Raw genomic sequence first — 55,081 nt, 5'->3', positions numbered from 1 at the left:
GGAATAGAAGCAGGAAGAGACAGCGGCAGGAAGGAGGGGATGGAGAGACATCTGTTTTGTGTCAGAGACAGGTTAAAGGCTGATAGCGGGGCTTAGCGAGAGACAGAGAGAGAGAGAGAGAGAGAGAGAATCAATGAGAACGAGTAAAGACAATCGCAGGGATGGAAAAAAGCCGCAGAGTAAAGAGGAAAACGAGGGCGACGAGCGTGGAAAACATTACAGAGATAGAAGTGTCTAATTGAAAGAGGCAGACATTATAACCTGCACGAGGGTGTGTCACACTGTGTGCGTACGTGTATGTGTGTCCGAGATTTAATTGTTTGTGGATGTGTGTGAGCTAGTGCTGGCTATTGTATCTCATTAGGGAGGCATGCTGTGTGTTTTATGTGTGTCTGTGGGAATGACTTGAGCAACTTTTGGGACGCACACTCGACTCAGTGCTAGTTAATTGGAGGCAGCGTGTTTGTTTGACTGGGGACAGAAGCCGTCTTCCCCATTGGCGAAAGAGATTTTTAGGTCAGGGGCCAAAGCTTTGAGTTGGGTGAGTCAGTCTACCCGGACCAGCTCACAGACAGTACTTGTACTGACCACTGTATTGCATGGTGGTGGCATGTAATATGGGCAACACCATGGCAACAATGCTGTCGTCAATCAACTAGCATCTTTAAATTTGATCATATAATGTTTTATTTCTTATATACCAAGAAGCTTTCAGTGTGATTCTTTGCTTTTCTTTCAAAGATAAATACTCGCGGCAGCTACACTGACCTGTGAAGGAGCCGCCATGCTTGCTGTCATCATACCTAAACCACGCCATGGAAATATAAGCTGATTGGCCCAAACCGCTCTTGGTGCAGACGCAAGCACACAACTGGAAGCCCGGTAAGATCCCTGTGGCATCTCACAAATCCGGCTACCTCAAGTTCCCTTGTTCAACGGTGTTGCGTCATCACGGTCACTTACTGCTCATAAAGCACAATGACAAAGTTGCGGTTGGTACCAACAAACACCAGATTTGCTTGCGGCTCAAATGGTGACATTTCCCCGACATGAACTGCAGGTTTTTGTGCCTAAATGCAACGGCACTTTGTTATCCTCCAACAGTGGACATCCTCTCAAGAAGCCATTGTCTGCAAATGACCACCACGAAATGATTTGTTTGAACAGTGTCCGCATTCATAATGGAGTGTCAAGCGGAATGGAGATCAGGTTTCCCTGGTAAGTCTCCAGGAAATTAATGTATGTTGATGTAAATAACCCCAAGAGTCACTTGAGTTAACGCGGGTGCCCGACGTTAATTATCTCATGCAGTTTTAAATCTGTTTGGGGACAAAAAGCGTGTCAAATCATAAAAAAGTTAAGTTGAAGACATAAGCGTGTCCAGGAAATAAATGTCCTCCGAAGAGAAGGAACCCACATCTGCGTGTCTGAGAGATGGAAAGATAACAGATAAAACCCGACAGATAAGAGAGAGACTAAGAACATAACATCTACACAGAGAAGAAGCCTTAATAAAAGATGAAAGACAAAACATGATGTGGGAGCATTAAAAGACGCCGTAACAGAGAGAGAGAGCGAGAGAGAGAGAGAAGGTTAGTATCAGGAAGCCATAATAGTTCTCTGCCTGTCTGGGATGCAGGAGGCTTCTATCAGTCTGTGGTTTTACTGTCCCATTTCCCTACAGCCTTGGAGAAACTTCCATCACCACTTCTGTAATTTGCACTTTTTCCCTACATGAGACGAAACACCAGACCGCTGCTGATAAATAACACATTTTCTTCACAGGTTCTATTTTTTTTTTTTTTTTTTGGAAGGCTCTTCCCAGCACACCGGCTTAATTGCTGGACATAACTGAGGCGGAGAACTGTGCCTTTTATAAACACAGTCAGGTAACATTATACTCCCGTCCTGTTAAAAAGCTTTTCCTATAATCCTCCTGTAAGTGAATTTTATAAGATTGTTGTGGCAACACAGCTGTGCCATTTGAATTTTTTTACAGCAGTGAAAATTGGGTTTCTTGAATCACAAAAAAAAAAAAAAAAGGGTTGAGCAACTCGGGCGAAAGCACAGGCGCAGTAATGATGCTTTTCTCCTCTGAGAGGCAAACAAAAGAAGAAGAAAAAAGGAGGTGATCTTGTTAATGCTAATGTAATCTCAATTTTATCTTCTTTGGAGGCGGGATGCTGAGTGGGAGACATTGTAAAAGCAGAGCTGGAGGGAGAAAAAAAAGCAGAGAAATTACTCTGAGTAGAGGAAATGTAAAGAGACGGACTGACATTTCAGAATCACATCTCCAGTTATGGTGATTCGTCGTATTACCTGGTCTCTCTTATAGCCTAATTTATATCAAAGTCACAGGAGCTCCTACTGCCATCAAGAGCATGAGGTCCAGGTTTTAGCACCACAATTGACTCCCAATGTGCCAGGACGATTTAGAAACCATGTAATGGTGTATCATGTATAAAATTTTGTGTCTTTTTCCATCAATCAATATACAGATTGGTCGTTTTTTCAGGAAAAGTCACCGTTACTATCTCACAAATATCCTGCAAAAAACAAACAAACAAGGTTTTGGATGATTTTGATCAAATATACCATATTTACCCAATTTTATACAATTTAATCGGTGTATATGTGTAAACATTGAGTCAAAGCCACTAAAGTCAGCCCCTATTCACCCACGTGATTTGCAGCGTCCATGTGCACCGCACGTCAACCGATTTTGCTGAAGTACAATGTTATGCAACATTCTTTATTAGTGCACCACTGCAAGGTGAGAAATGATATAAAAACATATTGAAAGTGGCCTCCTGAGAGTAATAGTTTCTGGACTTCATTAAAAATGCAGCACAGTGAATCTGCATGAGCATGCATATGGATGCAGTGGATCTGTGTGTGTGAGTGTGTGTGTGTGTGTGTGTGTGGGGGGGGGGGGGGCAGCACGTCCATGCCCATTTATCTGTGTTTAAATATTCCTTGTAACAAGTGTGATATGCATATATCGTTTTAGGATACAAAATCCCACCAAAACAATCTGCAGAGAACCTGAGATTCATGACTGATTGCGTGTTCTAATTTATGTTGTAGCTGCTACGGCTTTGACCCAGAAGCGAGAATAGATGGTTCAGGAGGGGGTACTGAAGAAGAGTACGGGTGGAGGCAGAGATGAGCTCCGCAGGGCTGTTGACAGGGAAATGAGGATGAGGACTCTGCAGTAGTGAGACGGTGAGCAGGACGGACATTCTACAGTACAGCATGGATTGGCTGGGTGGTGAGAAGTCCTCAGCGCAAGGAGAAGTTTGGGTAGGAATCAACTGGCACAGGAAAGATTGCATACACTCTGCTGAAGCTTGAGCTGAGGTAACGAGAGTGCTGCCATTTTGGAGTGGTATTTGGAGCGGATGTTGAACCCGAGGATACTGGAGAGGTTGATGACTAGATTGGTGCCAGGAAGCCGTGCCCACCCTACATACAGACCAAACTAATGGTTGGGAAAAGAGGAGACATTTCCTCTGTCTCCTTTATTTGTTACTGTCTCGTCCCCACAGTTTACTCCCAGTTACATTGGGCTCCTTTGTTGTTTTCGTGAGTTTTGTTGATCCTGATTAGACCTTCCTAGGGTCGGCTCAGCGGAGTACATCAAAGTGGAAATACGCATGATGTTTTCTGTTGCCACCAGGGAGGCGTACATTGCGTACATTTGTACATTTACATATTATGATCGATGACAAATTTGTCAGCAAAGTAAATTGCAAATTTACAAATTTAACAGATATGTGCCACATGACCGCTCACGTGAATCATGTCTCTGCACAACGGAGTGCGTAAGAAGAGGACATCGAAACAGGGACATCATCCACTGGTTTGTTGACGTGGGAAGGGTCTCCTGAATTCCTGGGTCAACCCATCTGAGTCCAGCGTTCCCTGAGCACCAACCCTATACTTCATTTCAGTGCTTTACAGTACGTTAAATCTGTTTCATCAGAATTTGGCCAGAAACTTTGGAAACGTTGGCGAGAGTCTTGAACTGTTTGTCGGCTGTGAGACCTGTATCCATGGTAACCCAGGTGTTCAGTGTCCAAGCTACTGCAGATTTTTAGCAAGGCTTGAACTGAAGTCATCTCTGTGCAGCATAGTGTTAGGTAAGATTAGCACGTGTGTGTGTGTGTGTGTGTGTGTTTTAAATAGATACTTGTGGGGGTGTAGTCAAGCGTGCTTGATTATTGGTGTGCATGTTACCATGAATTTGTGCACAAAGAGGCAAAGCAACATTTGCCATTGACCCTGTGTGTGCGTTTGTGCGAGTGTGTGTGTGTGTGTGCCAAGCAATGATGAGTGCGGTCCACACCATCAGAAATTCAACAGAAGACGTTTCTGAGTGAGCGAACCTGAGGGTGTGTGACTCAGCTGATGTCCAGGGGTTTGTGATTGTGTGTGTGTGTGTGTGTGTGTGTGTGTGTGTACAGTCAAAGTGATGTCATGTGTGAACAAGTCACAAATGGGCCCAACATGTGAATGTGCTAAACAGCAAAGGATGAAAGTGTGTGTGCTCAATGACCATCAGAATTTCTAACTTTTCCAGACTCCAGACAAACAGCACACAGTGAGCAGCCATCACAACGGGCCCTTTGACACGCCACAGTGGTGCAGACGCAGGTGTAACTGATGAAATTAGCTGTTCCGTTAGCCTGCATACACAAGCACCCTAACCACAATAAATGTCATCGATTGCACTCATGTTCGCCCTGCAATCATTTGTCAAAATATCTTCCATTTAAAAAAAAAAGCCCTAATAAAAATGATTGTGAAATGATTTCATAGAAACTCAGGAAGGTCCCCCCCCCCCCCAACTCATTTGTAATTAAATAGTTCTAAGGACCAGAGCTAAGAGTCAGAATAAGTTTTTTCATCCCGATTCACTGTCAGATAAACACGTCTATGTTAGACTCTATTATGTTATAAATGAGACCATCTGCCGTTCCCCCGTTCACAGGGTGGTTCCATCATCATTTGAAGGAAATATGCTCATTCCCTGTTATATTTAGAGCTAAACAAGCTGCCAGATTTGCTCCTCTGTGTGCATCATGGAGCTCCAGACCCCTGCTAGTTAGCTTTGCTGCAGCGAAGGCTAGCAGTGGAGAAAGTTGTCTGGAGAGTCGTCGAAACTGATTTTTCTCCTGAATAGTTTTAAGCTGCTGTAATAGAACCAGTGTTGCGCTGAACATTTTCTTTGATAATTAAAAAGGTAATATTCCTTCGTATAAATACCCATTGCTTTGCAGCTAAGCTAACTAGCGGTCGGCTGTCCGGTGAGGGTCAGTAGCGCCGTAATGTACAGAAAGAGGAGAGAAGGGTATCTTTCCATTTCTCTGGCTCTAAAAAAAATAATTCAAGTAGAGTTCAAAAGGCCATTGGACGGAGAGAAACATCAGTCAAGTGTCTGCAAAACACCAGACATTAGAGAAGCACTCTCATCAAACTGCAATTAGGAGTTGTCATGGTGATGCTGACTGCTTACGTTCGACTGAATAAAACTCAGATGCGAGACAAATTGCAGACTGAAAGTTTTGTGGAAATCAGCTGGGTGTTTTTTATCTAATCCTGCTAAAAGACAGACAAAGACCCCAGAACCTCCCCGGGTAATGACTTGACGGATCCCAAACCAAAATTCAACAAGAGTATTATGTACGGTAAAATGAAAGACTCGCATATGTTTGTGTAGGTGATTATATATATAAAAAAAGTTTTCTTTTTTTTTGGAAAACGTGCATTATAAAGCAAACACAGTCGCGAGAGTTTTGAGGACAAATAAGGAAAAAATAATGAAGTCCTTACGGACAAATACAGAGATAAAGCATGGCTCAAATCAAAGATTCACTGATCGAGGAAAAAAAATGAGAAAAAAGAAAGACAGATGGTACAAAGAAAAGGGCTGGGAGAGGGGTAAGGACAGTGAGACTCAGAAAGGCACATAGCAGCAGGAGGAGAGGAAATCTGCCCCCAAGCACTTGGTTCATATTTAGACAGACAGACAGAGGAGTCGGCCTGTCGACTCCACTTACCAGACTCACTCAGGCTCACTGGCTGCTGCCTACTTCAATACGCTGGGCAGATCAAGCATTCCTAAACATTTCAAGTTGGAGAAATTCACAATGTATACGGTGCTGTAGGATTTACTGTGACCCAGTAGTCCTGCCATCTGGATGACTTCACTTTTTACCCTTAACTTCCAAATAACAGGATTCGCTTCCTCTTCTATTTCATCTTGACAGCGCGTTTTTATTTTTTGGGAAAAAGAAAAAGGCAGCTAAAGCACTTAAAGACAGTGGGGCTTTATTTTAGAGATACATCTGCTGTAGTGACGTGCAAAATTGCCTTCATTGAGGGTAAAGAGACCCCGATGGCTTTTTCTGAAGTACGTCCTGGCTCGTTTTGGTGTCAATACGACTAAAAAGAGCTGGGCAAACTGTAGAGCTGCGGGGATGAAGTACAGCAGGCCAACCCAGATGTTAGCATCGCCGCGGGCTCCCTTGACCAAAGGTTTGACAATGAATTTGGATATTCGCTCAGCATCAGCGGAAGAAACCATTAGGTGCAAATGTTAAGTTGGTACTTTGACTGTTGGGCCCACTGTATGGTGTAATCACAGTAATAAAAAAAAAAAAAAAAAAGAATTTTTGAACAGAACTATCAGTGTGTGAAAGCTGGGGGCCATCTGGGGTGGCCCAGGCAGGTCTGCAAAGTGTGAGCGTTGACGCACATACAGCCATGTTATCGCAGTAACGTTCAGGCGTTGCTTCTGCTTCAAAGATCGGTCCAAAAGGTTGCTGTTGTTGTAGCTGTTACGCGTGTTTGACGCTACTGACGGTCCGTTTTTTTAAAAAATGTAACTGTTAATCTGAAGGGTGTTTTTTTTCTACTTTCCGACACATCCACCTAGACATGTTTCTTCAGCACTTCTTCAACTGGGAGGATGTCAACACTCACACAAAACTGAACTCCATCTGATGTGAGACGGAGAGAGAATTACCTGACGGCGATGAGCTGAATGAGCGCCATGTGAACTCATTTAATGAGGGGTTGAATGTAAGGGGCGTTGTTTTACCATAAATACGACGCACTATAGATTGAACCGTAGCATCTTGAGATCATAAAACACATTTCAGCAATCCTCTGAAAGGGTTTTTTTTTTTTTGAAGGCAGAGATGATGTCATCTTGCCAATGCCTTCCAAATGTCAGATGACCACAATCTTTGCTTAAAAGAATATGACTGGTCATATTTTATATTTATTTAATGTCAACAAATCTTTGAAAGAGCCACACCAACAACTAATTTATGACTAAGAATTAACTGCCTGTGTTGCAAAAGCCTGATGTAGCTTATTCATCTAAGGCATAGATCAACTTTGTAGTCCAGGAACCATTCAAACCACGCCAACAAGCTCCAGTGTTGCGATAGATGACTTCAACTACTACAAACATGGGTGGTGGAGCTCGTTTGGAGTTAACGCACCATCCTGTTGTCGTAATACAGAGCATCATTGTGTATTATACTGAACGAGAGAAAAGTCAAAAGCTTGGTTGGTTTTTGGACTGATATCAAAAAAGAACATGCTGATGTTATTATTGACAGCGAAAGCAGTTTTACTGTTTCACCTTAATCGAGTGTTTCTGGTGCCTCCCCTAAGGATGGCTTTTAAAGAATTTGGAGGGCACACATAAATATCATTGTCCTGTTGGTAGAGAAACCACATCAGACAACACTCATGTAGGTCATTTAGAAAGGCAATTACAAATGATTTATTTTGTCATTTAGTTTGGAGGACATGTTGTGCAACCACAACACACACACACACACACACACACACACACACACACACACACACACACACACACACACACACACACACACACACACAGACTGGAGGCTCATTCCAGTGTGTATCCACTATCATCAAGAAACTGATGTGCTCTAAAGCGGCTACAAGGTCTATTTAACGGATTATGTCAGGGAAGAGACACCACACCATCTTAACGCCACATTGTTTAGAGGTTGCACGTAATGTGTTAAAATTGCATGGTGGCACCACAGACATGACTTAAATTAGTTATATTCCTTTTTCTTTTTGCGGTGAGGAAAAATTTCCAGAACCCAGAATCAACGTCATGTGATGGGCAGTGATTAAAACAGTCTGCTGCAAGGGACAGGTCGGGGTGCTTGGTTCCAACCCTGATCAGCGTGAGACAGGTGTTTGAGTGTGGTTCAAGTCCTGTCTAAAGCACCGTGTTTCATAACAGTAAAACGATACTTCTCCAGAATAACATGTTTTGTTTTCCATTTCCTTTTTCCATGTGTACTCATAAATAGGTGTCTTGGGCTGACACAGAATTTTCCCTCCTTTCTTTGTGACTGCAGAGTGCAGAAAGAGCCAGACATATATTTAGCACAGCGCTAACGAGAACTAACAGATAATAACAACTATCACCAAAGTGCCAAAAACAATCTGTTTACCAACTCTTAAGTGCGTCAACCGGTATAATAATTAGAATAATATAACAAACATTCTCTTTATGCTCTTTGAATGCTCAGTGATCCACAAAAACTTTGTTTTGAGCTGACAAGAAAGAAAGAACTGTGACACTTCCAGTTTGGAGCTAACGTTAGCAAACTTGAGCGAGGTGATACGACTGTGGTCGTGCTCGGTACAACAGTGAAAGAACGGCGAACTGGAAGTGTTCAAGTGGTTTTGTTTTTAGATTGAATCAAAGTGTTTGTAGGTTGCTGAGCTACATCTGGATGAAACAAAACACCAGATGATGCACCGGGTTTTTTATAGAGACATTTTTGAGCTGTTTGTTGTTGTTCAGTTGCTGTAGCTGCTTTCAGCCATAAAGTCATCATGAGCCTCAAGCTAAATATACGTAGCTGGCTCTTTCTGCATTCTGCAGTCACAAAGAAGTGATGCAAGAGGAAGGAAAACAAGATTCTGCCTTGTATGTACATGACAGCACTTCTTTGGTTCTCTTTAACCTGACTGACAATGTTTACCAAATCTTATATTAATCCTTAAGTGTATTTTTGTTAATCCCTGACATAACAAAACCTTAAAGACGGATCATTAATCACTATTTTGCAACAGTGAAGGTTACTTTTAAAAAGTTTTGTCAGCGAAAAACAACAAAATAAAGTTTTCTGAACAGCAAATCATGAACTGACGAAAAACTGGTGCTATGTTTTTACGAGCCAGAGATTTCGTTTGTTCACCAAAGGCTACGAATCGACTTCTCACTATCATCCTGTATCGTGCTTCTTTCACGCGTGATCAGTTCTGCTCTGGAAAAAAACAAACAGAAATCACAGTCGCCGAGCAACAGAAGCCCAGTTGTTACCTGTCATTTTATGATGCTAAACAATCGATATAATGTGACACATTCGGCTATCGTAATATTAGCTTATTAACTTACACTGAGTAAGAATCCTGCAAACCTCTGTAACTTGCTTCCAGAACAAATGCTCGTGCTGATCATGTGCCGGGCAGATGAAGGTCTTTACGACACATGGCGCTGGTGCTCGTGAGAAAAACTGAAAGTTCACACTTGCTGCTTTAAGCCGATCATCAGAAAGAGGGATGACCTACATGTCTGCTGTGGTAAAAGCATCACCTCACCCCCACCTCTCCTCCATAGCTGTTCTTTCTCCCTCCCTCCCTCCCCAGATCTCTCCTTCTCTCTCTTTTCATCAATCATTTCCTCGCCCCACCCTTTGTCGCCTGTATCTCCTCTCACCGGTTCCTCACCTCCTCACCCGTGCCCATTTCCCTTCAAACATAGTGACTCAGCATGTTCTTCACCATTCCCTCACTTCTCTGCTTCTCACTCACTCCATTGCACAGAGAGGACGACAAGCCTCTGACACATCATCTCCTGCGTCCGTCCCTCTCTCAGAAGTTCAAATTAGCTTCACTGGCATGACTGTGACAAGGAAACACACTGCCAAAGCACGCCACATTAGGTGTACAAAGTTAAATAATTCTCCAAACAAGACACAAGGATAATGAGTGGGTTTGCTGACAACGTGGCTGGCTATAATGAAGCTTTGCTGCATTCCTCATCCTCCTGACTTGCAAAGGGTTTGTTTTTTTCTCTCTCTCTCTCTCTCTCTCTCTCTCTCATTCTCTAATTTGGCAAAACAACACAGAACTTTGAAGTGGCAGGAACCGGCCTCACTGGCTTCAAGATATGGATGAATTCTAGATCCGTGTAACTGGCTGAGCAGCCCTCGGCTCCCGAATACACCTCAGATCCACGCTGTAAACTCTCCGACCTGCCTCGGTAGATCTGTGGATGAAGTTTATTGGCGCATATTTGACTTAAACTGTTGTACAGTCAATGTAATTGTTTGTTTGCTCGGTCTCACGTACTCCAGTTGACGAATCATCTAAATTTCCTTGGAAAGGTCTGATATTGGCCTCTACTGTCCAGTCTGAGCCTCTGACAGTGGTTTGGCACATGATCCCTCTCTCTCTCTCTCTCTCTCTCTCTCTGTTCTGAGTACAGCATCTGTATCTTTTCATTTACTCCTTTAACTGCATCTTCCTTCTTGAACACAATAAATCCTTCATGCACCCCCTGTAACCGAGTACGTCCTCAATTACTACGTTTATTTCGACTGAAATTCTCATGTTCACCGATTCAGTGGACTCTGTACTCCCCCTACATGATGTCTCCACCCCCCCCCCCTCTCAGGCTGCAATCACTTCTGTTCCTCTTTTGCTTCATCATTCCTTTCTCCTCCAGAGGCCTTCTCTCCATCCGGGGCTGTCTCACTTCATCTTCTTCCTCTCTCCTCACATCAATATCTCTCAATCTCTCCTTCTCCCGGCAAACAGAGTGACCCTTCAGTCTGCTGTTGCCTCTCCGCCTCCAGCCTCTCCACCGCCATCTCTCTCTCTCTGTCTCTCTCTCTCTCTCTCTCGTGGGTAAACATGACCCATGCTTCGATCATCCTCTTGTCTTTTTTGTCATTATTATGCCCCCTGAACCCCCCTCCACTCACTCCATGTCTCCTCTCCTCTTCACACTGCATCCTCTCTCTCTCTCTCTCCCTCTCCCCATCCCTCCATTGCTCTCCTCCTTCCATCCCTCCATTGATGACAAATACTTCCATCAGTCTTTCACTATCTCTCAAGAATGCCGCCTCTCCTTCAAACTCCTTCAATCTTTAGTGTCATCTGTCTTTCTCCTTCAAGATGAGATGTCCTCCTCTGAAGATCCATCTCTTCCCTCTATTTCTTTAATATCTCCAGGAGAGAACGGCCCTTATAGACTATAAATGACTGAAAATACTGTCCAGACATGAAGTAAAGTTTAGGCATTCAACATCTCCTTCCTGAGTCATAGAGGACAAGTTCTCACTCTTTACCTCACTTTTTAAACAGCATGCCTGTGCCTTTTTCAAGAGGTTTAGGTCCTGAAAAATGTAGAGTCCAGCCATGAAGACACGAGTTCGATTTTTGGGTCAAGATTTTTTCTTCCCTGTCTCGATACCAACTGACGCAGAAATCAGGAACTGAACATTCCACACGGCTCATATTCAGACTCCATCATCCTGAGACAGGCCGGAACACCTGTGCAAAATTTGGGATGTAAATAAAAACAAATATTCTGAGTCTATCTTTCCAAAAGCATCCCCCGTCTTCCAAGACACTTGTAACGTCCTCTTCTGGAATGAGACCCTCAAAATTTGATTAGTCTCGCAATCATTTTAATTTGCTCATCCATTCTTCAGCCTGTCTCCTTTGATTTCTTTCCCCTCTCAAGTGTTTTTCTCCGTTCCGTCACCTGCTCATCTATTACTCAGAGTCAGAGTCTTCTTTACAGCATATTTGCTCCATCCCTGCTTTAACCCCCCCCCCCCCCCAACATAAGAAAAGAAAGGAAACAGTTTAAGTTCACGTGATCATCTGCACCTTATTGGTCACACTTCAAGCATTTCTACCACTTCGCTTACACGCTTCATCCCTTCTTTACTCTATCATTCGTTCCATCAGAACTTCGCCACATTTTTCAACTTCCCGCTCTCTTTTATTCCCTCTGCTCATCACAGCAAGAAAGGCTCTGTTATGATACGGTATAGAGGGAATATCTGGTTAGTGGAGACATATCCATTAAAAAATACCCAATACCACCTTTACTCACAACATTATTCCTGTACTGGTTGAAATAAATTCAACAAAACGAAGATCACGTTACATTACAAATCTTTGGTTTGACTTTTAAGCTTCCAATTTAAAAACTCGTCTCAACTCTTGTTTTATGTTGCAGCATGTTGGCATTTTTACACTAAAACCAGTTTTACAACATAAAGGAAATCAATTGCAACTTGGCCATTAAAGCCTCAGCCCTACTGATTAGTGGATAGAAATTAGGTTGCGTTTTAAAAAAATTTTTTTTTTTTTGGCAAATATACTTGACTCATTCAGGCAAATTTCCCTTGTTGGAGTAACATTATTACGTGTATATTTTTGCACAGTTAATAGATTCTTAGATGACTTTGAACTGAATGTTTTCCTCCAACATCCACTTCTGTCTTAATTTCTATAATTATTCTGTCTGAAGAAGTGAATCCTGTGCGACTCTGTTGTTTCCTGAGTAATAATTAGTGTCACACATTTACATGCATTTCCTAGGGTGAAATTCTCCTTCTAGCTCACTTTCATGTGTCCAAACACAGAGAAGACACATGGATTTGTTTTTTCAACTAAATAACAAATGGTGGGAGTAATCTTTGTTAGTTAATGAAAACAGTAAGATTTCATTTTCATGTTCAAATGTTTGCCTAGAGTGCTCAGAAGGAGGATGGGATCACACTCGGTGATCCCGAGAAGCTCATCATCCATGTGGTAATATTTTGACCTAATTTATTTCAGACTAAACTGAGCAACTGGCCTTAACAAAGGAAGTCTGGGACAATAAAAAGCCTAAAATGGCTGCTCGTGGTTGTGTCACCACTAGTAGGGAACATATGCCGGCCATGCATAATGTTTTAAAGAAGCCTTTCATATAAGGTGACTGACATCACTGTAACATCTGCAGTTGGAGCTGAAACACAGCCGACTGATGCAGTTTGTGTGTGTGTGTGTGTGTGTGTGTGTTTGTGCGCCCATGTAGGTTAAGGTGTGGGAGTGGTTTGCTATTTGAAAACCTATAATTCTCCTAAATTACACACCGCTCTGACACTGCCCCAATAACCGGGAGTCATTTAACATTTTCCTGTCGTCGTGTCATTTTGCCCCTGAATCAAAGCGCGCCGCTGCAAACAGAAAAGAATAGGCTGAGAGTCGCTCCTGAGTGCTGAACTGAAAAACAGATGCGAGCGTTGGAGGCAAATTCTGTCAGTTTAAAAGGCGTTTGAGGACAGGAGACAAGTTAAACATAATGTGTGTGTGCATCAGGTATTCTCTTTTACACAGTCGCTACCTTTTTGGGGACAATGAGAATGTGAATGTCAGGACGAAGCTTTTGAGGAAATATAATAACTATTTGGGGAATACTCTCCATCCATCATTATTCATTATTTCTAGTGCCAGAAAAGCAGATAGATACCCTTCTCTCTTCTCTGAGTGCATTCAGACCCCCACTGCATGGCTGCCTGTTAATTAGCTTAGCTGCAATAAACGCTAACATTTGGGTAAAAAAAAAAAAAAAACCTTCTCAAAAGTCATTAAAAACATGGAATTTCAAAAGTCTCTGTCCCTGCACCGACTGAACTAGGGTTGGGTTTGACAATCAGAGAATGAAATGTTGAAAATTACAAGATCCTTAGGCTGATTCATTACCAGAACTACTTTCTTGACCTTGTGGATCTGGAGAAGGCTTACAACCGTGTTCCCAGGAGCACCCTTACAAAGGGCCATTCAGTCTTTCTACCGGAGGAGCGAGAGTCTGGTCCACGCTGCCGGCAGTAAGTCGGACTTGTTCCCAGTGAGGGTTGGACTCTGCCAAGGATGCCCTTTGTCACCGGTTCTGTTCATAACCTTTATGGACAGAATTTCTAGGCACAGCCAGATGGTGGAGGGAGTCGAGTTTGGTGACGGGAGGGTGTCTCTGCTTTTTGCGGATGACGTGGTCCTCTTAGCTCCATCAGGCCACGACCTCCAGCTCTTGCTGTGACAGTTCGCAGCTGAATGTGAAGCGGCTGGGATGAGAATCAGCACCTCCAAGTCTGAGGCCATCGTCCTCAGCCGGAAAAGGGCGGTTTGCCCACTGCAGGTTGGAGGGGAGGTCCTACCTCAGGTGGAGTATCTCGGGGTCTTGTTCACGAGTGAGGGTAGGATGGAGCGGGAGATTGACAGGCGGATTGGGGCGGCATCCGCAATGATGTGGGCGCTAAACCAGTCCGTTGTGGTGAAGAGGGAGCTTAGCCTGAAGGTGAGGCTCTCAATTTACCGGTCAATCTACATTCCAACCCTCACCTATGGTCATGAGCTTTGGGTAATGACCGAAAGAACGAGATCGTGAATACAAGCGGCCGAAATGAGTTTCCTCCGCAGGGTGGCTGGGCTCTCCCTTAGAAACAGGGTGAGAAGCTCAGTCATTAAGGAGGGAGCCGCTGCTCCTCCATGTCGAGAGGAGTCAGTTGAGGTGTTCCAGGCATGCCCAACTGGGAGGAGGCCTCGAGTCCGACCCAGGACACGCCGGAGGGATTATATCTCTCAGCAGGCCTGGGAACGCCTCGGGATTCCCCCGGAAGAGCTGGTGGAAGTGGCTGGGAAGAGGACAGTCTGGGCTTCCTTGCTGAGGCTGCTGCCCCCGCAACCCGGACCCACTGGATAAAGTGGAGGACGACGATGATGACGACGACGATTTGTTGCAGCACTTCAAAAGCCCCTCCTAACTTCACTCAACAAAACAAAGTGTTTGTTGAGAACTAGAAGACCCACAACTAATCATGGCCAACTTTGTATGAGAGGAAATGGAAGATCACTTCTGGACAAACCAAGACCCGGATCCTGATCTATTAGAACCTGAATAAACACAGAGGAGGAACTGCAGAAGTAGTTCCTGCAGTGTATCTGATAAATAACAATAACTCATTATTTCTATCCATAGCAACTGTTAAGCTCAACCCTAATTCTATTAATGCAGGCAAAGACCATTTTGATGAAAAGTATGCTTGATGACTTTGGAGATGGTTTTCTCTACTGCCGCACTGCGAGTCTTCATTGAAGCTAAGCTAACTAGTGGTCAACCATCCAGTGGGTGTCTCGAGCTCGGCACAGGGTGCTAATCTGCACTAAAAATGATGGATAGGAACTCTATTTGCCAAAAAGTTGCCATGTTCCTTTAAGTCTCGAGGACATGAACGTGAACTAGTGTGTTCCAAAGGGTTGACATGACTGTGATAAGCTCCAATTGTCCCATTAGCCTACCTAATTAGCTATCTGTTCCCCATCGAGCCCCACCTCCCTAAACACTTCCTGTAACCAAAGAAAGGGAAATGTTTACACTCATTCACAATGCGAATGAACGTGCATGAGTGTATTTATATATATGTTAGGATGAGTGTATTAATGACTGTGAGAGATTTGTTTGTCAGGTACGTCTACATGAGTAAATATTTTGTGTATAAAAATATAGAGGATGTGTATGTTTGAGCTGACATGCCCTGTTTCCTGCCTGAAGCCTTGTTATGTCCCCTGAGAGAAGTAATTTTGAACATATGGCTCACAATCTAACAGTGACATCAAATACACTGCGTCATGCTAAACACACACAAGAGTGCAATATGTTCTGGTGCGGTAAAATTCAACTAAAGATGAATCTACATCTTAATAGTGAGTTTTACCGTGTATTTAGAGGAAGGCCTGGAGTCAGTTTGAGTTAGTGTGTGTGGGCGGGAGTGAGTGCAGTGAAAGTTCCCCAGCAGAGACAACATTTCATCCCCTGGAGCCATCTCACACGGTATCAATTTGGGCCAATACTGCTGAAACCACACACGTACTACAGTATAATCCCATAATACACAAGCTACACACAAGATTCTGCCTCTGTGGGGATAACATGTATGATCTTATCAAGGATACAACTATGCATGCAATAAATTTTCTTTGCACATGAGGACATGCAGTATACACACACACACACACGCACGCACGCACTTGGCATTAAAGGTCACTTAAACGCCTCCATGCGCTCTCTGTTCCAAACACACACACACACACACACATAGAGCAGAGGGGTAACTGTCTTTGTGAGGGCCCGTTGTTGAATTCATTCATAGCCTAATGGCTTAATCCTGATCCTAATTCTATTATAAACCCAAGTGCAAACAGCCTAACCTTCAAACAGCCATCTAAACCTATGTGACAAAGAACAACATCTCCACAGATGGCGCTAGCACCACCAGCAGCCAGGCTAACACCGCTAACATTGATGCTAACTTTGTCAGACATGCTACTGGAAGTCCTGTAGCAGATGGTCTACATAGGGGGGACACTATCTTCAGCTGACAGTTCCTGCTGCTCCCACGGGTGTGGAGCGAGGCCGGTTTAAACATTTATGCATATTTGAGTAAGTTGGGTAACATAATGGGTGCCGAAGGACCTTACTAGGAGCAAATAGAGGTCGACTGGATGTGTGTCTCCAGAAGCCCCACCTGTGGAGGGTAGGCGTGTGGAGTGAGATGGATCAGGATCAGAACCAATCAGAGGAGGAGAATGAAAATGGGTGGGGAATCCTGACTCTAGAGCTTTCAGCAAGGAGGAGAGAGTACTGAGCTGTAGATAATAATGGTACATGAAAGCATTACCACAGAGGTCAGTAGTGGTTCTCAACAAACTCAGTCAAATATAACACAGAAGAACAGATCAGAGCTTAGAGTAATGTGGTTAGTAACTGACCACAAACACCCTTCACATAAACACATTTCACTTTCACACATAAGTAAGCAGCAATATCAGAGGGTCTTCTATTAACCCATAAACCTCCCAACACTCGGCAGGCTGTCGAGGAGGAGGAAGTAATAATTTCACCATTCAAGCCATGTCAGGAAATGAAAGTGCTTTTAATTTATTCAAAACAAACCGGTTCTAGGCACTTGTGTCAACTGCAAATACGCTTAGTCACTTTCTAACTGGGAACTAGATGAGAATGCCAATGTGTGGATTTGAATGAGAATGTGTCTTCTTTTGGGTGAAAAGTATCACTTTTTGTTGCATGTAGTTGATTTCCCGCTGCTACGCATTCCCCGATTTGCCACGGAGAGAGAGAGAGAGAGAGAGAGAAAATTAATTTCTTAGCCACAACATAAACAGTTTATCATTTTATTTTCATTTTACATTGTGGGAAAGACTTGTTTTGGGACCAGAAAGCTCTCGCGCTCTCTCTCTCTAACATGTATAAATCTGAGGCGTGAGGTGACTTTTTATTCAGTGTATCTGCTCCGCATTACCAGTGATAATGGCCATTTAATGAGCTGATAATATCTGGATCCGCTGACAGAAGAGAAAAACGTTTAAACACTTGTTTGCTGTCATTTGAAAACAGAGGGGACTTTGGGCTGATGAGGCACAAGTGTTTGTTTGACATTACAGCATCAAAATATTCCCGATCATCCATACTTCAAACATTGCACACAACAATTTTGAGGTCAGTGAATTTAAATAGCTGTAAAAACCAATTGCCGAAATTGAAAACAGATTTTCCACAACAAAGGAATTCTGCCGCAGTTGGATATTCATTTTAAAAGTCTGTGCAGACAACTATTCTTAGCAACAAACAAACTATAGGCACACATCCGCAACTAAGTCACAAAAACAATGCAACAGCAGCCCCTGAGCTCCGCGTTTTTGTGCATGAAAGAGGGGATCTGTGTGTGTGTGCGTGTAAGCTGCCATGCAATATTCCCATCTTTCCATGCCGTGTGTGTTTATGTGTCAAATAGTGTTATAAAAATGCTTTATGGCGTCTCCTGCAACACTGACCTTTACAAAACAGCCCACTGATCCACTCAAAACGTGATATACTTTGTGTATGTTTGTGCACGGAAAAGTGTGTGCATCCCTGCATGTTTCTATGTATGCATGCACATGATTCGGTGTGTGTGTGTGTGACCACCAGCCATCATTAACTTTGATGAACAACCAAATGTCATTATGTACAGTCGACTGCATGATTTACTGTTCAAACATATAATGAGGTGGTGACTGTAATGAACCTACAGAGTGCTTGATGTTGGTGGTGGTGGCGGCAGCGGCGGCGGTCTCCGCTGGAGGGGGGAGAAGTAAATACTACGACAGTGATTGCAACGATTACAGTGATGATGCTGGTGACATTTCCCTCCTCAGTCGCAGATGTGAGTGGAATATCTGGAGGGAGAGAGGGACGAAGACGGGAAGACAAGGAGGAGATGAAGATGGAGAAGAGGAGATGGCAGATAAGGAACGGAAGGAGAGCAATTATTGGCTTCTGCTGGAGCCAACTTTGATGTTTTGACAGTCGGCCAGTGCTGCAGGGAGACAGTGTTGACGGTGATGGATGATGACATTGAGGATGGAGAACTTCACACAATCTTTACAGCCTTTTATTGTAGAAGATACAGTATGCAGAGCCAGGGGGCGTCCTTGTGGTCACACTGGGACAACATCCACCGCGTCCCTGAGTCCCCCAGCAGCACCGGCACTTCTGATCTGACCTTTCTCAAACAGACTAAATCTCCCTCTGAGACAAAAATGTATTAAACTGTCATCAAAACGAGGGTCATCCAGAGAAGGGGAGCGACACAATGACATGGAGGAGGATTGCAGAATAAGGAATAACAGGGACTTATTAAGGTGTGTGTGCGTGTGTGTGTATGTGTGCATGCACGCGTGAGTGAGTGCATCTTTCAACCACTTTCTACTGATGCAACACGGTCGTACGTTCCAGCAAAATCAAAGCTTTACACATCATGCTCATGTAGTTTAGCTCCTAAAACTACACAGCTTTGTTTATTTCACACTGGAACTATGTAAAGAACAGAATGTCTCACATTAGTAGATCATTTCAGTATACATCACTCAAGTACTGCGTGTCAGAAATGAGCTCGCTCTCACACAACCACACAGTTGACTAAACACAGTCTAACTCTGCCCTCTAATGGCTCACTGTCTAAACTACCTGCTTGACCAATGAGATGCATTATTCATGAACAGCACAGCTTCGGTACTCTCCTGTTCTCTTCATTTTAAAAAGTCCTACGAAACGGAGTTTCAATTTTTGCGTGTGTAAACTGGAAAGTATTTTCACCAAAACACACAGAAAATTCACATATAATGCTTCATGGTCAGATCGAGAATAAGTTACACTACAGATATTATTGTGGAAAATGTTGTACCGTCTTTTTTCAAGTAAACTCCTTGTGTCAATCATATATTTGAACATTTTCATTTATAGGTGTTCATACCTCTGTGAAAAGGACAAGAACAGACAGCAAGTTGTTGTTAATCTAAGCTGTACACACGTCCTTGATGATGTTATAACCTGCTTCCTTGCAGACTGCCTGCATGCAAAACAACAGAAATGGAAGTTTGGTTTTATTCCAGAAGCCATTAGACTTGTGAACAGCCACAGTACAAGTTTGGCATGTGGATTTATTGCACTTTTATCCTTCATTCGTAGTTTTAGATAGCCAGCTGTTGCTATGGTGATACTTCACCCAGAAAATGTATTTCTACTCTGTAATCACAAATAGGTTTCCTGAGCTCAAAAAGATGTTTACTCTTTACATTTAGCTTGAAGCTCATGGTGACTTATTGCCAACAACAGCTACAGCAGCAACAACAAAAACAAATGAAAAAAAACAGCATAACTGCCCTTAAAACGTCTGTTTACAAACTCTAAAGTACATCAGCCGCGATAATCTACGTTTTCTTCATCTAACCTTATGTTCAGTAAACCACAACAGAGTGTGAATCAGCAAATGAAAACATTGTTTCCAGCTGGCACGTTCAGAACTACCAAGTCATTTGTGCTAATTCACATTTGCTCACGGTAGCGCCAAAGTGGAAGTGTTGCTGTTTTACTGAGTTTTACTAAACATACGGCTGGATTAAACTGGATGGTGCATGTGAGAAGTAAACAGTTATTTCTAAACAGCTTCGCCGTTGCTTGTAGTTGGTGGATATGGATCACCGTTAGCTTCAAGCTAAATATACATGGCTGGCTCTTTCTGCTTTCAGGACGAGCAAGGAAGGTAAAATCTTCGCAAGCTCAGGACACCATTTTTTTGGGTCCTTGAATGCAAAATACACTTTTTGGTGTTAAGAAGTAATTTAATAGTTGCTTGAACATCATTTTTGTATCTTTTAACTTATTGTATACACAAACTGATTTCCTTTCAATTTCACGAATCTAAAATGTGCATGAATTAACTGTGCAAAAGTACAAACACTTCAAACTGCCTCTTGAGGGGCCCTGGAGACGCCCTGAACCACACAGCACAGTCTCTATATTATTTCATTAGAAGGAGATCTGGATGGACCATTTCCTCTTAAGTATGTGCTGTGTTTTCTTTGCACGCACAGAACGGAAATGTCCCACAGCAGGGCTGAAGCCAGGGTCTCCAGAGAATCTTCTCCCAAGCCAACTGGTTTGGAACGCCGTGTGAATGAGGATCATCAGATACCTGATTGTCTGTGAGCGTACTCCGATGCTCCGCCACAGCTTTGGCAATCCGATCAAGGACTTCTGAATATCTAGGCTCGGTATCAGGGGTCAGCGGGTGGGACTCCGAGGGGTCATGGAAGAGGTCATACAGCAGCGGTGGGTCGTGGTGCGTCACGTGCTCTCCGTGACATAGACAGATCTTGGTGTCGTAGCATCCACCGGCTCCCGGGGGAGAAAAGTTGGGGGTGAAAAAGTGCACCTTGAAGATGGAGTCACCTGAGGGGAGACAATCACACACGCTGGAGAACTTGGAAAAAAAAGAAAAAAAAGAAGAGCAGACTTGAACTGCAGGTTTAAAATTCAGAGGAGATGCGATACATTAAGAGCTGTTTCTCTTCATTCCACTTAGCTACATCTCTGGATCCACATGAACATGTGTACGCTGTTTATGGCAGGCGGGTTCAGTCCTGCAAACTAAGTTAGCTTCAGAGAGGCAGCAGCGGAAAATGTAATCACTGCATGAGGATGATTTCATACGAGAGAGGAATCTCAAAATAGTTCAGAGTTCTTGATAACTCCAGTTGTTCTCTAGTACATAAATAAAGCCTTTTTTCAGCTTGGGTGTATTCGACAAAAGGATTCATTTTGAGCTCGAGTCAGTTAACCGGAGCTGGAATCGGTCTATTTTAGGGTGGGCGGGGCGTCTCTCTTCAGGCCAGGGAGGAAGAAATAAGACTCCAACACACAGGCTGACCTGAGCTACACTCACAGCTTTTTTTGTCATCCCGACTGGACTACAGTAATCTCATTTCCACCCATCTCAGAAAATCAAATGGTCAAGAGAACAGCTGCAAGGCTGTTCAGTGGGTCCAGCAGGACAAACTCACATCACCTATTTTTATGTCCTGAAACATTCGTTTCTCAGCAGGTTTAGATTTAATGTTCTGTTATATTTAGAACCCTGAACCTGAGGCATCCTCCTCATCCGTGTATCCCCAGTTGGTCACTTAGATCTTTTGTCGAGAGCCTCTTGGCAGTCGCTCGCTTTCGTCTGAAGACAGAAAGTACCTTTGAAGTACTAGCTCCGATACTGCACAACTTCCTTTAAATATACAGACTCTTGTGTCAGTGGAAGCTTGTAAAATGAAACTAAAGACACATCTATTCTCCCTGCCCTTTGTTTAGATGGAGGTTTTTTTTCTATTTTGTTTCTTTAGGGTCATGTACTTTGTTTTTATGGTCTTTTATTAGATGATTTGTGTGTTTATCAACTGTATGTTTAAGTGCATTTGCTTTTATTGTTTTCACGGTGTCATTTTAATACCTGTACTCTTATGAATTTGATATCTGTGAGAGGTGCAACACCAAAGCAAAAGCAGGGGATGAGAAGCACTCTTAATCTGGCGTATTTCTGTGTGTAGCTGTGAACTCACTGCCAGGTGGATGCCAGCGTACTGCGTTCAGGTAGCTGCCGCAGTAGTGGAACATGAACTCGTGCTCGGTTCGCTCTGCTTTCCCCTCCAACAGTGGCATGAGGTTATAACCGTCTAAATGTCTAGGAAAGATGCAGTAAAGAGAGAGCAGCAGAGCTTTAGTAACATCCGAAGTAAATATAAGAAAGGATTGTTGAGGTCAAAGATCAAAGCTCAGTAAAAACATGATATTGGGAGCACAAGCCTGCTTGACAGAATCAATCAAAGGAAAGCAGTTACTATAAAGCAACTATTTACAACCAGAACCATTTTACCAAAACCCAATCAGAATTTTACTGACCCCAGCCCGCTCTTCTGAGTCCGTGCAACCACCCTGACTATATAAAAGGTACGGCTCTTTCATGGAGCATTGATTGCTTATGCAGTCTTCATACACTAGAGAAATCGTCTTTTCCCTGCTTTTCTCACCTTTCAAGATAAAACTTTGGGGCAAACAAATACCCTTTACATTAAGATTTTGAAAAATTGAAAAAGTCAGAGCAGCAAGTTCATACCTGTCTGGTTGGGTGTCCTGGGCCAGATATTTGAGTGTTGGGTACAGATCCATGAGGCTGGTGGGTTCGTCCACGACTCTTCCAGCTGCCAGTCTACCGGGCCAGCGAAAAATACCGGGAACCCTGATCCCTCCCTCCCAGCCCCCCATTGCCTTACCACCTACCAACACAAATGTCTTTATTTTTACATTCAAAAACGATACTTCATGTAACTGCAACATGAGCCAATATTTAGGCAGTCAAAGTATCATTTGTAGAAAGAATTTGGGTCATTTTCAAATCATTTTTCAATAATAACAACTCTTCTAAGCCAGTGCACCACGCCCCTCATTCTTGAAGTATTTGTGTCATTACGGGTCAACGTGACATGAAAGGAAAATTTGTAAAAAGAAATTATTACAAATGCAGCCAGTGTTGCTTGGAGATCTGTTAGAACTGATGAATGGAAGGTCTTCAAGAACCACAAATTACTACTGTCAGAATGACAGAGAACAAAGTCTCCAAGATCCAAGACAAGAGATTAAAGTTAGAAACCTCAGAGATCAAAGATGGATATCAAAGCTGGAAGCCTCCCCGATAACTGCCAGAGACTGTCACTGACAATTTGTGACATCACACAACCCTTGGCTCTGCTAAACACCGGGTACTGCACAAGTTATCACAAGATACTAGAGGTCCTTATGTAATACACTTCCTGTGTATATAAACTTCACATGACGCGTACCTTTGTAGATGCTGTTCCAGCCTCCCCTCTGGCCTAACTGTGCAGTAGCATCCTCCAAGTGTCCTCCGTGATCCGATGTGAAGTAGATCAGAGTATTGTTGGCCAGACCCAGAGAGTCCACAGCCTCGATTATTTCACCTAGGAAACAGAGATATAACTGGTCCATTTATGGTTTTGTGATTTTTGTTGATTGTTTGTTAACATTCACTCACCAATGATCCAGTCCACTTCCTCCATGTTGTCACCATAGCAACCGTGTTGACTTTTACCAGCAAATGCAGGGTTTTTGAAAAGTGGTGTGTGGATGTGAGCCAAGGAAAAAAACAGAAGGAACGGATGATCAGCATTCCTGGGGAGAAGAGGGATGACACATTGAGAAGCTAACTCATGAGCCAAGACTGCCAGGTTTATTATGCACGTCGGTTGGTTTTATGAGCAGTGATGAAGGACAAGGCTTGTGATATTTTTTCCTCGCTGTCAATTTGTGAAAAAAAGAAAAATCACTGCAATGCCAAATCTTCAAGCAGAAATAAATCAAAGATGAAAAAAGGTTTGTCTCTCTTTAATGAACGAGCTTAATGCTGAGCGCAACATACAAAGTAGGTTCTGACAACATTGCAGGATGAATTTGTACATTTTTGTTTTCTGTTTTAATGGGATTTGTCAACAGCCTTGTTCTTATTTTGTAAAGTCAGTTTTCTCACCGCAGAAACTGAAAATTCAAAAACACCAATTAATCAGCACATGTGATGAAAGAGGATCACCTCTCAATTACAGGAAAACTTCCCGCATTGCGTCAATCAGTGCAGGTTTAGGTGAAATTCTTAACACCTCTGCACGGATGGAAATCCAGACAGCTGGTGATGCCCATTTTCAATTGTCTTCCTGTATTCTAACCTCTTAATGAAAAGTTTTGCTTCTCCCAGCAACCTCTGGGGCAACGTCTCCACTGTCATCGGCTGTTCAATCACTTCTTGGTTCCTCATGATGATGCAGTTCCATGTCGGCAAGAGTTTAAAGGGAATGTACCACACAGCGTTGGCAAGGATGCTGAAAAAGAAAAGTGCCACCAAGACCCACAAGCTGACTTCAAATAGCCCAGAAACACGGAAACACACCTGTGAATACATACACACGCAAAATTAAACCACCATTACTGGTGTCATGTCAATGGTCACAACATTTTATAGCAATTTAAGACGGTAAAAATAAGAATCCTGAATCTAAAAGAAATCCAGTTTTAATTTTGTGTTTGTTGGAAGACAATAAACCCACATACAAACAGCCTTACCAATGTGAGGAGTCCAACTCCAAGTAGCATGGCTAGATTTTGGAGTGCGTGCTGGAGATCTGCTAGGACGTCACTCCCATTCCCGGGGACACAGTCGTTGAAGAGGGTGAACGGTAAACCATAGAAGTAGGTGAAGCCATGCTGGTTTGGGTGGTGACAGTGATCCCCTCTGCGTTCACAGTTCACCCCCAGGTGCCACTTCCCTGTAGAGGCACAGAGACTTTGTTCAGACCTGGAATTATCAGGCATCTCAGGTGATCCGATCACAAGCGGGCTGCTCTAAATCCAGGGGTGAATGCACCCAAGAAACAGTGTAACACAAACTAAACTCAGAGGTTATCAAGGGTGCACGAGTGCACATTCTTTGATCAGTGTGAACGCAAATATGACATTTTCACATCTCCCTTGAAGCATGACACAAATGCAAACCCTCAGCTACTGGGCTACTGGCAAATGCAGTGTAAACACTGAAAATGTCAGGCCTTAAAGATCTGGATAGTAAAATAAAAAAGGTTCATTTAGGTAAATAGCTGGGGATATACAACCTATATTGATCCATGAACAAGTTTTCTGAATAGAACACAGTCTACCCCTGATGTTACTTTGCAAGAGTATTGTCCAGCTAGAGCGAAATAATCACAGGTTGAGCCAGACCTTACCATGCTACCGTGAACGAGCGTCCAACCAAACGGGTTATACTTAGCTTGTTTTTAGCTCAAATCAAAGTGTTTGTGGATTACTGAGCATACGGCTGGAAAAAGAAGATGTGGAGGGGAATGGAAGGGACACACGAGAGTTTCCTACCGACATTTTGGACAGTTTTGGTGTTGTTAGCCATCAGTTACAACTAGCCAAGTGGCTGCCTCTGTCTACAGTCTGGAGTCACAAAGAAATAATGCAAGAGAGGAAGGAAACTTTTTTTTTTGTTTTTTTAATGGCATTAAAGACCTATTTCTGAGCACCTGAAAGGCAAATTACACTTTTTGGGTGAGGTATCGCTTCTCTGCTTTATTTCTCAAACGACAAAAAATGGCTTCGTCCTTGACAAAGGAGCCCATAGAGATGTATTCAGAATGCATCAAATATCCTCTGCAATTTGGGCTTCCTGGAAAATGCCAAGGAAATAATACATTCACTGTATATTATTTATTTCAACTTCTTCTTTTAATTTGGAATGGAAATGATGCACTGTGTATCAAATGACATCCGATCACATGATCACACGAGATGCATTGTAACACCTGGTGTTAACGAACACATTCGAGATGTGACACCAGGTCTGAGCAGAGTATAAGTTCATCACTGATGAGGAAAATAATAATAATAAAAAAAGACTGCAGCACATCATCTCACCAACTAATCCGGTGGTGTATCCTTGTTGCTGCAACCTCTTAGCAAAAGTGGTCTCACTGGGTTGCAGCCCACCGGAACCCCCAAGAAAGAGCAGCACCTGCACTCGGCCGGTGCTGGCCATCCCTGCATCAACACACATGTAAACATACACAGTGAACCAGAGGGAGAAATACAATCAAACACTGCTCTAAATATAAAAATAAGACCTGGATGACTCTGCTTTTACCAGCTGTCTAAAGTTTCAGAGTAACACAGCTGCTACCTGCGCGGAGAGCGTAGCGCCCCGTCATGAACGCTGCCCGGCTCGGAGTGCAGAGAGGAGCAGCTGAGATGTGCTGAGTCAGCTTCACCCCTTCAGAGGCCAGTCTGTCTATGTTGGGAGTCCTACAGAGATGGATAGGAAGAAAGTGAGGAGACAGGAAGTGGAGACATGATGTAATAACAGGCTGGGATGATGGGAAAAAAAAAAATCAACAGTTATAGTCAGGTAAGGAGAAGAGAGCAGCTGGGGATGGAGGACTGACCTGATGGTGTCATTACCGTAGCAGCCTACATCGCCGATACCCATATCGTCCACCATCACCAGGACAAAGTTGGGCCTCCTGACTTCTTCCTCCCCCGTGACGTCACTCCCTGCTGCCTGGAGCAGGGAGAGAAGAAGACACGCCAGCAGGGGGGACCTTCATGGACGCCAATAGAGGTGATCGCATGAAAGAAAAACATACACAAAAAGAACCCAAAACAGAGGTCATGTTAAAAAGCTCCCAGCTTCTGTCCTCCAGTTTCTAAATCTATCTGAAATCTCACGGTAGTTTTAGCCCACCAAACCTCACCGAACTCCTTCAGACTGTGTCTACCAGCATCCATTATCACTCAGTTACTAACACAAACAGACTGGACTGGTTCCTTACTATAGAACCCAAATATACAACCATACGTTCATCTGAGCAGCACAGAGAATACTGACTTTCCCACCGGCAGATGATAGAGTACCACGTTGTTATCTAACTTACTTTGAGGGCTCCACTGTTCTTCCTCTAACAATGCCCTACTCACTAACACACCGCCTGGACCTTTCACCTGACTGGACCAACAAGATGCTGATATCAGTGCAACGCCAGTTCTGTGCCACTGAAATGCGCAATATGATGTTTTATGCAGTACCACTGAGTGTAACGTGTTGACATGTGCAAACGTGACGTCAAGCTGAGCCAATATGTTGTCTTACGATCTGTTTGTTGTTTTTATGTACCTGAATCTACTGTACCTGTACATGAATGTCATGACTGAGGCAGCAGGATGGCAACACTGAGGCCAAGACAGAAAAAAAAGAATCGTTAAAGGCACAATAAAGTATATTGGGTTTTTTTCTTAACATAACAAATAAAGACAGCAATAAAGATTTACACAAATATCTCAATCAACAGCTCGTCTGGGCGAATTCCACGAAGAACTACAGTAAACATCATGTGTGCGCCTCGTTAATTTAACACCACGGACTTTGGCTCTGCTGCAGAAAAATTTAAAGACTCGGTTACTTCTTTACTAAATGCAGTACTTGACGTAAGTTGCAATCACTATTTGCACGTCTGAGTCAATCTGCCTGCTAAACAATCAAACGCAACGTTAGTTTCAGCGTCTAGTTTTCGGATCAGTCGGCAGTTTTTCCAGCGCTGACTTCGCCACTGATACCTGCGCGAATGCTTCAGTAAAGCAAGTCTGCCTATAAACTCACCTCATACCAGCACAAAGCACTGACTAATGAAGCAGCAGCAGCAGGAAAGAATGTCACTCATTTCCTACACAGGCGAAGGGTCCGCCCCCGCCGTAATCGTGGAGCCTCTCATTTACCTTAATGCCTGGACTAAACGCGCCATAAATTTTATGTTAAAGTCATTGAACGGCGGCGGTAGCATGTTGCCATGCCAACAAGCTTTCCATGGTTGTAGATTACGTTAACTTTAGAACAGTTAAAGCCATAGAGTACTGTTTTTTTGTTTGCTTTTACTATCCCTATAGGTCTAGGCTGCTGTATTCATGCTTTCGGAAATGTTTGATTAAATTTGCTCACTTATTCAGGAGAGTGGCTTGAGAATGAGTCCAAAAACCCAGAAGTAAGCTTGCATTGTTTTTGGTTAAATATATAAGATATAAGGTCTGTGATGGACACGAGCCTCCGTCCATCTTCAGCCCTGTCTCAGGGTCATAGGGGCCTATCCCAGCTGTCATCGGGGTACGTCCAGGACCGCTCACCGGTCCATCGCTGGACCACCGACAGAAAAACCACTCACACTCACGTTCACACTTCAAGGCAATTTAGAGTCCCTGATTAATGTGATGAGATACAAACTGCACACAGAAAGACGCGGGCCTGTATTGTATTTTCTATACCTTCACAGTCAGTTGCCTAATACAAACTAATATGCATTCAAGTCTTCGTCTTCGTCGTCCTCCGCTTCATCCGGTGGGTCCGGGTCGCGGGGGCAGCAGTCTCAGCAAGGAAGCCCAGACTGCCCTCTCCCCAGCCACTTTAACCAACTCTTCCGGGAGGATCCCGAGGCGTTCCCAGGCCAGCCGAGAGATATAATCCCTCCACCGTGTCCTGGGTCGGCCTCCTCCTCAAGTGCATCATTTAATTATTTTTCTTTAACTCTGGTTTCAAATGTAAAAACATAAAGAGATATATTTGACCTTCTTTCTAACTGGATAGTTTGCACCACCTGATGCCATTTTGACGCTGTTCAACCATGGTTTTGCTAGTCAAGTTTGTTTTTGTTTTTTTAACTGAGCTGGGATTGCAATATCTTCCTTGGGTATTTCTGCAAGTCAGCTCATCCCTTAGACAGCTGTTCCAGCAATGGCAGATTATTTAATCTCGTCTTTATCGTCGACTCGGAACAGAACAACTCTCAGGTGTCAGATGGTTTACAGTTGGTGATTTGCTGAGGATTAAAGTCATGTGGAAATACACAGGAATGGAGTGACAGGTGTACCTTCATTGAGCTGTCATCGCCCATCTTTCACGGCTCATAAACCCTTCCCTCCTATAAATACCTGACATATCACACATCTCAGCTGATGACACACGCTGCCTGTTTGCCTCGGTCCTGTCTTTTACAATCCTCCCGTCACCTCGCAGGTATCAGTGTAAGTCTCACACACACACACACACACACACGCACACACACACACACACAGAGCTGAAACCGCACAGACTCCCATGAAAACCGCTGTTTAATTCACTCCTCAAACATTATTTACAGAAGAACAACACAAGTGCCAGATGACAAAAATGTAGAAGACAGCCCCTACATAAAAAAAAACTAAAATCACAGAATATTTAAATAAAATGGAAAAGGCTTACTGGTATAAATCAGAAATGAATTGTCTAAACATGTTTGTTGAACCAAGATGTATACAGGATAGAATAGTGCGTCTCCCACAGAGATTGTGTTCATAAAAATCACCTGTAAAACATATCTGCTTGTTTGTTGCTCTCAGATAATGACGTCCATCTTTGTAGTCCTCTCTAGGATATTGAAGAGGTGGTATAAGGCAGGAATGGTAAGCTCATGCCCTAGCATTATCTGGCAAGTGCACTTCAAGACCCAACGTATCAATTATTCCTTTAGTTACATTCTAGCTTGGGTACTCCCCCAAACACTTGTGTGTACCAGGAACCTGACCGTTTGGGACTAAATGAAGAGAGGACCATCGACTCAAAACACAAGCAGTCCATGTTTTAGGGATTTTTGTTGTTGTTGTTTCCATTTGGATGCATTCTTTTCTGTCTGTGGATAGCAGTGTGCTTCTGCTCATTACTCCTGACAGCGATGACTTGAACACGCGGCAGTACCAGCATTGTAAAGAGTTGTTCTGCTTAAAAGGCATCAGTGGCTGTGTCTGCACTGTCAATTAGTTTGTGTGTATTTTGTGCATTATCATTGTAGCGGGTGCAGTGAGAGATTTCTGACATTCAATCCACTTGGCTCGTTATCGCAAAGATCAGTGTTGGGCAGTACTACAGTAATAATATTACTTTCTCCGTGAACCAGTGACTGATTATAAAATTTCAGTTAAAAAATAAGTGGTTACAACATTAATTTTGGAGAAACTAAGTCACGTCTTCTGATTAATCTCATAATCTTGTGCAGGTCATGTGGTTAGCTAGCTTGGCAGAGACTAGCATTTGAGAAGAGCAAATAGTCCTGTTTGAATTTGATCAAGATTAAAACCCAGTATTGTGAATATGGAAGCTATGGGCAAGTATTTAGAGTCATGAAGCTCAATGATGAGCCTGATGTGGCCCTGAAGGACGGCTGAGCCGTGTGTGCTTCTCATTTATCCCACATATGAGCAAATTACTGCCTCAGGGCTGGAACTGACTCGCAGACTATCTATGTCTAGCACGCAATTTGCTTGCAGGAAAAGAAAATGTTCACAAAGGCAGCATCAAGTAAATGAATGTCCACGCAAAAGACTACAATCAGTCTGTACTGCTATCGAACTTGATTACAACAGAGGGCACTGTCTACATTCAGACTTGACAAAAGGCCTCAGATTGATTCTTGCTCATTTGAGCTACGGCTAGTAACGTTAGCTCCTGTGATGACGGAAACAGAGGTATGAGGTGACTTAGAACGTGACATTTTCAGTAATGAGTTGACATCCAAATATTTGGTCACAAGTGTTGGTTCAAAGGCAGCATGTCTGATATGCCATTGGAGCATCGTGGTGTTAAAGGAATACAACAAGAACGTTTTTGACTAAGCAGGATAACAACGTCACAAACTTGTCATTATGGGAGTCCAACAGTTGCCACCGAAAGCTGCAAACGTGATAAACACACCCACAGTAATGGCCTTCTGAAAAAAATGTTAGCCACCCTGACCTAGCACATGATGGAATCACATGCTGAAGAAACAAGCAGCATTTCCCTGACATACACAATTACGTCTTAATTTTGAAGGTTACAGGAAAAAATTTTGTGGGGCACGACAAATAGCAGAGTCATGAATTACCACTATTCATGAGAAACAAGCAAAGTTATATCACGTTGAATGTGTAATAAATTACATTTTGAGTAATGACCCCAACACTGGTCAAGGGAAACTCAGTCTACCACAGAGTAGGAGACAAGAAGGCATTTCTAACAGCTCTCAGCAGGCGTCCAGCCCACGGTTCATTCAGTAGAATTATTCAATATGTGACATCACAGAAATTTATCAGCTTGAGGCTAGACCGTTAGCAAACGTCTCTGTCCAGTACTGCAGCTATATGGTGCTTAACAAGTAAAACATGCTACATGAACTGCAGCACTATGCAAACTCTATAACCCTAATGTGAAAGTTTAAAGGGAACAGAGCAAGTACAAAACTGCAAGGCAACAAAAACACATTCAGAAGTTAATATTTTTGTGCTACAGTGGAAAGAAAAAAAAGTCGGGCTCTTTTTTTTTTTTCGTGCCTCTGAGGCATTTCACAATAACAATCACAAAATACCACAACTTATTCAAAGACAATCAGTGTCATCTCTGAGGCACCACTGCCAAATGTAAAAGGAGTTACATAAAATCCATAGGTGAGTGGCATTTCTAATGAGGAGAACTGAATGATTTAAAAAGCAAAAAAACACTGAAACAGCAGCTGGCTTGCTCAAATAAAGAGACACACAATGATGAGAGTTGTGCTGCTGAGGCTAAGAGTTTTGAGCGTTAGTTGAAAAAGTAATAAAACATATATGTGCAGTAAATAGAAGCAAACTGTGAACAAATATACAGCAGCTGTTACAGATAGTGTACGATAATGCAACAATTCGGATATATGAGCGGCTCTCAGTCAGCAGAGATTCAATCTACCAAACACTCCTCGTCTCCTAGTTTGCCTTTTTCACATATAACATCTGAGCTCTCCTCTTAGTGTGTCTGTAAATGGGCCAAGCCAGGCTGTGTCAGTGAAAGGCACTAGAAAGGAGAAATTACTGCATCACAACTAGACCGACACATACTACGTCACAACAATGCCTAATATGTTACTACGTGTTTGAATCATTCTGTCAGTTTACAGGGTTTGTACTCGACTTCAGCTCAGCTCAGTAAATTTGTGATTTTTGCAGTGATTTTTTAATGCCGTTATCTTAAGCTCACTATCTCTGACAGCCATTTTCTCAAGATAATGAAACAATTATCTCAAGATAACAAATTAAATGATTGTAACAAGCCTTTTTCTGTCAAAATAATGAGATGATTAACATAAAGGCATTAAAAAGAAGCTTTAAAATTGTGGTCTTTCTTGATGTTAATCGTGGGTTCGCAAAATTGGCAAATACATTTGTGCCTCCTCACTTGACTTAATTCATAATCAATGTATTTATCTTATAAAAACTCACAGTGAAATGTTGGTGTGGATAATTTTAAATCAACATATAGAAACTTTGTTCATCCTCTCATTTATTTACTGACTGAGGAGAAGCGGTAGCCACCCAACAGGTTTAAAACTAAGCCCCCTCACCAATTAAAAACACACACAAGAACACACATGCATACAATGACATCGGTTGTCCACTGAACACGGACTGGACCATGTAACCACTTCCCAAAATTGCCAGGATTATAATCCTAATCTATTGCTCCTTGTCAGAATCCAGGAAATGAAGTGATAGTTATTGAAGCTATCTGTTATCCAGACATCCTGCATTCAGAGTGCAGATGATGGTAATGAAAACAAGAAAATGTGTTTAATTTTCATGGATTGTTGCCAGTGGGTTGTAAAATCAAGTGGGTGGCCTCAAACTATGACAGAATTAGTGAGCAAAGGGGGAAAAAAAAATCCACTTGTAAGAATTCAGTACAAAGCTAAACGTCTACAACATCGATATCCGTCACAATTTCTATTCACACAAAATTACTGGAACTGCATTATAGTCACACAAACATAAAAAGGTAGTTCTATACTTCTATAATTTAGCCATTTGATATTCACACTTAATTCGGGATTTAATCTCTTAATGACTCAAAAAAAAAGGTTGTTGGATTTGGTTTAAAGTAGGTCTGACCAATCATTTCAATAGATTCCTATGTTTTAACAATCATAAAACCCCTAAATTAACATTTATTTAGTTGCTTTTCTTAACTCCTCTTTACCCACATAAGTGCAGACACGCACTCTCTCTCTTTCTCTCTCTCTCACACACACACACACACACACACAGACACACACACACAGACACACACACACAGCCCTACTTTGGGGCCTCACAGTAAAGCAGCTCTGCGGAGGATAGAGCCTATAACAGTGAGATTGCCACTTTGCTTGACTGTAGTTGGTCCAGGCAGTCGAACGATCATCGCTGGTCTAGGAGGAGTTCAGCAGGTTGCTAAGGACTGCAAAACAGCACACATAAACAATTAAAATCTGAAAATCACTTCAGATGTGAGGGTTTTTTTTTTTGTTTAGTTTTTTTTTTTTTTTTGGCTGTGTTTGTGTGTCATACCCTGGGGATCTGACTGAGCCTCTACTGCATCAGCTTTGCGTGCAGCCTCTGGATCTGCTTCTAATTTCAAAGATTGACAAATTAAAAGAGATTCAGGAGGACAAAAAACAAAAAACAGACATTACACGTCACTTTGGATTTCACAAGCGTTACAGCTAATGGCAGAAGTTCCTATTCATTAGGATAGATCACTTTATGTTGTCCCCCCAAGGAAATTTGATGGAAAGGGAATTTATCCCATTTGTGAAAGTATCTAACTGCACTGAAGATAAATTAAAGATGACAGTGAAAAGCTTCAGGGGGAGTTTCTGAGAACGTTCATTTTTCTCAACTCTAATTGCAAGTCTGTTTCTTTTTTTCTTTCTTTTTCCCCTGGTGTAAATGCTTAAAACTGACAAGTGCAGCGAAGTCAAGTCTTCTCATTTATAGTCAACGGTCTCACTCCGGGCGATACAGTATATGCCGATGACATCACTAACAACAATCCTAATCTCAACGGTTGAGGGAGAGTCATTCATAGTCATAAACATTGCAACTTCCTGAAAAAAATGTCACTTATTTGAGAATTATCTCAGCTATGTTTTGTTATGGATGTATGTGATGTTTTTTTGTTTTTTTTTAAATGTGTTAAGGATTTAAATGCCCCTCCTGCTTTTAGTTCAGTTAATAAACAGGACTGACACAGACTGTAGAGCCACCACTGGTTCGCTGTATTCATACAAACTGGTCCACCCCTTAAGGGAGCTTAAAGTTGTTATAGCAAATGGCCTTAAACTATGGTGGACAGAGATGTGCTTTCATGGGTTCTGTCAGTTTCAAATAAGAAAAAAAAAAAAATAAAAAAATCCATCAGTGACCTGAACTGTTTCACACCTAAAAATGAACACACATTGAAGAAGATATTGCCTGACTTTTGTCCTACTTTGCTTCAGTTGAATGGCCAAATGTTCATGTTGACTGTAAACAGAAACTCTGCTGAATTGGTTGTATTAGTATGCAGGGTGTGTGTGTATGTGTGTGAGTTGAATGTAAATGACAAAACTCTAAGGGGTAAATTGTCTGATGTGTCTCAAAGAATGCCAATCTCCAGTGCACGCTCAAAAATAGCGATAGCAGTGTGTACCTAAAAGGGTACAAATAATTGTCACTGTGGAGGGGTACGCTTTCTGAGGACAACTGGGAAACTTTCGATTCATTTTGTACCTTTTTCTGTACATTGGGAGGTGCGCTTCTGACCTCTAGGAGACAAATATTGTACTTTTGAAGTAATAAATGTACCTTTGAGGAAACATTCTTCAAAAGTGTACCTTCAAGTACCCACACTGTTCTCATCTCATACCTCCATTATTCAGTGTGTACTGCTGCTGTTGAGACCAGAGGAAGAAGAGACTGTCTGCCAATAGAACTCTTGAGGAGTCTGGTGTTTAATTGATGGTTATGAACCAAGTTGTAGCTCCTACAAGGTCCTAGGTCCTAGTACTTTTTCGTTAACCGTCCAAACTTTTAAAGGGAATAACCATAAAATCTCTCCCTGCAGTTAATTTTTCCCACATAGGTACTATAGTCAAGGAAAATGTTAAACCTGGAACACAGCTTTGCTGAGTAAATCTATCAGAAAAAACAACAACATGTACTTACCCTGTCTGTTTTTGAAGCACAGTTTCTTCTTCTGATAGGTGAAGTATCCAGTAACGGCTCCCACTATAGCCACACCGACTGTGCTCAAGATGGCTGCAATCGAGTTGGAGCCGGCTTCTGCAAAAAACACACCCACAAACAGAAAATACTACTTTTCAGTGGCTGTGTATGAAAGAAAGGCCCGTTTTGAATACGTAAAATGTGAATTACACTGTGTTGAATATTTTAACAAGATGGAAATTCAATATCACCACTGGGTGCCATTTTGCACTTGAAACAATAAACGGTGATTCAGCAGCAGTGCTCGATGACATGAATAAATGTGTGTGTGAGAGAGATGCCTCATCTTATTGCAGCCATTTCAAATGCCATTTATTTTCCATATCCTTTAATTTAGACCTTAAAAGGCATTCACTGTGACAACATAAATGGGCCTGCACCTGTAACCTGGTTACTATGACAACAGTGATCTGAACCGTTTTCATGCTGTGTCACAGCATACAGCAAATACCTCTCAAATGAAAGGTAGTCAGACAAAAGCTCACACTGCCACAACGACTGTGAAAAACCTCAAGACAGCCTAGTATATAAAAATATTTGTGTCAGATTTGTGTTGGAATTATCACCAAGTACAACTCTGACAATTTACATAGAGTTTACTGAAGAAAACAATAACTGTGCCAATCAGAACTGAAGATTTTTATCTTTATTGAGGCAGATTTTATGGCTGAGCTGTTGAATCATATTTGAATATTTTCCATCAGTGGCATCAGTATAATACACAGTGTGGCCAATGCTTACTAAATGTACTTTAAATGAGGTATGTAATATGATGCATGATATTGTACTGTACATTGTTTTAGTTGATTACCTCAGTTTTCAAATTCTTGAAAAATTCACATAACCGTTCAGTGATAATTCCTGCTTTATTGTGTCTTCAGTTACGCCACAGGGGTGACGTGTTTTTGTGGGTCGGCCTAGATGTTAGCATTGTCTAAAGTTCCCTTGGTCAGAAGTTAATAGGGTCTCAGAATGGAATTTAGATTATTTAACACTGAAGCAAAGAAAAAAGTACGAGACTTACATGTTTTAAACAAGATAATTTTCACAAACAAATACCACTAATATGTTTTTTCAAGCATAAATGCAAACATTGGCAATCATACAAAGCTAACGTTATGCTAACAAACTAGCCCATGGTAGAATGACTATCAACATTACCACAACTAGCTTCACACTTTTCCTCTTTTCATGGCGATGATGTTTAATGTTACACATTTAAAAACACTGACACATATTAAGCTGAACTACTGATATTATTTAAGACATTTAACTAAAAATATATCCAAAATATCCAATTGACTTTGAGACAAGAGAGCTTCAATTGGGTACGAGGCTGATTGATACTCTAAACTGACCGTAGGTATGACTTTGAGTGTGAATGGTTGTCTGTCTCTATGTGTTGGCCCTGCGATGGACTGGCGACCAGTCCAGGGTGAACCCCGCCTCTCACTAGAAAGCCGCTGGGATAGGCTCCAGCCCCCCCGCGACACTCAACAGGAATAAGGATGGATGGATGGAGCAGGATGTTCATCACAGCTAAATTATTTCCAGATTGGAGTTCTAAACCAGGCAACACCTGAAAGAGTTAGTGTGGTCTGACCAGGTTTAGACAGTTCCATATCTGTAGCCTGTACTGTCATCAAGTATATATATATATAAATTATACATTATCATATATACTATATTGTATGTCTTGGCTGTGTGCCACCGATTAAGGCTCGCTGAGCCACATGCAGCTCAAGAACTGCAGCAGAGTTTTATCAAGGATCAGATCAAACTATGACAGCCAAATTAAATCCGCAACTTCTTTTGAGGAGTTTTGGAAGAAAAAAAAAAAGTAGAAAGAAATCTAAAAATGTGTGAATATGTCATATCTTTTTTTTTATACCGTGATCACCAGCTTATTTTCCCTGCAGTGGTTTCAGTCACCACGCAGGACATTCTGAAGGTGAAGAATGATGTTGTGTGGCTGGAGGATTGAAGACAAACTTCAAGTAAAGTTACGAAGGGAGTGGCATGACACACAGAAACTCCCGGTGGTGTAACTCCAATTAATAAGAAAACAAGTGAGTCACTGAGATTTGGTGGAAAAAAACAGGAGGAATTGAATGAGTTAGGAAACGAGAGCACAGGTGGGTAGAGACGAGTATGAACATGCATGTGCTTAGATGACACACCATGCAGCCACACCAGTTTGTCTAGTGTCACGTGTTTCATGACACACAAAGATGCACCATGGGAACTATGGCAACACAAAGAATCTATGTGAACCGCGTGTGGTCAGCAGGCACAGAGCCACTATCACATTACCGTTCCCTGCAAGGTCAGAGGTCATTAAAAAAAAAAAATCTGCACTGCAAAATTTTTATTTTTAAAAAAATATATCCTAAGATTTGATAATAGTGGTGCATTATAAAACTCAGGTTACATCGCTCAGGTTAGTTCAGGGAAAAATCGGTTTAATTTCTATAATATTCATAAAAACTATGACAATATTCCACTTCGTATGATACAAAATAGCAGACTGCTGATACTGCAGGTGGAGCAGGCAGTTGTTTGTGGTACTAGAGGGGTGGGCGGGTGGGTAGATGTGTTCAAAACAAAAGAAGAAGAAGGATAACTCACCTTTGGTTTCAGGCTTGTCAGCTGTTTGGAACAAAGAACACATTTAGAAACACCATTTAGTCGTGATTCATTAGGCACAAACATCTTTGGAGGGAGACTGATAAAGACCGATTAGCATATGGACACAGAGGGCTGCACACTAAATGTGACAGGAAGAACCGTTGATTCGAACACAGACAGACGTGCACCTGTCGCTCTACTCTTTCTCTTTGTAACAATAGCGGGGAAGTATTTCCAGGGGGTGGCTTGTATCCTGTTTGCATTGCCAGAGGCCTGTCAGTTATATCCTGTGTTTCAACAGTTTTCACAAGCTCTTCTACAGCTTCCGCAAAGCTACATATATCTTGGACTAAGTGACTCCATTCACTTCAGTGTACCTCTCCTATAATTTCACATCAGCTACTCCCTCCTGTACTCCTGGTTTTCCCGTCACCCTTAAACTCCCCTCCCCATTGCCATCGAACAGATTGTCTCATCAACACTGTTTTGCTGGTGTTCCTGGATTAGACTGTATTAAAAGTAGGCGGAGCTAGCGTGACATCATCCACAGCTTTGTGGACTCCCGTTTTGAAGCCCCTTAGGCCGTCACCATCTTGGATTTTCTTCTGGAGGTAAAGAAATTAGACAAAATGGTGCAGGTGGTAAAGAGCGAAGAATTAATCTGACTGAGACTAGCGCCAACTGTGACAGCACCCCTACCTGTCACTCAAAGAGGCCACGCCCTTAATCATATTTACTGATATCTGCGGATTCTGCGGAGCAATTAGAGTTGCTACGCTAACCACACATAACCGCATGGCCTCTACTATGATTTTTATGATTAGCTGGTCAATTTTCCAGGGTCCTTTAAGCATGATGACGAGGTATTGGTTAACTATTAATATTAATAATTGTAGTAATTTCAACTTCACGCAATGACATGCTGTTGTGTTAATGAATATATTGATCATCCTAAAAAAACAAAAGAACCTCACCGTCTACTGTGGCCTCAGCAACATGTGCTAAACAGGAGGGGAAAAAAAGAAAGAAGGGGTTAAAGGGTGATGAGACCTATTTTCTTGTTTTTAAATGAGTACAGGTGGATGATTCCCTTTATGCCTCCAGGATACCGAGAGCTCTAAAGTTTCTGTCTGTCTAGTATGACACATACACACACACGTATCCCTCTGTACCTTCATGGAGATGGTTTTATAATATCAGACAGATAAAATATCTGGGGGAGACACACACACACACCCTCTGTGTCTCTCTCTGATCTTCAGTTTGATCTATATGCAAACAATTCTGTTATCTCCCTCTGCAATGCCTGTCTGTATACGCCTGTGACAACATGGCGGCCCTGTACCTGCCTCAACTTGACAAAGCCATTAATAACAGAGCACATGAGAGGAGTGCCTTTCACTAGATTATAATGATTACACTGACCTAGATGAATCAGCTTACAGGTGGGAAATAAAGGGAGAGAGAAAGGCCTTGAAGGAAATCTCCTTCCTGCTTTGCTCCCAAACTTGCCTTCAAGCTACTGATGAAACTTTCTCAACCCACCAGGTACAAGCTAGTAAAGTTGGTCTCCTGAGGTGAGAACGAAGCTCATCAAATTTAAGTTTCAATCAGGCAGAAAAATGGGCAAAAGTTAAAAGGCTAAAGTGCTAAAAAAAAAAAATCTGAGGGAGATTTGTAACTTTATAGTGGAAATCCAGACGGCGGCTGTTTCGCTGGGTGCATAAAAATGACGGGCTCATGATTTGATATCGTTGCTCACAAATGCACTGTTGATAGTCTGAAACCCATTCATGTGAACCGGGTAGGAAAACACTGATTAATGCTTTATTGTATAAAAGAATAATACGCTGAATGCTGATCTTCACTCAATGCCCCAATGTTTTTCTGTTCAAATAGATGACCATCAGGCAAGGGGACGCAACTTTAGCCACCTGTCAGTTTATAAAGGAACTCATTTCAGCTTTTAAAAAGAAATAAGGGCTCCTTTCACTGGAATTTCTGTTCATGCGTAACTGTAAAAACAACAAAAAAAAGTGAGAAGGTGCCAGATACATCCAGTCACTTTCTTTCCAGTTTCTTTTTTTTAATCTACTGAAAGATAATCGAGGACCAAAATGTCGACTCAGTCCTTTTGGAAAAAACTCACATGTGCAGTCCCGTGTTACCATCGTGAACAATAATGATAGAGCCTGTATTATTTTGCTTTACAATGTTATTATTACAATTGTTGGAGCAAAGGCAGAAGAAAGCAGTGTGGGATTTACGTTTTTCAACAAAGGAAAATACAGAAAAAAAGATTTACTTGACATTTTAAGCCTTCGTGGATTTTAGAATATATTTCTAAGTTTACAAGGGGCAACTGAATGCACCATGGACGATTTAGACGTCAGATTTTATTAGGTTCACATGAATGTAGCGTTCACAGTCCGTGTGGTGCTACCCGCATTTGGTGCATTACGGGTGTTAATTTCAGACTCTGTCAGTACGTAGACACTGAATGTAAAAATATAAAATGATTTTTGACAATTCAGCAACACTGAAGGCAAATGTTGGTAAGGGAGCAATAAATCATGGTCTAAACTTGGCTCATCTTGTTCCGTGTAGTTTCAAACTGCGTGCTGGGTAATCAAAAGTCCTCCGGTACATAAAGTTCCTTGACTGTTTCTTCATGCAAGCCTGCTGGTAATGCTGACTGTAAGAGCAAATGCTGCTGCAGCCATGAATAATTTCAACATATGTGGTTACTAACCTCCCGATCCAACACTGCGGCTTTGCCCTGGCTGTGGTGGGTTGTCCACTACATTCAAATCTCCCAGAGCATCTTCCAAGTCAAATCCCCCGGCTGAAAAAATGATTAGACATCACATGGTTACAGAAATGCAATATTAATCCCTATAGGGACATTCTCTTTCCACTGTCCCCGCCCAAGTGGAATAACATCCAGATGTTCCCCAATAACATGTTGTCTCTCTAACACACTATATGGCACCATGTCCATGTTAAACTACTGTTCTGAAAGATATAAAACACAGTGGAAACATTATTTATTCCAGTCCCTGATGGCCACGAGTCAACGCCCTGCAGAGCTGTCCTCCATTGGACACATGAGCAGCTCTGAGGCCAAAGGGTGTTAACAGTGATCGTGTGAACTGGTGATCACTTTGATTAAAGGATATCTTCTATCAGGAGCAACACCTTAGCTTTACACTATATTATTTGGGGGAAAACCCCGAGAGACATGTACAGCATGTATGACTCAGTGCACTACAGTGTTTTAGACAGGGCAGGGCGAGGTAGGATTGCAGAATTATTTTATGGTTGATAAAATCTCAGAGGCAAAATCATCCCGTGAAGTGCAGTACTCCTTCATTTAACAAGTCCTAACAGTAAATCAGCACAGCGCTCACATTGTAAAGCACCATTTTTTTTACAGACATGCACGTGAATGTTGAGTAATGAGACCATATTCTGAGCCGGAGCCAAGTTTCACACTGATACTCTCCTTTCTTTATTGTTCCACAGCCTCTCAGTTACCCTCCACACCTTGTCCTCTCTCTCTCTCTCTCTCTCTCTCCCCCGTTCCCCTTCCCTTTACTTATCCTCTCATCTTGCTTTTTTTTTTGGTCATCATACTTATTTTGTACTTTCACTTCTCGCTGAGCTCTGAACCACTTGTCTCTTCAAGTCTTTCTTTGGCTTCCTCTAAATATCTCAACTCGTTTCCTCCTGTCACCACAGTGAGAGAATGTTCACATGCCAGTTATCACATGGAAGAAACCATGACTGCAAACATTTCCTCAACACTCAACTGCACCCCCCCCCCGCCTTTTCTTAGCAATGCTATAAGAGAAGATGATGGCCATCTTAACTTAAATTTACAATATATCCGGTTACAAACCAGATTGAGATCCCAGGAAGGTTTGCAAAGTAGAAAGAAGAAGAATTCAAGAAAGACAAAGGGAGAATGTAGACAACATAAACAGAGGCGCCACTTCAGCTCTGATAAAATTGCCATGAGATCATTTGGGAGGTTACTTTCTCAAACCATACCACCACCACCACCCCCACCTCACCCCCCTCCCCTAATTTAGGAGGTAAATTATACGAGCCAACATCCCACCTCACAACCTGCCAAAGTAATTTGTGTTTATTGATAGAAAAACACATCTGTTTCTCATTGCTTTGTTCAGAAAAAAGGGAGTTATAGTCATGTACATTTTTTTAAATGACACACACACAGACACACACACACAAAATCTTTATGATCTTCCTGAGGTCAAATGATGACACTTTGGAAATCTGATATGTCGAAAGGACAACACTTATTGCCATCCACACCAGAGCAGGACAAGATGGCAGATACCCCTCTCTTCTGTGTGTAAGGGTCCATTAGGGAGCTGAGATCCACAGAGACTAGCTGCTAGTTAGCTTAGTAAAATCAACAGTAGTGGTTGGAAGGGTTAGCATAGCATAAATTGTCGTTTCGTAACAAAAAAAAATGTAGCCATAATAATGCAGGTAAAAACTGTTTTGAAAAAAAATGTATTTGATGACTTTTGAGGGAGGTATGCTAACCTGCCCACCCACTACCATTCACTGTGCTAAGCTAATTGGCAATCAGCAGGTCTACGTGGCTCTCCGCACCCGATCGAAGCACACATCTATGTCCTTGTCTGGTTTGGTGTGTGGGTGGGGGGGTGGAATGTGTGATTTTTTTTTTGACCGGAACGTCTGTGTTTTATTTAACCAAATTTGTGAAATCAGTATTCAGTCGGTTTACCTCAAACAATACAAATACTATTTCCAAACACAACTGCTAATACTGTTGTTTTCCCACACAGTGCCTGTTCAGTGGCTTTGTCATTTTGATTTAGAGTGCTGCTTTGATCTAAATGAACACAATGACAGTGTCAATACCTAAGTAGTTAATCAAATAATAGATAGTTTGTCCTGAAGTGCCCTTTGCTGTCATATTTAAAAGGAAGTGTGGTTTGTTTAGCTAGGGAGAGACTTGTCTCTTAACCTGCGGAGGTGTATGAATCGTGGCTGAATCATTTGTGGATTGTTGAAGTGACAGAGCCTCTGAGGACAGAAAAAATGAAATTAAAAAATATCTTTACCTGAATCCACCTCAGGCACAGGAGGGTCCACTTTATCTACGTACAAAAACAAAAACATTGTTGGATGACAACAAAGTCAAATCTAGATGATCATTACTGATCAAATCTGATGACGAAGGGTACGACGAGCAGTGTTAACTTAGTTGGTCTGTTATGTATGTTACTCTTTTAGAAATGCTAATTATATAAAGAATATGCATTTGAAAGACAAGCTTTGAATCGCTTCAACAACTAATACCACCTTGCCATCCCCGTATGTACTAAACCTGCTTTAAAAGCTGCCTGATCCTGTTCCAGCTGCGAGGAGAGGAGGGGTTGACTTTGTGTTTTTCTTTCCTCTGGCGCGTCATGTTCAACGTCACAAACACAGTTAAAGGAGTAAAAGATGTTGTCAAAACAGCAGTTGGGCTTGTATAATAAGGTAGCTGCAGTCGTAGCAGCACGGTGGACAGTGACAGCGTTTCTGTTGCACTTTTTTTTCAAACTCAGCACTGAATGGACCACGTTAGAACGTCACTGTTTGAACACAAACAGGTTGACTTGGTTGCTGTGTTGACAAAAAAGTCATGGACGTTACCACGAGGAGTTTTCATTGCCTCTATGTATTTTGTTGATAGTGGATCTCCGACCGCTCGTCGTATGTGTGTCTGAGATTGGAGGCACTGACCGTAGCCAATGAATGCCCGTGTCTGCTAGAGGGTCATTTGAGGTTCTCAGGTTCCAACAGCAGACAAAAGCCAGATGCTAGCAGCGGTTTGTGGGTTATTTGCCAGCGGGAAAGGCAAATCTCACAAGGCATATTAAAGGTTTTTAAACAACAGGCATGGCAGCAGCACCAGTTACAGGAGCAAAAGTGTACTAAACACTACTTTTAAAGACCATTCATTACAAAAATAGTACCGGAGAACATTCAATAACAAAGCCAGACATTGTATTGTAAGACATCACATAAGAATATAAGAGATCTATTATGAGCAAAAACTGAATCTATGTTAAATGGAAAGAATCGTCTCTACTGTTTCGCCATGGAAGGCCGACAGATGCTAAAGAGCTGAGCTCATTTACTGCTCACATCTGCTCTGCTCACTGTGGCCCTTTTATATGGTTTTGTTCTTGTTTTTGTGACCCTTGACACGCTATCATTCACACGTCACTGCATCCAAAATCTTTAACAGATTCTTACCCACTGTCTAAAGACACTATTATGCACCACCTTAATGAATGAAAATACAAGTATTCATGAGTGAGCAATGCTAAATCTCTATTCCAACCTGTAGGGAGGAGGGACTTCACTTCTGTTACCACATCTGCCACCACCTCTTCCACGGAACCTGGGTTTGCTGGTTGGGTACCGGTGGCTTCACTAGTTGGTTCTTCCTCATCAAGGGGCTCAGTTGGATCTGCCACTGGTTTGGTCTCCCCGTCAGATTCATCCTCCTATTGTGTCAAATAGCATATACAGAGGGTGTATTAGCTTGTTAGCATCCTGTACAGCATCAGAGTTATACCCAGCATGACAGCAGTCATATGATATGATGAATAAAAAAACAACAACGTGGGGATCATTTTCATATGACACTGCGAGATGAGGTTTGAATGAGATGTTGTTCCAAAACTAACCTCCTTGGCAGGTGGTGCCTCGGTGCCGACAGTGGCTTCCTCCTCTAAGTGAGGTGTTAGTTCATCAGCCTCGGGATCTTTCACATCTAGATCAGCTGCAGGTTCTGGATCAGCTACAGGTTCTGGATCAGCGTCAGGCACTGGAACAGCTTCAGTCTCTGGAACAGCTGCAGGCTCTAAAACCGAGAGGGGGACAGGTGTTAGATGGCTGATAGATAGCGTGTTGTTACCTTATAGAGGTAGTACTTCGTATATTAACAAAGTACATGGAAGGAGAGGATATGGTGGTCAATTCAATTATCATGAGGATGAATGAAGGCTAAAACAACAGATTGGAGTAACTGCAATTTTTAAATGACGCTAACCCCGATGGAGTGGGAGAGCCGACATGAAGTGGAACAACACCAGTAGAGATTCTGACAAAGAGTAGAACCTGCACACTACTCTTTGCCTCCAGAATATTTTGTTTTCCCAGTTGCTACGTTACGGTTAAGCAACAGTAAATGAAAAACACATTTGAGCAATGAACAGCGTGTGAATTGTTCTTTTTGCCAGCTTAGTAAAAGAAAAGTGGAGGACGTTTACAGCATTTGGGTCATATGATCATCTAAGTACAACATTATCATTTTTTGAATGTGCATATTTGAACTCCTGCTGATCACCTTGTGTTGCTGCAGCTGCTTCCGCCTCTGTGTTTAAAGCAGGAGTCACTTCATCTGCATCTTCATTTACTGGAGTCTCCGGTTCACTGGCATCAGCTTCAGAGTCAACGGCGGGCTCCGTTTCAGACCCGATAGATGGCACTTCCTGTGTGCAGTAAGAAAAAAGAAGTTGTATCTCTTGAAACTGAGTTCCAAAAAAATCCCTACATCTATATTTATTTTTAGTGTTTCATGTGGTTGGGGGTTTTAAGATCATTCATGTCAGTTAGTGGTTAACCATCTTCTGCAAAAAAAACCCCACTAAGACTAACATGATGTTTCTTCTAAACACCCCCTTGTCTGAGGATTTCGCAAGAAGTACAGTGAAAAAACTGAAACTACACACTAGCTTCAAGCCTAAAAAGAATCCAGCAAACAAAATCTCCTCACATCTGCTGTTGGGTCGGATCCATCTTCTACCTCTGGTTCGGATGCTGCGACATCTTCTTCAGGGACCGGGGTACCGGCATCGACTTCTTCGTCTGTTTGGGCAACATCATCTAAAGAGAGAAATGTACAGGAAGAAGTTATGAAATAATGAAGAAAGAGCACACATCCAGTGAAGCCTAGACTTCTGGGACATATCACTTTCAAACAAATAACAGAAAACCTGGCGCTTCAATAAACATCAAACGACTGACAGAAGACATTTTGTTTTGAAATGGGGAAAAAAGAAGGCAGACATGGCAACCCAAACTTCCTCTCTGTGTCTCAAAGGGAGTTCCCTGTGTGCAACACAACTCTAAAATTGACGATATTTGGCTGAGATGTTGTGTCTTCTACTACTCACACGACTAAAACAGAATCAATAGAATATACGTCTGGTAGTAATTAGTTTAATGACTGGCAATTTAACCCTGTGGCTTTAATCCATCTTTGTCATTGAAATTAATGTGTGAAGAGTCATTAACAGTTGTGGATCTAGCAAATCCACACACACATACACACACACACACACACACACACACACACACACACACACACACACACACACACACACACGGTCACACCCTGGTCTGATTGGTTCCTGGTGCAACAATGATATGACTGACACATCACTCTCATCTGACCTGCTGCGACACCATGAGGCCTCGACCTCCACTGGCATTGCGACTCTGTACTAATTAGAAAATACAAAGAGCACGTCTTTGTTATTCTTTGTACAATTTCTGTGTGTGTGTGTGTGCGTGTGTGTGTGTGTGTCTTTGCGTGAGTGCTGTGACATTCCCCAAGTGCATGTGAGAAGCTGAAACAGCAAGCTGTGCTCTGATTTCAGCAGCAACTTGATGATGCTTCATCCAGAGAAGTTGCCTTTTCTAAATACAGTGATATAAACATTAACTGAAAGACGTCGCCCTCTAGTCATGATGTCATTAACATGACTTCAACATCACCATTACTAACTTTATGCTTCCTTCTGCCTTCAGTGTGATGGGATTTGTTGTCATGTTTAGCCACTTGATGGCCACCACTGTTGGTAAGACATATAAGCTTCGAAATCCATCCATCCATCCGTTTTCTAAACTGCTTGTCCATTGAGAATCGCAGGGAGCTGGAGCCTATCCCGGGTCACCAGTCCGTCGCAGGGCCATCAGGAGCAATTAGGGGTTCAGTACCTTGCTCAAGGACACTTGGACATGGTCACTGGGGGAAGTGAGGATCGAACCAGCAAGCCTTTGGTTGCTAGAAGGCCAATCTACATCTGAACCGCTTCGAAATTCACAAATATGAGATTAACTGTTGTGTTGTATTTTGTAGAGCAAAAAGTTAGAACATAATGAGTGTTTATAGCTAGACTGATGATAGCTGTTGCTAAGCATGGTGTTTCTATTTAGCAGAAATACATGATTGGTAGAAATTTAGCTGGAAATACCAGTACACATGTGATTTAGCCACATTTTCATGCTACAAGCTACATCAGTCAACACATCAGAAAGCAGGTCTGAACCACAAAAACGATGGGATTTCATCCTCTCATGCTCACTGGAAAAGGTAAGTAAATAAAAATGGCGACGTGACTTTTGCTGTGGTCCGTAGCAAACAAGCTTCATCTCTTGCATCGCTCTGGAAACTATGATTTGTCGGCTCTGCATCGTTTCATTCACGAAGGGATGTTGCAACACGTCTTACAATCAAAAAGCTGTCATTTCTACAATTTGAATGTTGTGTTCGGCCAATGTGCAATTTCGATCATATTTTGATGAATAAATTAAAAGTTTCCAATACTTCCCCTCTTATTCTTCCTGTCTTGACGCAGGTGCCGGTTGCCATGCATGTTTTTAACTAAGTCTTGGGGTGTTTGCCAAGCTTGATTATATCAGAGTCAGTGGAGCCTGAAGGCAAAGTATTTCCATCACATTGTAAATTCTGAACAGCACTGCTGGTGACACCTTGGCTCATTTCACACACAAACACACATTCGTATACCGGTGAGAATCCACACATATAAGCGCACACACAAGCCCAATGAAACACATACCACTGAAACATGAATGAGACACGCATGGATACTGACCCAGGGAGATAAGAACAGGCACTCTTTGTCTCTATCACTCGGTGTTTTTTCAACATGTCTAACGGTCCCATCTTCGCCTCCAACATAAACATGAGTCAGTGCCCCCCATGATTATTTAAGAATCAAACGACATTTGGAGCTGAGTAAACAGGTCTGCAGGTGTGTGCATATGTGTGGGTGTGGTCAACAAAAGGTAGGGCTTGGAAATTAATCAGGTTTTGTTTTCAGCTACAATTTGGGAAGATAATCGAGATTGAAAACGGCTACTAGGTCAAGCAGTGTTGGAAGTAGCTGGGCTGAGTATCGGCAAGGCCCTCGCGACACGAGTAACAATACATGGGTCGCGATTTGATTAAATAAATACTGCAATTAATCAATAAAATAGAGGTAAAAATGTACAATACGTTACTTATGACATTGGTGTGTAACACCTGGGTAGTTGCCATTACATACAAGGATCACAAAACAGTTTTATCACGTTTTATTGTGACATGATGTGACACAATGAATATTGCGATAAATCGATAAAAAAAACAGCTGTAAATACAGTATATATTATTTATTACACTGTTGTGTACTACCTGGGTAGCTGTCATTACATACATGGTAAAATTGTATCATGACATATTGTGGTATTGATACTGGGGTTTGGAATCGATACAGTACTGTGAAAAAAACTACTCCATTACATACCTTTATCTATTTCACAGTTCTACAAAATGATACGTTAGAGTGCTTTGAGTACTTTTTGTTGTATCTAGTAACATAACTCATTGGGTCTCCAATTCAAGTAACCAGTTATTTAGTTACTTCTTCAAACAAGTAATCTGTTTGTGTAGAAAGTTCCCGTCACATTCACACCGTTTCTGTGCCGCTCAGATATCGAGATAACAAAGATATCTTTTAATGTCGTCGAAGAACTCGCTTTATTTTGACCTTGTGGGTGAAAGGGATATGAACATAAAAGTGAAATGCATGCAACAGGTTTTCTTTAATGTCAGTTAATATGTTAAGTAACTTCTAGAAGGAACATTACCTACCTACATCACCTACACTGGACACGCTCTTTTTTACAATGACGCTCTCTTCTTGTGACAACAGACACTGAGCTGAAACCAATTCAGTTCTCTGGAAATACTTGAAGGAGTTTGAAGAGGAAAAACAACAAACAAACAAGCCAGCCAGCAAGCAAGCGTGATGTTTCCAAAGAAATCCCTTTGGAATAATTGTAAATTACAACGCTGATCTCAGTATTGGCTGTTGCCTGCACAAATAAATAAACTGGCATTAGACGACATGAATGTATATCACATGAATGAGGTTTGAGGCATGTTCTCTTTCAGTTCCTGGCCAAAAGAAACTTAATCGAGACTTTTAAACCCCTCTTGTCTAATTAGGACAAGAAACAATAATAATAATAATAAAAAAAACTGAACATGAACTATGATTGTAACAGATTGTAATTTATGGAATTTTTTCAGACCACGATCTCTTGATGAGCATGAATGAGTTTCATGGCACCGTGCAGAGTGAGTAATGCCTCTCAATCTGTATGTGAGAGACAGTCAAAGACACACTTTTTCTTCTGTCACTTCATAGAACATAATGTTCTCATCTATCAGTTTGCCACTTCTTCCTCTAACTCCCATAACCCCCACCACAACCAGTATGTACACCCACACACACACACACACACACACACAAGCTCATGTGTACAAACTCATAAAAGCGCTCCCTCTCCTCCCCTTCCAGTCCAAACATACTAACAGCCACATGTTCACACAAGTACAGTACGAGTATTCTCACGCACGAGGAGTGAGGGGTGTCCTGTTTTGCGTTAGCGCAACAGTGTCACAAATCATCTCAAGCTCTCTCTCCATCCTTCCCTAACTTTCCTTTTGTCTTAAACCCTTTCCTCTCTCTCTCTCTCTCAAACTTATTACTCCCCCTGTTTCTCCGCAGCCACTCTCCCTTGAGGCTAATGAGTCATCGGTGTCTGTCTGACATGGTCGCACGCTATTGTATGAGTCAGTGTTAAATGGCAAAAAAAAAAAAAAAAAAGGGTCCCCAAAAGTAAACTCTTAAGTCAAACCAGTTTGCACAAGTTGCATTACTATTCTTTTGAAGACAAGTCATGAGGTTTGAATTAAGTTAGACTGTTACAGATCGGAATGGCTTTGAATTGAGTTGTTTACGATGTATATCTATGGCGTTTCTTTTATCAAATTATCTGCTCTAGCTAAATATGTCCTGGCTACTGACGTGGGTAAATCTTTGATACTGGGCTTCTTGGTGGACAAGCACCTCTTTGTTCACTTGAAACATTTATGGAACTATTCTATACCAATGTGTACACTCGAAACCTAGTTTCTTTTATTTTCAAGTAGCCAGGATTTGGGGCTGACTTGGGAAATGCAGCTATAAGGGGCACCAGGTTTGTCCATGTGGGTCGCCTGCATGCATCACTAACAAACATTTCGATGTAACTGAGGCAACAGCAGGGTCCATGGGAGACGGGGCATCAGTTGTGAGTAAAAGGCTCACAATCTAACTTATATAACAAGTCTTTTTTTCTTTTTCCACTAGCAAGGTCTGTGGCCAAAGTTTTTGTTTTTACTTGCCCCAACAAAATTGTTAATAGGAGTTTTTTTTCCCCCCTTCTTCTTCTAACGAGTCTCCATTCTGTGGCACACAAGTTGCAAGATTTATTGGCCCAATGTGGCATTTTTATTTGCCCCGGTGTATATTATTAAGCACATTTCATTAGGGGTTACATCTTATTGTTTTTAGCTATTAAAGGTGATACAGCATGACAGCTTTATGCGTTAGGTCGCTGAACAATAAAAAGGTGCCATGCTAAAGACAAAATTAGTCAGAACAGCATTGTGAATCAGGTATTGTGGTGCTGCAGGGACATTCCAGCCAGGAAATGGTATTCTACAGACTCAAAACAGCGGCATTTGGCACAGACCCCCTCAAAAACTCATACCATTTTAGATTAAAATGCGATTAATGACAACAGAATTATTACAGCTAATATCATAAATCATACTGCGAGCAAACCAGTTAACATAACCGAAAAAAATAGGACTTTCCAAACCCTTCAGCCCTGTTCTAGTCGTTGCTGATGTAGGTGCTACTGCTTACATATGATGGAACATTTCACCTTGACTCGTGAAGATGTTCTCTATAATTTAAAACTAGAATTACCGCCTCGTGGTTGTAGGCCTCCGCCAACCAGTCCAGCTGCTGGACTGGTTTACATGAACGTTTATCCAGATTCATATAATTAACTGTGTGTAGTGACGACTTTAAAAGGAATTAAATTGAAGGTTTTAAGTCTATTTTTTGGTGAAATGGAATACATTTACTTGAAGGTGCCACTGAGCTGGTACTGAACATGGCTAGAGAGGTGTTTTTGTCAGAACGTTATGATGTCACATCAAGTTGATCTTTCGGATATTTACTTACAGTGACATCAATTCATCATTTCATGACATTAAACATTGATGTGAGACTTGCCGTAATTTCAATATGATAATGTGATCAGTGCTGAATCACCCAAAAGCGGCGGATGGATTTTTATGAAATTTTATAAGATGACACAGTTTGGAACAATTGATTAGATTTGGAATTGATCCGCATCCGATGATGTCATGGTGCCTTGCTCTCTGAATGCCCTCTATAATAATAGAGAGAAATCTTTAGTTATGGTGTTCTGTGAGTGTAACCTTCGTTGCTTAAGCACGCCCGGACTCGAACCAGCGACCATCCGCGTTAGCAAGGCTAACTTCAATGAGCACGAGCATCAGTTGTGATTGTGTCTTTTGAAGTGTCGGGGGTGAGGTCTACTCACTACTCATCACTACCTGCTGGTCACTGCTCCACGGGGTCACGGTGACCTTGACCTCTGACCTCCACAATCTAAACACTTGAACCAAATATGAGGAAATCCCCTCTTGAGTTTACTGATATTTAGTTCACAACCCAGAAACACGCCGTCCTCAGACACATCTGCTCCTGGTGTAGAGGCATAAAGGAGGAAGTATTTAATTCCCCCGAAATAAATCAAACAATAGGCTTGAACACGTGTTCCATGAGTCAGTCTGATGGGTGTTTCAGTACCAGGACGTTATTTTAGTGCGAGAGATCATCCGTTGAGTGAGAGGGATTAATAAATATGTGCACAAGCGTGTGTGTGCGTGTGTGTGTGTAACCAGTAACCAAGCCTTGCCCAGTAACAGTACACCTGAAGCTATGTTTGAGTGTGTGTGTGAGTCAGGTGATACGCCAGCACATTGTACCAACAGGTATGGTTCTATTGTGTATTTGTGGGACAGAATGTGCTGTTTACCACAATCATGCCCCCATAGGAGTAAAAAAAAGTGTGTGTGCGCTTCACATTTTACCCACCAAAGAGTGTTTTATGTGTGGGTAGTTGAAGGTATAAACACACACACACACACACACACACACCTGGCACACATCACACAGGCCTTTGCTCTTTCATCTTCCTCTAAGACACACATGTTCTAGAACTGACTTATGCACACGCACGCACACTCACACACACACACACCTGGAATGTTTGTTTGAGGGCCAAAATAGCTCAGCGAGGCCCTGTCGCTGTCTTTTCTCAAGTTGGTGAATGTCACCTTGGACTTTTTTAATGAATCAAGGACCCTCATTTATTCTGTACATTAAGGCTACTGCCCACACCCACACAGATGCTGAGGGCCCAGGGGGAGAGGAAAGGGGCTGAAAGTGGTTGTGTTGTTGGGTGTTGTCTACAGCTGGACCTGGATCTGATTACTAAAACACTCCCTATCCGTCACCTCTATAGCACACTCACTGTACAATATGTGCAGCGGACATAGCAAACCATCTTTTTTTCAGTGTACACTAGCAAGCACAACCACATCTCGCCTTCCAAAGAAAACATCCATTAGGCTTGTAATGAAGTTAAGAAAAGAGAAAAATGCGTAAGAAAGTAAAAGAAGGAAATGTGTGTGCGTGTGTGAGGGTGGTTCCTGAGAAAAATGAAGTGGTCGAGCGACACTGCCCCACAATCACAACCAAGCGCACCAACGTTCAAGAGAATTGCGATTGCATGATGATGAAGAGGCTAACTTTTCCTCATTCTTTCTTCTCATGTAAATCTCTGTCTTCCCTCTCAGTCGGCCGCATTTTTCTTTCATCTTCCTCCAACATCTTCAGTGCTTCTTTCTCAGGGTCTGTCCCTTCCTCACTACTTCCTTTGTTTTATTGCATGTTTGAACAAAATGAAATCATGGCATATGCCGCAGGGGATATTGGCCAGTGGAAGAAGAAGAAAAGAAGCATAAAAACACAAAAAGGAAGACAAATGACAAATATAAAGATGAAAAATGGCATTTAGAGATTCAAAAAAAGCAACAGGGATCAAATGAACAAGCTGCAAGGCCACTAGGGAAGCACAGATGTTCGACAAGGCCACTTAAACTTTTATCAGCCATAAATCCTACACATTAACAGATACTATCTTGAGTTTTTACATTAACATCCACATCATTTTTCTAAAATATCAATAAAAATGTCCAAAAAAGGGCTCTATCGTTTCCTGGATCTGCCCCAAAATTTAATGGGTTCTCCCTTGGGCCATTCTCCACCCCTTCGCTAAGTTTCATTAAAAACAGACGGGGGGGACGGATTTTTTTTTTTTAATTTTATGTTTTGTTTTGTTTTTTTTGCATAATCCTTCTAACAAACAAACAAACAAACTTAACAACATCCCATTCTTGATGGAGAGAATAAAGCAAGCAGAGAGGGAAAGGTAAAGAGGGTGAGAATGAGTTTAGTAAAAGACAATGGGTCCACCACCACACCCCTCATGGGCTAAAACTCATGTTGAGAAAAGATAAATGACATGACACACCGAATTCAGAGATCAAATCTGGACTGCTGCGCTCTGACAATGGAGACAGGGAGGGTTTTTCCCCCCCTCAGTCATTCAGAATGAAAATGCTGAAGGTGAATTGTAACACACACACGCACACATACACACACGGAGACTGATGGATGGATGATGAAGCAGAGGTGGAAAAAAAGACATAAGGAGAGCAGACAGACAGACAGATAGATAGATACAAAGACAGATGAATGGATAGAGAGAAAGACAGATGCATGCATGCAAATTGAAGAAAAATCTGCTGACTCTGGCCTGAATATATTAAAATTAAATCGTTACCTTGTGCCTTGGCGCCTCCAGCCAACAGGCTTCCTAATAGCAGAATCCACAGGTATGACATCATGGGAACACGGTGTTCTGGCTGCGACTAAACCGGGGTTGACACTGTCTTTCTTCAGCCCTCAAACGGGACAATTAGCCGGCGTGCAGGTGGGTCTGGAGGGCGTGTTTGTCGGTGTGTGCTGGTGCGTTGCTGTGCGTCGGATCAACCCCGTGGCGTCTCCAAGGCGCTCAGATGCTCAGCTCGGCTCTGTCGTCCTCTCCTTTTGTCTCGATTGGAAGAGAGAAGGTCCAGTCTTTATTAAGGTGGGCGGGTCTTTGCGCCCAAATGCAGACAGGCAAGCAGACATAGGGCTGGGTTCGGTCCCGTGAACACAGTGCACTTGTCAGGAGTGTTTTGGTTTTTTTTTTTAAAAAACATGTAGCAGCATCTATGACGTGTATTTAACAGTTTCTTTATAATAAACTTTAAAAAAATATATACAAAATTTTAAAATATCCTGAGTGATTTCATCCAGTGGTGCTCCTCGGTGGCAGGACTACAGTTTGATTCATTTTAATCCAGCACTTGTATCCGTCCTAAAAGAAGTGTATGATTTAGGATGAAATTTAAAAAGAAAAGAAAAGAAAATGAACTACCTCGTGCCATAAATCCTACACTTGGCTCAGGGTGGGGGATTTCCTGAATTAGCCTTCTGTAAGAGAAAACGTCCCATGACATCATTCAAACCAGCCACGGTTCAATCTGAGAAGAACCCTCGTCTCCTTCCCTCCCTTGCGTGCTCCCCAATCACCTTCCCTCCTTCCCTTCCCCTTTGTTCGAACACCTGTGTCAAATGATTTTACTAGTTCTGATCAGCAGATGGTGCCATCCATCACGGGCTACACTCCGGTTGCTCCTCCGTGATGACTCAAACCTCCATGGGGCGAATTCCAATCTTCTTGATTCTGTACCTCAGTCCTTCCGTGTGAGAGGAAGGTGAACAGGCCCGGAGGGAGGCGTGTTGAATCACGAGGTTTCAAACAAGTCCACCTGCACCTTCATGTGACGCGGTGAATGGTGGGATTGAGATGATT

General features: G+C 42.2%; 2 protein-coding genes across 6 annotated transcripts; both read right to left on the bottom strand.

Annotated features, from left to right (window-relative positions):
• Window positions 1-17,323: 17,323 nt before the first annotated feature.
• Window positions 17,324-29,054, bottom strand: arsh (arylsulfatase H). 5 transcript variants are annotated; one of them, XM_086219957.1, is made up of 12 exons: window positions 28,996-29,054; window positions 27,270-27,310; window positions 26,527-26,682; window positions 26,265-26,386; window positions 26,003-26,125; window positions 24,650-24,852; window positions 24,256-24,476; window positions 23,571-23,707; window positions 23,359-23,496; window positions 22,635-22,794; window positions 22,081-22,202; window positions 17,324-20,923 (listed from the first exon to the last, which is right to left on the bottom strand). In XM_086219957.1, exons 1-12 carry the CDS (start codon window positions 29,017-29,019, stop codon window positions 20,532-20,534), a joined length of 1,839 nt encoding a protein of 612 aa, XP_086076083.1. In that variant the 5' UTR covers window positions 29,020-29,054; the 3' UTR covers window positions 17,324-20,531. The 5 variants fall into 5 exon arrangements, with proteins under 5 accessions (XP_086076083.1, XP_086076084.1, XP_086076086.1 ...); XM_086219958.1 differs by lacking the exon at window positions 28,996-29,054 and adding an exon at window positions 27,738-27,832 and having other exon boundaries at window positions 27,255-27,310; XM_086219960.1 differs by lacking the exon at window positions 28,996-29,054 and adding an exon at window positions 27,738-27,808.
• Window positions 29,055-29,218: 164 nt separating this feature from the next.
• On the bottom strand, window positions 29,219-54,291 carry LOC147251937 (uncharacterized). The gene is made up of 12 exons (XM_086219962.1): window positions 54,005-54,291; window positions 45,654-45,763; window positions 45,225-45,369; window positions 44,563-44,738; window positions 44,214-44,379; window positions 42,943-42,978; window positions 40,572-40,664; window positions 38,794-38,820; window positions 37,820-37,840; window positions 35,132-35,248; window positions 33,494-33,553; window positions 29,219-33,383 (listed from the first exon to the last, which is right to left on the bottom strand). Exons 1-12 carry the CDS (start codon window positions 54,066-54,068, stop codon window positions 33,355-33,357), a joined length of 1,044 nt encoding a protein of 347 aa, XP_086076088.1. The 5' UTR covers window positions 54,069-54,291; the 3' UTR covers window positions 29,219-33,354.
• Window positions 54,292-55,081: the final 790 nt, after the last annotated feature.

Source organism: Aulostomus chinensis, chromosome 12 (genome assembly GCF_037954235.1).
Source record: "Aulostomus chinensis isolate RoL2024-O1b breed Wild chromosome 12, RoL_Achi_v1.0, whole genome shotgun sequence".
NCBI lineage: Eukaryota > Metazoa > Chordata > Actinopteri > Syngnathiformes > Aulostomidae > Aulostomus > Aulostomus chinensis.
The sequence above is the reverse complement of the archived record's forward strand: the minus strand, read 5'-3'. Positions and strand labels throughout refer to the sequence as shown.

Coding starts and splice junctions, on each gene's coding strand:
- arsh (XM_086219957.1), bottom strand. CDS start 29,019: ATGGGCGATGACAGCTCAATGAAG. Junction 26,683..27,269: donor GTCATGACATTCATGTACAG/GTACAGTAGATT, acceptor GCGTCCATGAAG/GTCCCCCCTGCTGGCGTGTC. Junction 22,203..22,634: donor CAGGACACCCAACCAGACAG/GTATGAACTTGC, acceptor CATCTTTCCTAG/ACATTTAGACGGTTATAACC.
- LOC147251937 (XM_086219962.1), bottom strand. CDS start 54,068: ATGATGTCATACCTGTGGATTCTGCTATTAGGAAGCCTGTTGGCTGGA. Junction 44,380..44,562: donor AGGCACCACCTGCCAAGGAG/GTTAGTTTTGGA, acceptor TTGACACAATAG/GAGGATGAATCTGACGGGGA. Junction 35,249..37,819: donor TGACAAGCCTGAAACCAAAG/GTGAGTTATCCT, acceptor TGTTTTTTGCAG/AAGCCGGCTCCAACTCGATT.